Source organism: Urocitellus parryii, chromosome 15, assembly GCF_045843805.1.
Source record: "Urocitellus parryii isolate mUroPar1 chromosome 15, mUroPar1.hap1, whole genome shotgun sequence".
Classification (NCBI taxonomy): Eukaryota; Metazoa; Chordata; class Mammalia; order Rodentia; family Sciuridae; genus Urocitellus; species Urocitellus parryii.
In genome coordinates, this window is record NC_135545.1 from 4,745,877 (window position 1) to 4,817,965 (window position 72,089).

At 39.9% G+C, this 72,089-nt stretch overlaps 3 protein-coding genes and 1 pseudogene across 3 annotated transcripts; 1 reads left to right on the forward strand and 3 right to left on the reverse strand.

Moving 5' to 3' along the window:
* Positions 1–7,058: 7,058 nt before the first annotated feature.
* LOC113178090 (vomeronasal type-1 receptor 4-like) lies at positions 7,059–7,997 on the reverse strand. Its single transcript, XM_026382552.2, has one exon. It carries the CDS (start codon positions 7,995–7,997, stop codon positions 7,059–7,061), a length of 939 nt encoding a protein of 312 aa, XP_026238337.2.
* A 19,698-nt stretch (positions 7,998–27,695) lies between these two features.
* Positions 27,696–28,640, reverse strand: LOC113178091 (vomeronasal type-1 receptor 4-like). The gene has a single exon (XM_026382553.2). The coding sequence runs from the start codon at positions 28,638–28,640 to the stop codon at positions 27,696–27,698; it is 945 nt and encodes a 314-aa protein (XP_026238338.2).
* Positions 28,641–38,595: 9,955 nt separating this feature from the next.
* Positions 38,596–39,534, reverse strand: LOC144250484 (vomeronasal type-1 receptor 4-like). The gene has a single exon (XM_077793318.1). It carries the CDS (start codon positions 39,532–39,534, stop codon positions 38,596–38,598), a length of 939 nt encoding a protein of 312 aa, XP_077649444.1.
* Positions 39,535–47,338: 7,804 nt separating this feature from the next.
* On the forward strand, positions 47,339–48,023 carry LOC144250398 (ADP-ribosylation factor-like protein 5A; annotated as a pseudogene).
* Positions 48,024–72,089: the final 24,066 nt, after the last annotated feature.

Below are 72,089 nucleotides of genomic sequence, written 5' to 3' on the forward strand. Positions count from 1 at the left end.
ATAAACTGGTAGGAATTTGCTGTGGTCCCATTTCAGGCATTAAGTCAATCATGATGTTTGGTTGTACAAGCATTGCCTGGGTGGATGGAGCTGGTAAAGATGGTGCCTTGCCATGGCTGGGAGCAATGATGTCATGTCCTGTGACCTCTCTTTCATTTCCCCTATTTTTTTGGCCCAGGGAAGGGCCGACCGGAAGTTTTTTCACTCCCTATTAGGCGAAAGTGAAGGCCAAGATGGAGATGGTCTGACACCATATTGATGGTCGCCACATTGATCCATCTCCTCTCCTGTCACGTGGCCTCTTGCCCTATGATGGCGCTGACGCAGATTGGGAAGAACCCTGGCCTTCTGGCACCGAGACTCGCAGTCTCATGCAAAATGACCATTTCTCCCACAATTAAAACACTGCCCTTGGGATTGGCCTACCTGCTGCTGCAGTTGAAATGCCTGCTTTAAAGTGGCTGCAAGGGTAAAGCCTTGTAATTGAGTTGGGCCAATATCCAAGCACAGGCAAATTATTGACACGTGTCAAATAGACTAATACAGACAGAAACCGAACTGAAGGCCACACAGAAGAGTTTGAAAAACACTTGTGGTCACATAGGACCTTTTTTTAAAAAAAATATATACTTCCTCTGTTCCTCTTTCTCACATCTTGATCTGAACACTCTTCTATGCAGCTCTAGATGTCTAGGGCTTCCTAGGTGACCCGAGGACAGGGAGAAAGAAGTAACAGAGACAAAAATTTCTCTCACAGGAAAAATGTTTGCAGTAGAGGTCAGATCTCTCTTTTTGCAGGTGGTCACAAGAAAGTTCCTCCTGGATCTGCCTCGTCATGATGTCTCTGTTTGCCATCCATACCTACAACCTTGCTTTCTCCTCCTTGTTCTTCTGAGTTCCAGTGCACTGTGTTTACCATATCCACTTGTATGAAGTGGATTTCGACTTTACCAAGATTGGTGTTGAGTTTGCTTTTCTGCAAAGAAATTTCCCGTTCTTTGTTTCCTGGGTGGAGTTCACTGCTGCCTATGCCTCGCTCTGCCCTTTCATGGAGTTTTGGAAGGGCTCACCCTTCCTTGTAAAAATGGATGACTTTCCCACTTGATGTGGTGTGTCCCACAAGGATTTTAATTAGAAGCTTGGTTTCTGGTGTGGCAATATTAAGAGGTGGTGGGACTTGTATGAGATGACCCCGGTACAGGTTGACAAGTCACTGGGTCTTTGTCCATTGAAATAATAAAGGTATTTCTCATGAGACTCTCACTAGTTCTCATGAAGCAGTTTATATAAAAGAGAGGCTGGCCGCAGTCTGCTCTCTAGTTTTCAAACTCTCCATGTGATCTCTCACACACATATTCCTCTCATGATGCCCACCACCTCCTTATGATACACCATGGGGCCACACAGGAACTGAGCCAATGTGGGTGGATATGAAACTGTGAACTATGATCTCTTTCTGTAAAAAGAGAACCCAATGACTTGGGTTTTGATGTAGAAGAGGACAATAGGCTAATAAAGTGGTCTTTCTGCTATATCCATGTGAGATGCATAGACTCTTCCCTCTGGATCAGGAGATCTCAGTTGCACACACCATTCTTGATTCTAATTTCAGCTTCCTTAGATCATCTCTGCCTTACTATTATCTGCATTCTTATTATGTATTTTGAATAATGAAGCTTTGGGGCATCAATATCACCTACCTGTTATTCTGACATCCACATGGACACACCACACCTGGGACTTTCACCTGTCCAACAAGCACAATCTGGAAATGAGACAGTAAGACATGCCAGGATATAATATTGGGAAAATGGTCATTAGAGTGGGACAAGTTTAGCATTGTATCACAGGAGGATATTTTGTTTTTAATTTTTTTCATTTATATATGGAAATCTGTGGATGGAACCACCATTGGACCCAGCTATTCCCCTTCTCGGACTATTCCCCATAGACCTAAAAATATCATACTATAGGGATACAGCTACATCAATGTCATAAAACAGCACAATTTACAATAGCTAGACTGTGGAACCAACCTAGATGCTCGTCAATAGATGAATGGATAAAAAAATGTGGCATTTGTATAAAATGGAATATTACTCAGCACTAAAAAATAACAAAATCATAGCATTTGCAGGGAAATATATGGCACTAGAGAAGATTATGCTAGCCAATCCCTAAAAAACAAATGCCAAATGTCTTCTTTGATATAAGGAGGGCAACTCAAAATAGAGCAGGGAGGAATAGCATGAGAAGAAGATCACCATTAAGCAGGGACAAGAGGTGGGAGGGAATGGGAGAGAGAAGGGAAATTGCATGGAAGATGGAAGGAGACCCTCATTGTTAGGATGTGAGGGGAAGGGGAAAAAAACAAAAAGAGATAAATGAATTACAGTAGATGGGGTAGAGAGAGAAGATGGGAGGGGAGGGGGTAGGAGGGGGATAGGAAGGGGATAGGAAAGGCAGCAAAATACAACAGACACTAGTATGGCAGTATGTATAAACGAGGCTGTATAACCAATGTGATCCTGCAATCTGTACACATGGTAAAAATAAGAATTCATACCCCACATAAATCAAGTGTATGAAATATGATATGTAAGATCATTGTAATGTTTTGAGCAACCAATAAAAAAAAACTTGTTTGGCACACACTAGGCCTTATGCTCAATCTCCAGTAAAGCACAAAGAAAGAAAGAAAGAAAAAAGCAAAAATCAAACTGACATTAAGGATTCTGTGCACCAGAATGAGTTCAAACAGCCCTACTCACCTCCACTATTCCCAGGCCAATCCCACATACAACCAGCTACAATAACCATGTTCTCCCTGGAAAGCTATATGAAATGAGCAATTATGTAGTTGAGAGTTGTGCAAAACCCTACAATCAACACACTTCTGATAAGCTTCCAGAGGTTGGCATTCCAGAGCCTGGAGAAAAAGAAATCTAGATAAAGCACAGAAAGGTCTGATAGTCCAAAAACAAAACACAGAAATTAACAGAGTCTTCCCCAACCACACATAGGATTATACAAGCTGAAAATGAGATTTAAAAGGCTTGTTGCAGAGCTCATGAAGCTCAACTTGGTTCTGAAGCATAGCCAGCACCATGCTCCACCCTCCACACAGCAGGGATTCCCAGGACCTTCCAGACACTTTATTTTCTTAAACAAAGAAGAAGTCAAAGATGTCTGCAAACACGTTAGAAGAAGTTAACAGCAGGGTGTTAATATTTTCAGGAAACAGGCTGAAAATTTCCCCACTTGGATGGGGCTGCTACAAGCGCTACTGCACCAGAGACTGTACTAGGTAACAAAAAATACCTAACACCGTAGCATGGTAGACAATGTGTGCCTGCACATATCACTGGACCAAATGGTTGTAATGCTGAAATAACCACAGGGCCACATGTGGAGGGTGCCCTTTACAGCTGGCCATGAAGATGGAGTCCCAGCGTTCAGGAAGAGGAAAGAAGCAGGAATGAAGGTGTCCATGTGTCCTTCAAGGAGTATGCAAGGCACACAAACTGCAAAAGGAGGTACTTTTTAAATTCTGGATGGTCACTTGACTGAACACAAAGGATTGAACCACACAGTGCAGAGGAAGAGTTATCCAGAAGATTGCAAAAAGCCTTGGCTGTGCCAACAAGCACATCTCCTTTCTGACAGATGGTAGAGGCCAGTGCTGCAGGGAAGCAGATGTGGGTGCAGCTGTGTGGGGGAGACCAGTGATGGGAGTTAATATAAGAGGACCCTTCCACAGACTCTTGTCATCTGCAGCACACTCTACCTGCCTCCTTGACACAGAGGAGGGTTCTAGGATGACCTAACTGCACCTCACACTTGTACCCTTGGGTCTAATTTTATTCTAGGGGTTAACTAGCTCACTTATACATATGTATGTATGCCATGTATGTATGATGTATGTATGTACAAGCTCAAGTTAATCTTCATGGACATATAAGCAAAGCAAATCTTCAGTTCTACTAAAATAAACTTTTTCAAAGTTGCTTGATATGTAGAAATTTTTTTAAGAACAGAGTTCTAATCCTTATGGAGGGCTAAGTGTGGTATATAGAGAGAAGAATTGCTAAAATACATATAAAATGTTTTCTTTATCAGGTTATTTAAGAAAATGGAAAGCTACTTTTGAGAGTTATGTAGAAGCCTATTGATTTTAATCTTGGAATGGCTTCAGAGATGTTCCTAATAATAATTAATTGCCTACATTTGATTTCGAGTTAGAAAGTTTATAACAACCATAATTCACATTTGTCTCCCTGGGGAGAGAATACCGGTGTATTTGTTTCATCTCAGAAAGAGTTAAAAACTTGGAAGAAATCTCTCTTGATCAATGAGCATGTGTTACTTCCGGAGAAATGTACTGATTATGTGGTGCCCACAGCCAACACTGACCTCCTCAATGAAAATTGTGCACTGAGGAAGCAGTCTCATTAGAAATGTAGTTCTTGATGTTTAACAAAGAAGACTTTATCCTGCTGCCTAAAACCAGCATAGTTTCTAACTATGGTGTGGCACAGTGTAGAAATATGCCAATTGCTATTTACTATTTTGAAAACTCTATATAAAATTAGTTCATTACACCAAGAAGAGTCCTCATCTGTAATATCTTCCTCTCAATTGAATGTGAGAAATGTAAATTTCATAGCAGCATTCTTTATCCAGGTTTAATTCTAATAAGATTTTAACTTAGGCCTGGGTTTGGGCCCAGAGGTATAGTGTTTGCCTAGCATGTATGAGGCACTGGGTTCAATCCTCAGCACCACCCAAAAATAGAGGTGAAGACATTGTGTCCACATGAAGCTAAAAAAAACATATTTTAAAAAGAGACTTTAGGTTGTTTTCACGTCCAAACTAATAAAAGCATTTTCTTCTTCAAAAATATGAAAATAAAACTAGGAGCACCTAAAGGGTTGAAATTCTTAGAAATATTTGGTAAACTCTGGTATTGTATGCTAAAGGCAAGTAGATGTGAACCTATGATCAGAAAAATGTGTGTGATTTATTGATACATATACATAAATATGTGTTCACATACATACATGTTGTGAAGAAACACATGAAAGAACCATGAAAACATGTTGAACCATGAAAACATGCTGCACATTCCACATGCCAGTTCTGATCATGATGCTCCAAACTGAAAGACACTACTATATTTTATTGATCAGTTTCTGCTGCATAACCAAAGGCCTACACAGATACTTTATTAAAAAAAGAAATTTATTGAACTACAGTTCTGGACATTCAGGAGCATGGTGCCAGCATCTGTTCATCTCTGGTGAGGACCTCACAGCAGCTGGAATCACAAAGGGGTAGAATGTGCAGAAGAGACCACAGGGCAGGAAGGGGAGCAGGAGACACTGGGGACACCAGCACTCCTTGTAGGACAACCAATGATCTCAACTTTTCAGGGGGAAGACAGCAAAATTATCACTGGGGGATCTTCTGCCCAGAGGAATCCAAGCCACCCTAAATAGCCACCCTGAATCTTAATAACTCAAATAATAACACATAAACACTCAGAAAAATTATTTACAAAATCAAAGCCCCTGATAGATCAAGCCCACGTGGTTCTTGAACTTGACAAAGAAAAAATGGCTTCAGTGGTTTATTTAAGGGGGTACCTTCAAAGGCAGGGGTAAGGTTTCAAGGGCTGACTCTTCTTTTCTGATGTCTTCAGTAAGCAGGTTGAATGACTTTGGCAGGTCACACCCATCTCAGGTGCTGTGGGGGATCTTAACGAGAGCTTGAGGGGGAAGTTCACCTGCATCAGGCAGTCTATCCCTGTGAGGGGTACTCCAAGGAGTTACCAGTGCCTGACTTATCCCCTCAGGAGGCTGCAATGAGCAACATAGTCCACACACAGCTCATGATGGCTCGTGACAAGAAACAATATAATTCATCATTAATCTTTTCCAAGGTGACCTTCCAATGACCAAACACCTTGTGCTGCATCCACTTCTCAAAGTTTGCACCACCCAACACATCACACTGGGGCAAAACTTCTAACTCATGGAACTTGGAGGTGGAAGCATAATTCACATCCAAACCAGAGAACAGGTGCTAGAATTGTTTGAAACACATTCAGTGAGATTCTATCATCAACAACATGGGAAATACAAATTTCAAGCATATGGAATTTTCAAAGTCCAATATAAAACAGGTGATGTTGAATGATTTCATTTATTTAAAGTGCAAAAAAGGGGAAAGTGAACTATGCTGTTATACTGCTCACTCTTGTGGACACTTAGAGAAAAGAAGACTTATGCAGACTAGAATATTGTTTTACCATGCAGCAGCTTCTTGCACCGGTGTGTTCAGTCCAGGAAAAGTCATTAGAAATGCATGTCAACACTTCCATACAAGTATCTCAAAGATACATATTGATAATTCAATAATCAGTTATAAAATAAAATTTATTACTACATAGTGTTGTGAATCATCAAGATAGACAGTAAATAAAGATTAAATCTAAATAGCTTGTGAAAAAAGACATATTGCATTATGAAAATATCAGTCCAGAAACCAACAAATTAGATATACACTAATAAAAAGAGCATCAGTAGACTTTATTTCCCATCATTTCCAACATTACATGAAACATGTCTCATTTCATTGCAAAAGAAAAACGTTTGAGAGTGTTCACTTTGATATTTCCTTCAAAAGACTTAGCTGAGACAAAAACCAAAAGAGTAGACAAAGAAAAACTGCATTGCATGATAGCAGGAAAATAATGAAAGCAGATTTTATGCTGAAAAATTTGCTCTTACTGTAACTGGTATATTTAATGTGAAATTTGTATTTTATATCTAATTTTTCAGAAATATTGCTTAATGGTGAAGAAGCCAAATATTAGTGATATGCATGTTCACATACTCAGTTACACATACACACACACTTGCTCACACTATAGTAAAGAATATGTGTGTGTGTGTGTGTGTTGATTCTCTTTCTCATGAGATGTGACTGTATCACTCTTCTTTCAATTTGGGGGTGACAATGGAGAAACCTGTACGAATTGTACAAATGCCTACAATTTACATATTCCTCCTGACATCAAGGTTTTTCCTATTCCTTATCCAATAGATATTGTGGCTGGATGCACTAGAGTCTCTTCTTATGAGCAGAAAGGGGCAGAGAGCTGGGAAACACACAGCAACCATTGCACCAACCTTTACCAGGAGCCAGTGGGGATTATAAATAACAGTAACACAAATCTGAAAGAGGCAGGAAAGTGTGTAAAAAAATACAAAGGTGCTCACCAGTAGGAGGATGGTTTTAGTGGCTCTGGATTCAGGGGAGGACCTGAGGGAGCTGCATTTATGAACATGCTGCATTCTCTGCTGGTGCATGTGCAGGATGAGCACCATGAAGCTGCTGGCCCAGAGCATGAGCCCCACACACAGGAAATCTGGAACTGTTACCAATGTTGCATACAGAGATTGTAAGATTATCTCAGAATCAACAGAAAAACAGTATCCAAGATCTCTCAGGTTTGTGGAATTATTGTTGCTATTTTTTCCAGTCATAGATAAGATAATAATAATATTTATAAGCAAGTACAGAATCCAGCTCAGATATATGGAGAAGCCAATGTACTTAGGAGCTTTCACTTTAAACTCTGAACAGCTGGAATTCTCAGGACTAATTTTGATAGCCTGGAAGACACTCAGGAGGGAGGTGCTGCCAATAGACACACCCCTGCCCACCCTGTGAAGATAGAAAAGCAGCTTGCATCCAAAATCACTGAGGAAATCTTTCACTCCAAAAGCTGCCACTGTCTGGGGAACTCCTCTACACAGGAGAGCTAACAAGTTGGCCACAATCAAGTGCTGAAGAATCAAGTCTGTGTGTCTTACCCTGTATCCAGTGAAGTAAAGGACCAGGTAATGGAGGAGAAGAGAGGAATTACCCAGAGCTCCAACCGCAGTCTGTGACAAGAAAATAATTCCTAAAGCCACATCACTGGCTGCCATCCTGCCAGTTTCTTGCTACCCCATCCAGAGGGTCCTGCAGAAGAACAGGCCAGGGCTACACATTTCAACCAAAATCCAGTATTGCCCACACTTCAGAGTTAACACTGTGAAAACTTACCTAAGATTTTATTTTCACTAGCAGGTTTTAATGAGGTTCGTATGACTACTCAAGGCAGGAAGTGTGTATAAATCCCTGTTGTGAAGCCAGCACATGGTGATTCATCTTCATGACATGAGGCAGGTGTTGAGATGAGTTTCCTGATGACCAGGAGAACTTGTGCACAGAGATGTTAAGTCTCTGTCCAGAATCTCACTCTGATCATGTGTACAGAGGGGTCTTGAACCTGGCTGACTGTTTACAGAGAGCACAGCAAGAACCATCAAGCTTCCCTAAAGGTCGTGAGCAGGTTCTACTATCAATCCAGCTCATATTTTCTTACATTTTATTCCTATTGTCTTCAAAACTAGTGGCATTCTTAAACTATTCATTGTAAAATGTTCCCATTTACTCTGAAATATTAATTATATGTGCAAGATCACTTATGAAGGAACATTTAGATATTGGCTTTAATGATAGCAGATGCACTGAGGGAACCACAGCCCTGCAGGCACCTGTGCCATGGTTAGTCCCATGCAGGGAGGCAGGACTGACTCCACATCAGGACAGCTACCCCATGGCTCATATGGTTGATTGGTAGGAACACAAGCTCAAGGGCCCTATCTCAGGAATTTTGCCACATTCCCAGGTGAAGTTCTAAGTCTTGGGATACCAAGAAATAACACATGATTAAAGAGTATAGTGCAGAAACAAAATATTCACTTTTCCAGAAGATACAGAATTCAGTTAATTAATACATAAGAAAAAATATTTCAAATAAAAATATTAGTGAAAGATATTACAAGAGGAGCCCTCCATGAAAATTGGTATGTGTGAGTATTTAAAACTTGAAGGGTAACTGATGTGATTACAGCAATTTGTATACGGGGTAAAAGCGGGAGTTCATAATCCACTTGAATCAAACCATGTAATATGATGTATTAAGAACTATGTAATGTTATGAACGACCAATAAAAAAAATAAAAAAAAATAAAACTTGAAATACTGGAATTTCAGTATTCATTGGAATGCATACATTTAACAAAATTTTTAGGTAGAAATATTTAGGTTCACATGTTACTGAACAGATGGTGAAGAGCTTTCCTATGTCCCCTGCATTCATACCCTGCTCCACTATCACATTTCTAAGCCACATGGTGCATTCACTACAATCAGATTATCTGACATGCTAAAAGTACAAAGCTCTTACAGGTGGTGATAGAATTCTGTAATAACCTTGTCCACTATTTTTATACATGTTCCTTTTCACAATATAGAGAAATGGCCTCACTATCCTTGAATTCTTAGGCTTTCAGGATTGGTACATTTGCTCTCTCTGTTGACTGCACCATGCTGAGAGTCAGAGAAAATGTTCTGCCCAAGCAGTCACCATCAGCTCTCTCTCTGCACAGGCCTAAGAAGATTCCTGTCAGCTCCTCCTACTCCACACACAGGCAGGGAGATATTATGAGTCTGGACCTAGAAATCGTGAAGATTTAGTGTAGACTTCCTGTAAGGGAAACTGAGAAGTTGGGTGACTTTAAAACAACCTCATTGTGCACCTTGAAAATCACATTTAATTTTCCTTTGCAATAAACTACAGCAATAACTGTCAGTAAGAATCATACTTAGTTAAATTAGGATCCATGGTGGTTTGGCATTTAGGCTAGGACTCATTTATCTTTGTTACCTAGAGCCATTCTTCATCAACCATTTTAATACTTGTGTGGCTGTGGCTTCTGCAGGGCTCAATTGAGTGTGATTGGCTGTGATCACTTACCCAGACTCTTGATGGGTCTCTTCTCACAGATGCTGCTCTCAGAGTCACCCTGAGACACTCTCCAGGCTCTTCCTCTCTGCCAGGCTGGTGACCTCAGTGCAGAGGCCTCTCTGACCAACATGTGTGCAGCAGGGAGGCGGCCAGCTCCTGAGATATGGGTCTGTGGCTCTGTGACCTCACCTCCCAGGGGACCTGCAATTACCCCTGTGCCAGCAGCAACAATGGCTGTGCAGGCTGGGGGAGCTGAGGACACTGCTGGAAACTTTCTCCCCAGGTGTCACTTATGAAACACAATTTTAAACTTTCTTCATAACATGTCTCAGAGGATATTCTAGTGTTTGGAGAGACTCTTGCTTATTCATGATCCTGGGAGACCAACAAGGTGTCACTTGGAGGGGTTGGGAAGTGCTGAAGTCTGTCATATGAAGGACTGGCAGTGAGCTTTGCATGTCTTATATTATTTCTTCCTTCCCTGGTAAGATTTCTACCCAAAGCTAGTTGCTTCCTGTTCTTCATTTCAATGAACAGCATCAGATTAAAGGTATGAGCAGAGAAATGGAAAGAAGGAAAACACATAGGAAGATATTAACACAGGTACAAGGAAAAGAGATAATGGATGCTAGTATCACCTTGGAAGTCACCAAATTCATCTCACAAATATGAGTGAATTCATTGGACTTTTTTACATAATATAATGTTAATTTATATCATAACTTGTGAATAAACATGCCCTGCCAATATTGACCTTCACTACTGACAGTGGGGACTCATTTACATAATATAACGTTAATTTATATCATAACTTGTGAATAAACATGCCCTGCCAATATTGACCTCCACTACTGACAGTGGGGAGCAATATTCATCAAACAAATAGAATATAATAAAAGTCCCCTTCAACAATGACATCAAGATTTTCTGACTTGTCTGAGCCAACATTTGTGTAAATATCAAATATAATATTTACATTATTAATTAATTTAGTAATATTGATTTCTAATTAATTATAAACTACGTATATTAGTCTTAATATTTACTAATATTAATTCAGTAGCCCAAGGGATGACCACATCACAGTAGCTCTTTCAATTATTGTAATCCCTCCAACCCTGAAAGGATAATACTTAAACTTAGATACCTTAACAAATTCTGTGAGATTGATGAAAATTCTGTGAGACTGACCATCCAGGTGAAAACCTGTGGCATGAGCACACGTGGGTTTTGTGCAGTAACACTAAGTGGGAGTGAGACTGAAGTGGTTAAAAAAATAAGGTCATGAGGAAAGGGTGGACTGGGAAACAAGATGGTAGAGCTCCTGCTCTGGTTCCATGATTTAGGAGGAGAGGGAAGATAAGAGAGTCCTCATTTAATGCTGATCCTCTAGGGGAAAATACTCTATTTGTGTCCTATGAAAACACCTGGAATCAGGGAGCCTTTGCAGGAAACCATAAAAGTGGTAACTGTCCCATACAGATGAGAATTACAGACATTCTAGGGGAAGAAATATTGCAAAAAGAAAGAATCTGGGTTTCTTCCTTGAAAAGCTGAGCTAAGGGTTTTGGGGCCCTTCAGGGCTAGAACAGCAGGGAGAAGTGTGGCTCAGGCTCAGCCAAGACTTTAAGAATAATGGGGGAACTTAAGGCCCAGCTGTCTAAGGGATGGGGCTTTTCCAATGTTTTTCCCTTCCTGGTAGCTGGTCCCACTCTCCTGGATCTCCTCTACATCATGCAACATGACAAGCCTGGCCCCTGCAGCATGTCATCACCCATAGGCTCTTTCTCTTAGGCCATCAGGACCATAGTCTACATACCAGGATGCATGTGGCCATGTAGTTCTCACAGTAGGGCCAGTTCATCTGGCCAGTCTCTAGTTTGGCCAGACCCTGGGACCAGCATGTTCCTGGATATTTTTAGCCCATTGACAATAGAGGACAGAATGACACACTTCACCAAGGGCTGATTGATCCAAATCCTAGCATGCAGCCCAGAGGTCCAAATCATCCTGCCCCGCAGGTCACTGTGGCTGGTTTCAGGGATTCCACCCACTCCAGGATCTCCAAGTGTTCTACTCTCTCCTGCAGGTTTGAAAGTTGGAGTTGACCCTATGGATTACACAGATATGCTGGATATCTCACTTCTGTTCTGCTAGCTGCTGTTTATGATCAGCTGATTCTTCTAGAACTCTGCCATTTATGTGAACTGCTACTATACCAAAGACCCAAGTGCTTCCTGCAGTTGTGGTTAAGTAGCTCATCTTTGGATGTCTTCAGGTGGCAATGGCCCCTTCAAAACTCCATGAAAAATAATGGATAAGATCTTCATGCATGTCACTGTGTGGAGCATTCCTCTATTGAGAATGACTAAAGAGTTGGCTGTTGAGAGCCACAGCTGAAGGGGCCCCAGCAAACTTACAGCTGCCAGCAAACTTCCAGCTGCCGGCTGATGATTGGCTCACAGCGGCCCCAGCAACATCTAGCTGATTTGGCTCCTCAGCGGTGATGCTCATTGGAGATGGCATTTGGTGGGCCACACGGGGAACGACTGAGGGTAAGTGATAAGGTAAACTGCTCGCCCCTGAGGGCAGGGCAAGAGGATGGGTAGCCATTTTAAGATTCCTCTTTTGTTTTAAGTTGCCTGTCCCTGGAGATGTGTAAGGTGGAAGAAAAACCACTCACATCTGAGGAACAGATAGGGAGAAAGGACAGATGGACATTTCAGGAGGCTATTATAATGATTTTGTGTTGTTCCAATTTTGTTTCACTCTGTTGAGGTTTTGTTAGGCGTTATCTTGTTGGGTTGTATTATAGTAGAAATATGGGATCAGAAATTAGTAGAAAACAAACTGAAAGAGTGTTAAGTAAATTGTTAGAGGAAGGAGGCATCTCAGTAAAATCAAGAACAGTCAGGGCATACATTGATACAATACAAAAATGTAGCCCATGGCTTTTTAAGGAAGAGTTGTTAAATATATCACAATGGAACCATCATGGTGAAGATTTAAAAAGAGTAGAAAAGAAAAGCCCAGGGACTCTGCCAGTTGGCACATTGCCATTGTGGACATTGATATCTTGTTTGCTTAGTCCAAAGCCTTCAGCTCAGACAAAGGTAGAGGAAGGAGAAGACATACTGATTCAAGTAAAAGAGAAGGTCTCTCAAGTTAGTCAGAAAGAGGAAAAGATTCAAGTAAAAGAGAAGGTCTTTTGAGCTAGTCAGACAGAGGAAGGAAGTTTAGAGCAGAAAAAGCCATCAGGAAAAAAGTTACAAAAGGAGACTGCTACTAACAACTTTCTATCACCAGAGGACGTAAATGTCCAACTAACAAGGCCACCTCCATATGCTGGGAGGCCCCCAACCCCCCACAGTTCATAGTTGGGATCCTGAGACAGGATCTCAAGTATTAACATGCCCTGTATTTGAGGTAGGAAGGAAGCGAATTCACCATGCTTTAAATTTCAAAATAGTGAAGCAGCTAAAAGAGGCTGTAACAACCTATGGTCCTCAAGCACCCTTCACTGTAAGCTTGGTCGAATCCATTAACAACTTGATCATGACGCCAGCAGATTGGGCTAATATGTGTAAAGCTGTGCTATATCGAGGTCAGTACCTGTTATGGAAGGTTGCCAATGAGGAATTTTGAAAGGAGACAGCTAGGTGAAATGCAGCAGCTGGTTATCCTCAGAGAAATCTAGATATGTTGTTAGGAAAGGGACCTTATGAGGATCAGTAGCAACAAATTGCATATGATCCTGGCGTATACCCACAAATTGCTGTAGAGGCGGTTAGGGCATAAAAGACTTTACAAGGACATGGAGGTTTACAAGGTCAATTATCTACAGTAATACAAGGAGCTAATGAATCTTACGCTGAATTTGTAGATAGGCTTATTCAAACAGCTACCAGAGTTTTTAGGAATACAGAACAAGCAATGCCATTAATAAAATAACTGGCTTATGACCAAGCGAATCATTGGTGCAGAGATAACATTAGGCCATGGAAACATGAAGATTTAAACACATATATTAAATTATGTAGAGACATTAATGAACAAGAGCAAGTCGTGGCAGCTGCAGTAAAACAGGCTTTAGATGCCAGGCCAAGAACATGCTACAATTGTGAACGAACAGGACATTTTAAAAAGAATTGCCCCATAGGAGGAGGGTTTAACAAAACTAGGTATCAAAGGAGTAGAATACTGGGTATTTGCCCACAATGCCGTAGAGGGAGACATTGGGCTAATGAATGCCATTTTCAAACCACTATAGAGGGTACTCCATTATCAAAAAATGAACAAGGACCAGGTGTTTATCCACGATATCATGGAGAAAGGCATTGGGCTCCATTGCCAAAAAATGGACAGGGGGGCCCAATGCTCCGGGGCCCAAAACCACAAATATATGGAGCACTGGAGGAACCCAGCAACCCCATCAGGGTAGTGCCCAGGACACATTGTCCATCAGATCCCTCATCAGACAAACCAGAGGAAGCACAGGGTTGGACATCTGCGCCTCCGCCAGATCAGTACTAATTTCAGAGATGGGAGTTCGAATCATTCCCACAGGGGTAAAAGGACCTCTTCCCAAAGGAACAGTCGGCTTATTATTGGGACGCAGCTTTTCTACTCTAAAAGGACTTATGTTAAGTCCTGGGGTAATTGATCCTGATTATGAAGGTGAAATAAAAATTATAGCCAGTTCTCCAAAGGGTATATCAGTAATGTCACCAGGAGATAGAATAGCAAAGTTACTAATAATACCCAGTCTACATGATAAATTTTCCAGTCGTGCTGTAGAAACAGGGTCCAAGGATTAGGCTCCACAGGTGTAGATTGGGCTATGCTTTCATTAAATTTAGATTCTCTCCCCATGCTAAAACTAAATATTCAAGGACATGAATTTAATGGGCTACTGGATACAGGTGCAGAACTTAGCATCATCTCTCATCAAGAATGGCCAAACATTGGCCATTACAACAAGCCACTCAAACATTTTGAGGCCTAGGAGTGGTGACTAATCCCCATAGAAGTGCAATGGTATTACATTGGAAGGATCCTGAAGGATGTGAGGGAACTATACAGCCATATGTATTGGATCATCTTCCTGTAAATTTATGGGGACGAGATGTCCTAGATTAATTAGGTTTGACATTAACAAATAACATCAATCAAAATGCACCCACTATTATGACTAGACAAGGTTTTAGGAAAGGAAAAAGATTAGAAAAACAAGAACAAGGTATAGCAGCACCAATACAAATAGATCAAGGAACAGACAGACATGGGTTGGATTTTCAAAAAGGGCCACTGAGACAATAAAAATTACTTAGAAATCAGAAAGACCAGTATGGGTTCCTCAGTGGCCCCTGACTAAAGAAAAGATACAAGTAGCCCATGATCTGGTCAAACAACAATTAGCGGAAGGACATATAAAACCTTCTGTATCTCCCCATAATACTCCCATTTTTGTCATCAAAAAGAAATCTGGTAAATGGAGATTATTGCAAGATTTAAGAGCCATTAATAATGAGATGGTTATTATGGGACCTGCTCAATCTGGGATTCCTCAATTGTCTGCTTTGCCAAAAACTTGGTATGTTTTAGTTATAGATATTAAAGATTGTTGTTTTTTTTTTTATTCCAATTCATCCTGTGGATAGTCCACGTTTTGCATTTACTATCCCTGCACTGAATCATGAAGGTCCTGATCAGAGATATGAATGGAAAGTACTCCCTCAGGGGATGGCTAACAGTCCAACTATGTGTCAAATTTATGTTAACAAAGTAATCCAGCCACTTAGAAATCAAAATCCTGAACTACAATTATTTCACTATATGGATGATGTATTATTAGCACACAAAGATAAAAACACATTGCTAGAATGATATGCCACACTTACAAACTTATTGAAAAATTATAATCTAGAGATAGCAATAGATAAAGTACAATTAAATTTTCCAATTAATTATTTAGGAGTTCTATTATCCTCAACCATGATCCGTCCACCAAAAATTCAAATATGAGTAGATCAACTCAAATCACTTAACGACTTTCAAAAGTTATTAGGAGACATAAATTGGATAAGGCCTTATCTAGGTATACCAACAGGAGAGTTGGGACCTTTATTTGCTATCCTAAAAGGTCCATCAGATCCAAATTCACACCGAATGTTAACGCCTGAAGCAAGAAAGGCATTAAAAATCATTGAAACATATATGGAAAATATGCATTTGGATAGAATTGATATAAGTTTGCCTTTATTATTTATTGTACTGCCAACAAAAAATATTCCTTCAGGAGTATTTTGGCAAGAAGGCCCATTATTATGGATACATTTATCTTATTCTCCTAACACTGTTCTTACTAGGTATCCTGAGGCTGTAGGACCATTAATATTCAAAGGAATAAAAGCAGCAAAGGGAGTGTTTGCAATTTCTCCCAATAAAATTATTACTCCATATACTATGAACCAAATTGATGAGTTAGCTAATGAGTTAAATACTTGGGCAATAATCATGTGCAAATCTAATGTTTCATTTGATAACCACTTACCATCTAATCCTTTATTGTCTTTTTGGTCATCGCATCCTGAATTTTTTTCCAAAAATGACAAGAAAAACACCTATCATAAATCCTCCAAATATATTCACTGATGAGTCAAATAATGGTACAGCAGCAATAGTTACACCTGATCCAACTTTTACATTTTTAGTACCCAAACAATCAGGTCAAAAGGTAGAGCTTAATGCAGTATTACAAGCTTTTGTGATGTTTAAAGATTTTGTATTTAATTTATTTTCCGATAGTCAGTATATAGTTAATGCTATAGTATCCCTTGAAGATGCTGGTAGGATTTCCCCTTCCTCTACTGTTTTCTCTTTGCTTTCCACTATACAAAGTCTAATCTGGGACAGAAAAGATCCATTCTTTATAGGACATATCAGGGCACACACAGGATTGCCTGCAGCCCTTAGTTCGGGCAATGATTTAGCAGATAAAACGACCCATGACATACATATTTTCTCTACACTAGAAGAAGCTACAAATTTTCATAAAAAGTTCTGTGTCAATGTTCATACTTTACAAAAGCATTTTAAAATAACTAAGGAACAAGCTAGACAAATAATAAAACAATGTCAAAATTGTGTGACCTTTTTACCACAAGTTAATCTTGGAGTCAATCCTAGAGTATTGATACCTAACCATATTTGGCAGATGGACGTCACACACTTGCCAGAATTTGGAAAATTAAAATATTTGCATGTTACAGTTGATACTTCTTCTGGATTTTTGATGGGCTCCCTTCATGCTGGAGAAAAATCTAAAGAGGTTATAGCTCATTTCTTACAAAATTTTGCCACTGTGGGTGTTCCAAAACAGTTAAAAACAGATAATGCCCCTGGTTATACTTCTACCTCTTTTAAACAATTTTGCTCAACATTTGGCATTACTCATATAACAGAAATCCCATACAATCCACAGGGACAAGGCATAGTTGAAAGAGCTCATCAAACTATTAAAATGTACTTATTAAAGCAAAAAGAAGGAATTGGGAAGGGGTATATATTCCCCAAAGATAAACTTAAAATAACCCTTTTTACTCTAAACTTTTTAAATTTGGATTCATGAGGGCTTAGTGCTGCAGAAAGGCATATGTGTCCAAAAAATGTACATAAGCCCAAGGTACTTTGGAAGGATATTCTAACAGGACAATGGAAAGGTCCTGACCCAGTAATTGTCTGGAGTCAGGGGTCTGTTTGTGTGTTTCCATAGGGAGAACAGCAGCCGATTTGGATTCCAGAGAGATTAACTAAGGTCCTGACCCAGTGATTTTCTGGAGTCGGGGGTCTGTTTATGTGTTTCCACAGGGAGAACAGCAGCCGATTTGGATTCCAGAAAGATTAACTAAAGTGATTTCTACAGACCAAAAAGAAGATGATTTGGCTCAAATCCATAACAACTGATATCCAAAACTCCAGTTTGGCTATCCTTACATCTGGCTGAACCAGGATGCTTTTTTCAATATCTATTTTATTATTGCCCTTTGCCATATCATGAAGTTCTATTTTGTTTTTTGAGGTCATACAGACCTAGGTTAATGTTTTACTGATCAGTTCTATTTTTTTGACTATAGTGTTTTTAAACATTGCAATGGAGATTTCACCTTTAAAAAGTTATAAGGCCTTTACTATTATGTTATGTGTTGTATGTATTATGTGTGCAAACTTGTGTTTTGTGTTATATGTTTGAATGTACTTATGTCCATATAACATATATGATGAGAGCTCATGAAAAAATGGATCCAAATTTTTTTTCACATGATTTAATTGGTTTAATTTAAATTGGGTAAATAGCTGTTGAGGATTGTTTTAATATATGAACAAAAAAGGAGTTTAACAGATCTGTTTGTTTACTTTCACCTTTCCTTTTCATTATATTTAATAATTCTCTTCAAGATAATGTAAATTGTTAAGAAAATTGTTTTCTTTTAGTGCCTTCTGGAATGTTACATAATTTTTTCTTTAGCCATTATTGCCAGAATTCCTATCTTCATCCCAGTGCTGGTGAAGACAAAGATAAAACCAGTCTACAGCTTCTGGAATAGCCGTCACTGAACTGCTTGCAGAATTTGCCTGGACTGTGTATCACTTGTATGCATTGTGAACTCACTTGTATGCATTGTGAACTATCTGTTGGTGTAGCGACTTGTGGTAGTGTTGGGGTATTTTTACAGATGATGTCATCGGTGGTACAATTTTTCCAAAAGGAGCCGTCAATTGGCTTGGTGTATCTTCCTCCCTTCTGCTTATCATGATTGTTCAGCTAAAATTTGGGGGCCAACAGAGGTGAGGCATAGAACCTCACCCCCCCTCTGGTACAAAGACCTCTCCACAGGTGTGGCTGTATACTGGACCGGTAGTCAGTGACGGGTAAGATCCAATTGCAATGGTACCAACCTAAGACAGGAGGCTGACGCCTTGAGGTCAGCTCATCCGATAACGGGTAAGGACCATATGTAGTATTGGACAACCTAAGGCAGGCACAGTCCCTAAGCCACATGCTTGTTGTTTAAACAGAGAGGGGGAGATGTTGAGAGCCACAGCCTAAGGGGCCCCAGCAAACTTCCAGCTGCCGGCTGATGATTGGCTCACAGCGGCCCGAGCAACATCTAGCTGATTTGGCTCCTCTGCGGTGATGCTCATTGGAGATGCTCATTGAGCTGTTTCCCCGCCCTTTCAGACTGCCAGCTGATGATTGGCTCACAATGGCCCCAGCAACATCTAGCTGATTGGCTCCTCTGCAGTGATGCTCATTGGGCCGTTTCCCTGCCCTTTCAGACCACGGAGCTGCTCATTGGGAGACTTTTTTGGCTCCATCCATGCGACCCAGCCAATCGGCCTCAAGAGCAGGAGGATTGTGGGAGGTGGAGGCTGGTGGTTGTGAGAGAGGCTTGTGGGAAGTTGGTGGTGGCAATTGGGCTCTGAGGGGTTTTCCTGAGGAGCTGTTTTGTTTGGCCTGTATGTGGTTCTAAAAATAAAGTTTGTTTCTTTTGACAAGTGGCTCCTGAATTGTGCCCAGCCAGACTGCGGCAGTTGGCTACCATAAATTGCCCAAGAATCAAATCTGTGGACCTCAATGTGCTCTTACTGCAGAAAAGCACTAAATGAAAATAAAGTACAGGGAAATTTCTCAGAAATGTATAAGATACTTGGGAATCAATGTAAAGAAAAAGGTGAAAGGTCTATACAATGAAAACTACAGAACCCTAAAGAGAGAAATCAAAGAAGACCTTAGAACATGAAAAGATCTACCTTGCTCTTGGATAAGCAGAATTAATATTTTCAAATGACCATACTACCAAAAGCACTGTACAGATTTAATGCAATTCCAACCAAAATCCCAATGACATTTCTCATATAAATAGAAAAAGCAGTCATGAAATTCATCTGGAAAATTAAGAGACCCAGAATAGGTAAAGCTATCCTTAGCACGAAGAGTGAAGCAGACCTTAAACTATATTACAGAGTAATAGTACAAAAAAAGCATGGTATTGGCACCAAACAAGCTGGTAGACCAATGGTACAAAATAGAGGACACAGAGATTAACCCACAAAATTACAATTATCTTATGTTAGACAAAGGTGCCAAGAACATGCACTGGAGAAAGATAGCCTCTTCAACAAATGGCACTGGGAAAACTGGAAATCCATATGCAACAGAATGAAATTAAACCCTTATCTCATGCACAAAACTTAACTCAAAATGGATCAAGCACCTAGGAACTAAACCAGAGACTCTGTATCTAATAGAAGATAAAGTAGGCCCTCATCTTCATCATGTGGAATTAGGCCCCAACTTCCTTAATAAGACTTCTATAGTGTAAGAATTAAAACCAAGAATCAATAAATGGGATAGAATCAAACTAAAAAGTTTCTTCTCAGCAAAAGAAACAATCTATAAAGTGAACAGAGAGCCTACATCCTGGGAGCAAATCTTTACCCACTAATCTCTAGGGTATACAAAGAACTCAAAAAGCTAAGCACAGAAGAACCAAATAACCCAATCAACAAATGGGCCAAGGACCTGAACATACACTTCTCAGAAGAAGATATACAATCAGTCAACAAATATATGAAAAAATGCTCATCATCTCTAGCAATAAGAGAAATGCAAATCAAAACTACTTTAAGATATCATCTCACTTCAGTCAGAATGGCAGCTATGATGAAGACAAACAACAATAAGTGTTGGCAGGATGTGGAGAAAAAGGAACACTTGTACATTGCTGGTGGGACTGCAAATTGGTGCAGCCAATATGGAAAGCAGTATGGAGACTCCTTGGAAATCTGGGAATGGAACCACCATTTTACCCAGCTATTCCTCTCCTTTGACTATCCCCAAAGGACTTAAAAACAACATACTACAGGAACACAGCCACATCAATATTTATAGCAGCAAAATTCACAATATCTAAACTGTGGAACCAACCTAGATGCCCTTCAGTGGATGAATGGAAAAAATGTGAGATATATATATATATATATATATATATATATATATATATATACACACACACACACACACACACACACACACACACACATACACACACAATGGCAAATTGTGGCATTTGCAGGTAAATGAAATTCAGTTGGAGAAGATAATTCTAAGTGAAGTTAGCCAAACACACACAAAAAATGCTGAATGTTTTATCTCATATAAGATGCTGACTCATAGTGTGGTAGGGAAGGAGAGCATGGGACGATTAAATGAATTCTAGATAAGGAAGAGGTATGGGAGGGAAAGGCAGGGGGCAGGGGATTAGCAAGGATGGTGTAATGTGATGGACATCATTATACAAAGTACATGTATAAAGACTTGAATTGGGTGTCAACACACTTTATATACAAACATAGATATAAAAACCCATGTTATATATGTGTATTAAGAATTGTAATGCAAAAAAGAAAATGTACACTTATAAAGGCATGAATTGTCATGAACATACTTTACATACAGAGATATGAAAAATTGTGCTCTATATGTGTAATAAGAATTGTAATGCATTCCACTGCTGTTGTTTATTTTTAAAAATAAAATCAATAAAAGATTAAAAAACAATGAATCTACTGAAAATGAAATTAGGAAAGTGAATCCATTCACAATAACACAAAAATCATAATACCTAGGGATAAACCTAACCAAATATGTGTAAGACCTCTAAAATTAAAATAAGAAACAATGAAGAAAAATAATTGAAGTAGAATATAGAAGATGGAAAGACCACCCATGTTTTGGATAGGAATAGAACTGAACATAAAATCAAAACTACTTTAAAAACATAATGTATACCCACCAAAATATCAACAACAATCTTCACACAATGACATAGAGACATAAAACAGTTCTCAAAAGAAATTAGATAGGAATCAACATACAGGAAATGATAAATGACCACAAAGACACAATGCCAAAAGAGACACTGCAAGACACATCATAATCTACACTGAAAATTAATTCACAAATACACAATATTAAAATCTGCAAGAAAAACACATCAGGTCACATTTAGTGGCAAATCAATAAGATTCATCTTTGACTTCTCAACTCAGACACCAGTATCAAGGAAAGACTAGAATGACATATTCTAAGCTCAAAAAAAGAATAATTTCCAGCAAAATTGCTATATCCAAAAAAATTTTGTTTCAAAATTAGTGGAGCAATTAAAACTTTTCATGATGCAGATATACTAAAATAAGTCATGACCACAAAGCAAGAACTATGAAGAATATTCAAAGATATGATGCATACGGAGAAATCCTAGAACAAACAAAAAAGGTCCCAAGTGGATGAGGCCCACTATAAGAGTAAACAACTAAATGAAAATCAAAACCAAATAAAATATGGAAAATAAACAAAAATGTCAGGAATGTGCAAACTTATATTCACACTAACTCTGCAAATAAATGGCCTCTACTCCCCAATTAAAAGACATAGATTAGCAGAATAAATCAAAATACAAAATCCAACTGGATGCTGTTTGCAAGAGACTGATCACAGAGGCAAAGATGCCCACAGGCTGAAGTGTGTCAAAGGACATTTACATATCACACAAATGGAATCTGAAAACAATCAGGAGGAGCTAGCTATTCTCACATGTAAACAAAGAAGATTTCAAGCAAAACTTAACCACAGAAGGACAGTACATTCTGGTAAAGGGAACAATTCAACCAGAAGAAATAATTATACTAAATATACATACCCCAAATGTCAGGACACGTTAAAAGAAATAATTCTTGACATTAAATCCCAGATATACTGCAATAAAATAATACCTAGTGATGTTAACACATTTGTATCACCAATAGATAGGTCATTCAAAGATAAAATCAACAAAGATATTACCAATGTAAATAATACTTTAAACCCAATTGACCTAATAGACATTTAGAATACACCTCACCATGTCACCTCTTCCTCTCACAATATTCTTTCCCTAATATCATCCAGCATCTTGTGACATAACCCAGGAGACTCACAAGAACTGAGACGATGTTGGTGCCATACTCATGATCTTCCAAAACCATGAGACAAACTCTTCTCTCTTCAGGGAACTGAGCTTCTGAGGATTTGTCATGTTGTCTCCTATCCCTGTGTGAGATTCAGAGACTCTTTCCTCTGGAAGATTCCCAGTTCCTCATCCGGCCTTCAGGATCTCCTGACTTCAGTCTCCTGGGGTCATCTCTCCACCTGGGATGGGCTACATTCTTCTGTATCTTTGAAACCTACAGCTTCATGGCACAGGAACCCAAACACCTTCTCTCCTTGTGACTTGTACTTGGACACACAGCACCCAGGAGGGTTCACAGGTCCACAAGCACATCCTGGGGATAAGGCAGGGAACTCTCCAAAGAGTGGCCTGTTTGTTGTAGTGGAACAAGTCTACAGTGCCCTAACATGGGCTCATGGGCAAGTTTCACTTAAATACATGTGTAACCCAGAATGAGGGCAACCAGCATTCATGGTGAAGGCTGACTGACCCTGTTCCGATAAGAGTCATTTACTTTGGATGGTTTCATATCTCCTCTAGACGTCTCTTGATGTAGCTTGAGGATCTGGACACTTTGGGGCACATCTTTTTTCATGGATCTTCAAACTTCTTAATATTCTTTGGTTTCAGTCTTGTTTCTCTCTCCAGTAACCAAACCTGGATTCTGTTCCAAAATTTGACACAACCCCTGTCACTGAAGGCTCTCAATTAGCCTAAACATCCAGGAGAGAACAGAATGCAGCAAAAACAGCACATGCCCTCACCCTTGAGACATGAGCACACACAGGAAAGTCAATCAATGTGGAACAATGTCAAGACCCATTTCTTCACTGTGTTCATGCTGGAACCTGTTTCCATGAGCGAATAGTTTAGTAAAACAGTGATTCAACAAATGCAGTCATTAGGAACAAGTTTATTTTATTTGCTCCAAGAAACATTTAGTAAAGACTGATGTGATTAGGCGTTCAGACAAGGAAGATAATTACCTGTAATCTCAGCTACTCAGGAGTCTGGGGCAGGAGGATTGCAAGTTTGAAGCCATCCAGAGCAACTTAAAGAGACCATGCTGCAAACACAGTGTTTTATAAAAAAGACTGGGATGTAACTAAATATGGTAGAAAACTTGCTTCACATGCAGAATGCCTTATGCTCAACCTCCAGCACAGCAAAAACAAACAAATAAATAAATAAGAAAGCCAACACCAAAGTGAATTACAGGATTCTGTTCACAAGGATGAGGTCAACCCACCCTACTCACCTGCACCATTTGCAGGCTAATTCCACAAGCAACCAGCTGAACTATCCTTGCCTCTCCCTAAAAAGCTGTATGAAATGAGCAATTAAGTATTTGACAATTTTGCATATATATACAATCAACACACTTCTGTGAAGCTTTGGGAGGGTTGTATTCCAGAACCTGGATAGAGAGGAATCCAGTTAAGAAAGGTCTCATAGTTAAAAAAAAAAAAAAACAGCAATTAGCACGCTGCTCCACCCTCCACACAGCAGGGATTCCCAATGCCTTCCAGACATTTTATTTTCTAAACCAAAGAAGAAGTTAAGACGTTTGCAGACACATTAGTACAGGTTGCCAGCAGGATGTTAATATTTTCAGGAAGCAGGCTGAAAAATTCCCATTAGGATGAGGCTCTTACAATCACTACACCATGTGAAAGTGGGGTAGGTAACCAATAATATATGATCCACTGACCTGGTAGATCATGTGTGCCTGCACATATCACTGGACCAAAATGTTGCAAAGCTAAAAGAACCACAGGGCCACACGTGGAGCGTTCTTTTTACAGCTGTGCATGAAGATGGAGTCCCAGCATTCAGGAAGTGGAGAGAAACTGAAATGAAGGTGTACATGTGCCCTTCAAGGAGTATGAGATGCAAACAAGCTGCAGAAGGAGGTATTTTTTGAATTCTGGATGGTCATTTGACTGAACACAAACGACTGAACACCTGTGCAGAGGAGGAGTTATCCAGAGAATTGCAAAAAGCACTGAATGTGCCAACAAGCACATCTCATTTCTGAGAGATGGTAGAGGCCATTGCTGCAGGGAAGCAGATGTGAATGCAGCTGTGTTGGGGAGACCAGATGGGATGTTAACATATGAGGATGGGATGTTAACATATGAGGACGCTTCCACAGACTCGTGGCTTCTGCAGCACACTCTACCTGCATCCTCAACAGAGAGGAGGGTTCTAGGAAGACGTAACTGCACCTCGCACTTTTTCCCTTGGGTCTAGTTTTATTCTAGGTGTAACTAGCTCACCTACACATATGTATGTATCCTTTGTATGTATGTACATGCTCAAATTAATCTTCATGGGTATATAAGCAAAGCAAAAATTCAGTTCTGTGAAAACAAAACTTCTTCAAAAATGCTTGATGTGTATAATTTCTTTGAGAACTGAGTTTTAAACCTTATTGAGGATAAGTGTAGCATACAGAGAAGAATTGATAAAGTACATGCCAAATATTTTATTTATCAGGTTGTATTTAAAAATGGAAGGCTACTTTGGAGAGTTATGAAGAAGTCTATTGTTTTTCAAGCCAAAATGACTTTAGAGATGTTTCTAATAATAATTTATTGCCTAGATTTAATTGTGAGTTAGAAGGTTTACCACAGCTGCATTTAACATTTGCCTCCCTGGGGAGAGAAGACCAGTGTATTTCTTTTTGGAAAGTGTGAAGAATTTGGAACCAAACTCAGTTGATCCATGAGTATCTGATACTTCAGGAGAAATGTACTAATTATGTGGCACCCACAACCAACACTGGCCACATCAATAAAAATGGTGTGCTGAGGTAGCAGTCTCTTTAGAGATGTAGTTCTTGATGTTTAACAAATCAGACCTTATCCTGCTGCTTCTGATCAGCAGAGATTCTAACTATGTCGTAGCACAGTCTAAGAACATATGCCAATTTCTATTTACTATTTTTAAAGTTCCATAGAAATTAGTCCATTAAAAAAAGAAGAATACTCATATGTAAAATATTTCTCTCAATTAAATGTGAGAAATGTAAATTTTATAAGAGCATTATTTATTCAGGTTTATTTCTAAAAAGATTTTGTTTTTTTTCATATTCAGATTAATAAGATCATTTTCTTATTCAAAAATATAAAAATAAATATAGGCACACCTAATGGGTTGAAATTCATAGAAATATTTGGTGAACTCTGGTAATACATGCTAAAGACAAGTACATGTAATTCTATGATCAGACAAATGTGTGTCATTTCTAGATACTTATACATAAATATATGTTCATGAATATACATGTGTGTGAAGAAACACATGAAAGTATCATGAAAACATGTCACACGTCCCACATGTCAATGCTGATCATGATGCTCCAATGTGTTGTACTGATCAGTTTCTGCTGCCTATCCAAATGCCTACACAAACACCTTATAAAGAAAGGAAATTTATTGAACTATATTTCTGGAGATTCAGGAGCATGGTGCCAGCATCTGCTCAGTCCTGGTGAGGGCCTCACAGCAGATGGAATCACAAAGGTAGAATCACGTACAGAAGAGATCACAGAGCAGAACAGGGAGCAAGAGACAGTGGAGACAGCTGCATTGTTCTCATGGGAACTAATATAATCCATCATTAATCCCCTCCTAGTAACCCCCACATGACCAACCACCTTGTATTGCACCCACTTCTCAAAGGTTTCACCACCCAGCATATAACACTGGGGCAAAAATTCGAACACATGGAACTAGGATTGGAAACATAAATCACATCCACAAGGGAGAAATGCTAGAATTGTTTGAAATCCTTTATTTTGATTCTATCATCAACAACACAGGAAAATACAGATTTGAAGTATATGGCATTTTTGAAGTCAAATATGAAACACATGATGTTGAATGATTTCATTTTTGTTAAGTGGAAATCATTGAAACTGATCTCTCCAGTTAAAAGTCACATACTGGTCACTCTTGGGAACACATACAGGAAAGAGGAGTCATACAGACTATGGCTTTCTTTACCATGTAGCAGCAGCTTGCACAGGTGCATTCAGTTTGTGAGATTTTATTAGAAATGCATGCCAACCCATACATATAAACGTTCCAAAGGTACATAAAACTAATTCAATAATAAGTAGTGAAACAAAATTTATTAGTACCCAATGTTTTAAATGACCAAGGCGAACAGTAAATGGTCGAACAGTAAATAAAGTGTAAATTATAATTATCTTATGACAAAAAATATTGCATTGTGATAATGACAGCACAGAAATCAAAAAATTCAATAAGTTGTTTAATAAAGAGAACATCAGTAGACTTCTGCTTCCTATCATGTCCAAGATTACATGAAACATATGTCTCATTTCATTGCAAAAGACAAATATTTGATACTGTTCACTGATATTTCCTTCAAAAAACACAGCTGAGACATAAACATAATATGTAGATAAATAAAACAGGAATGTCACTGGTTTTCTCAATTTTATAAACCAGGATAGCAAGAAAACAAAGAAAGCAGATTTATGCTAAAGAATTTTGCTCTTGTTGCAACTGGTATATGGAGTCTGAAATTTCTATTGGTAACATCTACTTTCCCCAAAATATTGTTGGATGTATAAAAAAGCCAAATCTAAGTGTTATACATGTGCATATACTCAGGTACACATATGCACACACTATAATAAAAAAGAACATGTGTCTTGATTGTCATTCTTTGAGATATGACTGTGTCACTATTATTGTCACTATTGGGGAGTACAAATGAAGAAACGTGTAAGAATTGTGCAAAGCCTACAATTTACACATTCCCCTGACATCATGGGTTTTCCTATTCCTTATCCAAGGGAGACCAAGCCTGGATGCACTGGAGTTCCTGCTCATGAGCAGAAAGGGGCTGAGAGTTGGGAAACTCCCAGCAACTATTACACCCATCTTTACCAGCAGCCAGTGGGGATTATAAATAAAAATTACACAAACCTGAAAGATGCAGGAAAGTGTGTAAAAAGATGCAAAAGTGCTCACCAGGAGGAGGATGGTTTTGGTGGCTCTGGACTCAGGGGAAGAGCTGGGGGAGCTGGTCTTGTGAACATGCTGCATTCTCTGCTTGTGCCTGTGCAGAATGAGCACCATGGAGCTACTGGCCCAGAGCATGAGCCCCACACACAGTACATCAGGGAATGTTACCAATGCTGCATACAGTGATTGTAAGGTTTTGCTAGGATGAACACCAGAACAGTATTCAAAATCTTTCATGCTTGTGATATTATTGTTGCTCCTTTTTCCAGTCATTTGTGAAAAAGTCATAGTACTTACAAGCAGGTACAAAATCCAGCTCAAGAATATGGAGAAACCAATGTATTTGGGAGCTTTCACTTTAAGCTCTGAACAGCTGGAATTCTCAGGACTAATCTTCATGGCCTGGAAGACACTCAGGAGGCAAGTGCTGCCAATGGACACACCCCTGCCCACCCTGTGAAGATAGAAAAGCAGCTGGCATCCAAAATCACTGAGGAAATCTTTCACTCCAAAAGCTGCCACTGTCTGGGGAATTCCTCTTGACAGAAGAGCTAACAAGTTGGCCACAATCAAGTGCTGAAGAATCAAGTCTGTGTGTCTTATCCTGTACCCAGTGAAGTGAAGGACCAGGTAATGGAGGAGAAGAGAAAAATTGCCCAGAGCTCCAACCACAGTCTGGGACAAGAAGATGATTCCTAGAGCCACATCACTGGTTGCCATCCTCCCAGTTCCCTGCTGTCCCAGCCAGAGGGTCCTGGAGAGAAACAGGAGGCCTGGGCTGCACGTGTCCTTCAACCGAGATCCAATATTGCCTTCACTCCAGAGTTAACACTGTGAAAACTTACCTAAGGTTTTATTTTCACTAGCAGGTTTTAATGACTTTCATGACTAGTTCAGGCAGGAAGTGTATAAATCCCTATTGTGAAGGCAGCACATGGTGATTCTTGAATCTTTATGACACAACAAAGGGGCTGAGATGACCAGGAGAACTTATGCACACACATGCTAAGTCTCTGTCCAGATTCATACTCTGATCAAGTGCACAGAGGGGTCTTGAACCTGGCTGACTGTTTACAAAGAGCATAGCATGAACCATCAAGCTTCGGTAATGGTAATGAGAAGGTTCTTCTATCAATCCAGCTCACATTTACTTCCTATTGTCTTCAAACTAGTGCTATTTTTCAACTTTTAATTGTAAAATGTTTTCATTTTTTGTAAATATTTATTCTATGTACAAGGTCAATTATGAAGGAACATTTAGATATTTAAATACCTGCAGGTGCACTGAGGGATCTCTAGCCCTTCAGGCACCACCTGTCCCATGGTCATCGACCTGCAGTGAGGCAGGACTGGCTGCACATCAGGACAGCTGCCCCATGACTCATGTAGTTGTATGTTAGGAACACAGCTCAGTGGCCCCTGTCATAGAAATTTTGCCTCAATCCCAGGCCATGTCTTAACTCTTGGAATACCAAGAAGTAACACGTGATTAAAGAGTATGTGTAGAAACAAAATATTCACTTTTTCAGAAGATACAAACATGAGCTAAGTAATACCTAAGAAAAAACATTTCAAAGAAGTAAGATTAGTGAATGATGTTACAATGGAAGCCATCTATGAAAACTGGTATTTGTGGCCATTTAAAAGTCAAATACTAGAATTTCTGCATTCATATAAATGCATATATTTAACTTAATTTATTAGGTAGAAAAATTTAGGTTCACATTTTACTGAACAGATGGTGAAGAGCTTTCCTGCACATTCATACCCTGCTCCACAATCAGATTCCTATGCCACATGGTGCATCCACTATTTGACAGGCTAAAAATATACAGCTCTTACAGGTAATACTAGTAATCTGTAATAATCTTGTCCACTATTTCCATACATGTTCCTTTCCATAATATAGAGAAATGGCCTCACTATCCTTGAATTCTTAGGCTTTCAGGATTGCTACAATTACTGTCCACCTTGACTGCACCATGCTGAGAGTCAGAGACAATGTTCTACCTGAGCAGTCACCATCAGCTCTCTCTCTGCACAGAACTAAGAAGATTCCTATCAGCTCCTCCTACTCCACACACAGGCAGAGAGATACTATGAGTTTGGACCTAGAAATCATGAAGATTTAGTGTAGACTTCCTGTGAGGGAAACTGAAGAGCTGGGTGACTTTAAAACAACCTCCTTTTATACATTGAAAATCACAGTTAATTTTTATTTGCACTAAACCACAGCAATCCCTGTCGGTAAGAATCACATATAGGTAAATTAGGATTACTGATGGTTTGGCATTTAGGCTAGGACACATTTATCTTTGCTACCTAGAGCCATTCTTCACCAACTGTTATAATACTTGTGTGGCTCTGGCTTCTGGAGGGCTCAACTTAGCATCCCTTTTTGCCTGTGATCACTTACCCAGACTCTTGATGGGTCTCTTCTCACAGATGCTGCTCTCACACTCACCCTGAGTCACTCTCCAGGCTCTTCCTCTCTGCCAGGACGGTGACCTCAGTGCAGAGGCCTCTCTGACCAACATGTGTGCTGCAGGAAGGTGGAAAGCTCCTGAGATATGGGTCTGTGGCTCTGTGACCTCACCCCCCCTGGGTCCTTCAATTACCCCTGTGCCAGCAGCAGCAATGGCTGTGCAGGCTGGGGGAGCTGAGGACACTGCTGGAAACTTTCTCCCCAGGTGACACTTATGAAACACAATTTTAAACTTTCCTCATAACATGTCTTCAGAGGATATTCTAGTGTTTGGAGAGACTCTTACTTATCCATGACCCTGGGAGACCAACAGGGTGTCACTTGGAGGGTTTGGGAAGTACTGAGGTCTGTCATATGAAGGGCTGGCAGTGAGCTTTGCATGTCTCATAGTATTCCTTCCTTCCCTGGGAAGATTTCTGCCCCAAATCTAGTTGCTTCCTGTTCTTCATTTCAATGAACAGCACCAGATTGAAGGTATGAGCAGAGAAATGGAAAGAAAGAAAACACATAGAAAGGATACTAACACAAGTATAAGAAAAAGAGAGAATTTGATGCTATTATCACCTTGGAAGCCACCAGATTTATCTGCAAAATTATGTGAAAATTCAATGGACTCATTTACATATTGAATGTTAATTCATATCATTATTTTGTGAATAAATACGCCCTGCCATTATTGACCTCCACTACTGACAGGAGGGAGAAACAGAGCAATATCCCTCAAACAAACAGAATGTAATAAAATTCTCCTTCAACAATGACATCAGCAGAATTAGTTTGCCTTTTCTGAGCCAAGATTTCTGTAAATACCAGATATTCCAGGGCTGCTAACATTAATTCAGTAGCCCCACGAGGTGACCATAGCACAGGAGCCCTTTCAGTTACTGTACTCCCTCCAGCCCTGCAAGGACAATGTATACACTGAGGCACCTTAAGTAATGCTGTGAGATTTACCATCCAGGTGAAAACCTGTGGTGTGAACATAGATGGGTTTGGGGCAGTAACACTAAATGGGAGTGAGACTGAAGTAGTTAAAAGAGTAAGGACATGAGGAAAGGGTGTACAGGGAAAGTGGTAGAGCTCCTGTGATATGGAGGAGAGAGAGTGCAAAAGAGAGGAGGTAGATGCAGAAAAGGCAAAACTCATTTCCTCTCCAGAAAAAGCTCATGGACATGCCTAGGTGTGGGCACACCTGGGGTGAGGAGCCAAGGGACACAAGACATAGGGTTAACCAGGAAAGAGAGACATGGGGTGCAAGGTCACACAGGAATGAATATGCTTCTGGAAATGGGGACAGAACACAAAATAATGTTGCAGGTTGCTGGATGCAAAGCCTCTGAGGTGTTCATAGCTCCACATGGTGGGAAGTTGTGAACACGGATGGGGGAACAGGGACTGCATTAATTAGTTGTCCAAAACAGGCCCAGAGTGTGACAAAAAAGTGAGTCTATGCAGAGAGAATAGTCCTTGGAGGAGATAAATTAGACAGAGAACAACGAAGGAGCAGGGAAGGGGGTGGGGAAAGAGCTAAGGGGGCCATGAGGCTAAAAGTGGAAGGACACACAAATGTAAAAGTGTTCACTTCTAGATTTCAGGACTAATGTGAGTCCCCACAACCATGTCGTGTTACTGAGTGACAGAAAAGACACCCATGAAACAGGGAAAGTGTCTTGATTGAGGACCAGGCACACATGGAAGAAATAATATGAAGAGCTGTGCCCCAGGAGGAAGGTGGAGGATGATGGCCCTGGCTGCAGTCACTTTGGAGCCTGAATTGGGTTTTGAGAAGGCTGAGAGTTGACCTTGGACATTTGTGTGGGGCCCAGGGGCCCTGGGGACTAACTGAGGAAATGGAGTTGAGGGTGGATACAAGAGAAGACAGAGCTCTGATGGTGAGTCTTGTTGGGTTAATGGAAGGCAGAAGGGCTGTCCTGAGGCCACTAGGAGAGACATCACTGAGGAACGAACATTAAATATGTCACAACACAGCTCTGTGGGGGTTGGGAGAGGAATGGATTCCTGGCTCTGAGGGATTGGGGAGCTTCAGTGTGTGGCTACATCTCAGAGTGAGGAGCCAAGCCTTCCAGAACAGTACGGAAACGTGTTCAGACTCAGCCCTGCTTATGGAGGTGGGACTGACAACTGAATTTATGTACATTTGTGGTGTACAACATGAAGAGCTCACATGGATAGATACTGTGGAGTGATTACCAAAGCCAATTAATTTACCTACCTATCATGCAATATATTCAACTTGAGTGGGACATTGAAGATCTCTCAGCAAACTTCAAGAACACAACCTTGTCTTGCTAACGGCAGTTTCTATGTTGCACAACAGATCCCAGAGTTCATTTATGTGGTTATGGAACTCTGTGCACTTACCAAAAGCTCCCAATGTCTCTCAATACCCACCTCTTTACAATACTCATTCCACTCTGTTTCTGTGAAGTTTACTCTTTTAGAAGTCACATGGAAGAGATCAAAGAGTATTCTTATTTTGTTGTGTGTTTTTTATTTTGACAATGCTGGGGATTAAACCCAGGGCCTTGTGCATCTGAGACAGGCACTCTACCAACTGCACTATACCTCAGCCCCTCCAACAGTATTCTTATTTGTCACTTCCATGCTGCCTTCCAGGATCATTGGTCAGCACAGTGGCAGGATTTCCTGGGTAGAAGGCTCAGTACCTTTCCCCTGAGTGTTTATGGACACACCACCTCACCTACACACCTTCACACCCTGGTGGACACCACATCTCTCTTTGCTGCTGTCTTGCCTGTCATGAACAGTGCTGCAGTGAACCTGGAGGTGCAGATGTCTTGTTGACTATGTATACTTGCCTTTAGATGCACAGCAGGGAGTGGGATTGCTGCCCCACAAGTGAGTATTACCGTCCATTTTCAGAGGCATTCTCCTGCACTTTTCCATGGCGGGGTGCAGGTTACCTGATCTCCCACATAATCTGCCCAAGGTTGACTTGCCCCGTATTCCTGCCAACACTTGTTTTCTCTGGTCATTTTTGTAATACCCATCCCAACACTTGTGAGGTAATATCTCTTTGTATTTTGTGTATTTCACTTATTAGTCACTACAAGCATAATTGAAATATATCCTGGCCATTCCTTCTCTTTGAAAACCACATGTACTCTATACTTGGCCCAATTTTTGAAAATTATAACTTTTACTGTGCATATGAATGTAGATAACATCACCCCATAACATATAGAAAAATGTGACTAAAACAGAACAAACTCACTTACCCATTATCACTCTTAAATACCATGCATTCCCACACGTGAAGAACACTAATAATGTAATTATGTGGCAAAACTCCTATACAGAATACAGAACCTCTCACATGAGGTTCTGAGATTTCTTTAACTGCTCACCCTATTTACTATCTGGTAGGTTTTCACCCACAGCCATGGGTACATGAATTTTTATAGGAATCCCATGTTCTGTGGAGTCACTTTCTTCCTTTAAGAGATTCCCAGCCCTGGCAGAGCTAGTCTTCCCAAGGTTAGGGGCCACCTTGACTATCCCCAAACTGCAAATAACAAGAACATCTAATAAATATAATGAGTCCAGTGATTAACAGGTGTCAAATAGACTAATACAGACAAAAACTGAACTCAAGGCCACACAGAAGAGTTTGAAAAACACTTGTGGTCACATAGGACCTTTTTTTATTTCAAATAGAATTCATCTGTTCCTTTTTCCCACATCTTGGTATGAATATTCTTCAATGCAGCTCTAGATGCCTAGGGCTTCCTAGGTGACCCGAGGACAGGGAGAAAGAAGCAACATGGACAAAAGTCTCTCTCACAGGAACCATGTTTGCAGTAGAGCTCAGATCTCTCTTTTTGCAGGTGGTCACAAGAAAGTTCCTCCTCGATCTGCCTCTTCATGATGTCTGTCTTTGCCATCCATACCTACCACCTTGTTTTTTCCCCCTGGATTATTCCAGGAACTGCCTTGTTCTTCTGAGTTCCAGTGTGCTGTGTTTACCAAATCCACTTGTAAGAAGTAGATTTAGTCTTTGCCAAGATTGGTGTTGAGATTGCTTTTCTGCAAAGGAATTTCCCATTTTTTTTCCTGGGTGGAGTTCACTGCTGCCCATGCCTCACTCTGCTCTTTCATGGATTTTTGGAAGGTCTTACCCTTCCTTGTAAAACTGCATGACTTTCCCACTTTATGTGCTGTGTCTCACAAGGATTTTAATTAGAAGCTTGGTGTCTGATATGGCAGTGTTAAGAGGTGGTGGGACTTTTATTCCTAGGTAGTTTAATTTTGGTGTTATTGTGTTAATTTTGGTGTTATTGTGTCTGCAGACACATTAGGAAAGATTACCAGAAGGATATTAATATTTTCAGGAGACAGACTGAAAATTTTCCCACTTAGATGGGGCTGCTACAATCTCTACAGCACCAGAGACTGGGGTAGGTAATGAAAAATATAATCCAGTGGCCTGGTACATAATGTGTGCCTGCACATATCACTAGACCCAAAGGTTGTAATGCTAAAAGAACCACAGGAACACATGTGGAGGGTGCCCTTTATGGCTGGCCATGAAGATGAAGTCCCAGTAGTCAAGAAGTGGAGGGAAGTTGGAATGAATGTGTGCATGTGTTCTTGAAGGAGTATGCAAGGCACACAAGCTGCAAAAGGAGGTACTTTTGAATTCTAGATGGTCACATGATTGAACAAATGAATTGAACAACCATGTGCAGAGGAGGAGTTATCCAGAAGATTGCAAAAAGCCTTGGCTGTGCCAACAAGCACATCTCATTTCTGACAGATGGTAGAGGCCAGTGCTGCAGGGGAAGCAGATGTGGTTGCAGCTGTGTTGGGGAGACCAGTGATGGGAGTTAATATAAGAGGACCCTTCCACAGACTCTTGTCATCTGCAGCACACTCTACCTGCCTCCTCGACACAGAGGAGGGTTCTAGGATGACCTAACTGCACCTCACACTTGTCCCCTCAGGTCTAGTCTTATTCTAGGGGCAACTAGCTCACTTATACATATGTATGTATGCCATGTATGTATGTACATGCTCAAATTAATCTTCATGGATGCATAAGCAAAGAAAATCTTCAGTTCTACTAAAATAAACTTCTTCAAAGTTGCTTGACATGTAGAATTTTTTTCAGAACAGAACTCTAATCCTATGGAGGGCTAAGTGTGGTATAGAGGGAGAAGAATTTCTAAAATACATATTAAATGTTTTATTTGTCAGGTTGTATAAGAAAATGGAAAGCTACTTTGGAGAGTTATGTAGAAGCTTATTGATTTTAATCTTGGAGTGGCTTCAAAGATGTTCCAAATAATAATTCAATGCCTACATTTAATTGTGAGTTTAAAAGTTTATAACAACCGTAATTCACATTTGTCTCCCTGGGAAGAGAAGACCAGTGTATTTGTTTCTTCTCAGAAAGAGTTAAGATCTTGGAAGAAAACTCACTTGATCAATTAGCATGTGTTAATTCAGGAGAAATGTACTGATTATGTGGTGACCACAGCCTACACTGGCCTCCTCACTGAAAATTGTGCACTGAGGAAGCAGTCTCATTAGAAATGTAGTTCTTGATGTTTAACAAAGAAGACTTTGTCCTGTTGCCTAAAACCAGCATAGTTTCTAACTATGGTGTGGCATAGTTTAAGAAATATGATAATTGCTATTTACTATTTTTAAAGTTCTATAGAAATTAGTTTATTACACCAAGAAGGGTCCTCACATGTAACATTTTCCTCTCAATTGAATGTGAGAAATGTAAATTTCATAATAGCATTCTTAATCCAGATTTTATTCTAATAAGATTTTGGTTGGGTCAGGGATTGTGGCTCAGTGGTATATAGTGTTTGCCTAGCATGCAAGACGCACTGGGTTCAATCCTCAGTACCACACAGAAATAGAGGTGAAGACATTGCGTCCACATGAAGCTAAAAAATACATATTTAAAAAAAAAGACTCTGGGTTCTCTTCATGTTCAGACTACTAAAAGCATTTTCTTCTTCAAAAATATGAAAATAAAACTAGGAGCTTGTAAAGGGTTGAAATTCTTATAAATATTTGCTAAACTCTGGTAATATATGCTAAAGGCAAGTAGATGTGAACCTAGATTAGAATAATGTGTGTGATTTATTGATACTTATATATAAACATGTGTTCACATTCATACATGTTGTGAAGAAACACATGAAAGTACCATATAAACATGTTGCACATTCTTCATTTCAGTTCTGATCATGATGTTCCAAACTGAAAGACACTGCTATATTTTATTGATCAGTTTCTGCTGCATATCCAAATTCCTACCCAGATACTTTATAAAGAAAAGAAATTTATTGAACTACAGTTCTGGACATTCAGGAGCATGGTGCCAGCATCTGTTCAGCTCTAGTGAGGACCCCACAGCAGTTAAAATCACAAAGGTGGAAGCATGTGCAGAAGAGACCCCTGGGCAGAACAGGGAGCAGGAGACACTGGGGACACTGGCACTTGTTGTTGAACAACCAATGTTCTCAACTTCTCAGGGGAAAGACAGCAAAATTCTCCCTGGGGTGTTGTCTGCTCAAAGGAATCCAAGCCACCCTAAATAGCCATCATGAATCTTTATATCTCAATAAAATTTAAATTTATAAGCAAATAATAACACATAAACACTCAGAGAATTTGTTTTCAAAAGCAAAGCCCCTGATAGATGAAGTCCACGTGGGTTCTTGAACTGGACAAGGGGAAAATGGCTCTGGTGGTTTATTTAAGAGGGGACCATCAAAGGCAGGGTAAGGTTTCAAGGGCAGACTCTTACTTTCTGATGTCTTGATGTCAGCAGGTTGATTGACATTGGCAGGTCACACCCATCTCAGGTGCTGTGAGGGATCTTATTCAGAGCTTGAGGTGGAAGTTCACCTGCATCAGGCAGTCTATCCCTGTGAGGGGTGCTCCAGGTAGTTCCCAGTGCCTGACTTATCCCCTCAGGAGGCTTCAGTGAGCAAGATAGACCACACACAGTCCACAGATGGCTTGTGACAGGAAATAATATATTCCATCATTAACCTTTTTCAAGGTGACCTCCACATGACCAAGCACCTTGTACTGCATCTACTTCTCAAGGGATGCACCACCCAACACATCACACTGGGGCAAAACTTCTAACTCATGGAACTTGGAGGTGGAAGCATAATTCACATCCAAACCAGAGCACAGGTGCATCAAGTAAAAAATGCTAGAATTGTTTGAAATACCTTCAGTGAGATTCTGTCATCATCAACATGGGAAATACAAATTTGAAGCATATGGAATTTTCAAAGTCCAATATAAAACAGATGATGCTGAATGATTTCATTTATTTAAATTGCAAAAAAAATGGAAAAGTGATCTCTGCTGTTAGAAGTCACATACTGCTCACTCTTGTGGACACTTAGAGAAAAGAAGAGTTATTGTTTTACCATGCAGCAGCTTCTTGCACAGGTGTGTTCAGTTCAGGAAAAGTCATTAGAAATGCATGTCAACACATCCATACAAATATCTCAAAGATACATATTGATAATTCAATAATCAGTTATAAAATAAAATTTATTACTACATAGTGTTGTGAATCATCAAGATAGACAGTAAATAAAGATTAAATTCTAATTAGCTTATAAAAAGACATATTGCATTATGAAAATATCAGTTCAGAAACCAACAAATTGGATATACACTGCTTAATAAAAAGAGCATCAGTAGACTTTGTTTCCCATAATTTCCAAGATTACATGGAACATGTCTCATTTCATTGCAAAAGAAAAACGTTTGAGAGAGTTCACTTTGATATTTCTTTCAAAAGACACAACTGGGACAAAACCATAGGAGTAGACAAAGAAAAACTACAATCCATGATAGCAGGAAAATAATGAAAGCAGACTTTATGCTGAAAAATTAACTCTTGTTGTAATTGGTATATTAAATGTTAAATTTACATGTTACATCTAATTTTTCAGAAATATTGTTGGATGGAGAATAAGATTAATCTTAGTGATCTCCATGTGCACATAAGGTACATACACACACACACATGCTCACACTATAATAATGAATATATGTGTGTGTTGATTCTCATTCTCCTGAGATGTGACTGTATTACTCTTCTTACAATTTTGGGGTGACAATAAAGAAACATGTAAGAATTGTGCAAATGCCTACAATTTACACATTCCTCCTGACATCAAGGGTTTTCCTATTCCTTTTCCAATAGAGATAGTGGCTGCATGCAGTGGAGTCTCTGCTCATGAGCAGAAAGGGGCAGAGAGCTGGGAAACATCCAGCAACCATTGCACCAACCTTTACCAAGAGCCAGTGGGGATTATAAATAACAGTCACACAAACCTGAAAGAGGCAGGAAAGTGTATAAAAAAATACAAAGGTGCTCACCAGTAGGAGGATGGTTTTGGTGGCTCTGGACTCAGGGGAGGACGTGAGGGAGCTGGACTTATGAACATGCTGCATTCTCTGCTTGTGCCTGTGCAGGATGAGCACCATGGAGCTGCTGGCCCAAAGCATGAGCCCCACACACAGGAAATCTGGAAATGTTACCAATGTTGCATGCAGAGATCGTAAGATTATATTAGAATCAACAGAAAAACAGTATCCAAGATCTCTCAGGCTAGTGGCATTATTGTTGCTCTTTTTTCCAGTCATAGATGAAATAACAATAATATTTATAAACAAGTACAGAATCCAGCTCAAATATATGGCAAAGCCAATGTACTTAGGAGCTTTCACTTTAAACTCTGAACAGCTGGAATTCTCAGGACTAATTTTGATGGCCTGGAAGACACTCAGGTGGCAGGTGCTGCCAAAGGACATCCCCCTGCCAACCCTGTGAAGATAGAAAAACAGCTTGCATTCAAAATCATTGAGGAAATCTTTCATTCCAAAAGCTTCCAGTGTCTGGGGAACTCCTCTACACAGGAGAGTTAACAAGTTGGCCACAATCAAGTGCTGAAGAATCAAGTCTGTGTGTCTTACCCTTCCCCCAGTGAAGTAAAGGACCAGGGAATGGAGGAGAAGAGAGGAATTACCCAGAGCTCCAACCACAGTCTGTGACAAAAAGATAAATCCTAAAGCCACATCACTGGCTACCATACTGCCATTCTCTGCTGTCCCAGCCAGAGGGTCCTGCAGGGAAACAGGAGACCTGGGCTGCACATGTCATGTCAACCAAAATCCAGTATTGCCCACACTGCAGAGTTCCCACTGGGGAAACTTACCTAAGATTTTATTTTCACTAGCAGGTTTTAATGGGGTTCATATGGATAGTCAAGTCATGAAGTGTGGGTAAAACCTGTTGTGAAGGAAGCACATGGTGATTCATCTTTATGACATGAGGCAGGTGCTGAGATGAGTTTCCTGTTGACCAGGAGAACTTGTGCACAGAGATGTTAAGTCTCTGTCCAGATTCACACTCTGATCAGGTGTAGAGAGGGGTCTTGAACCTGGCTGAGGGTTTACAGAGAGCCCAGCAAGAACCATCAAGCGTTCCTAAAGGTCGTGAGCAGGTTGTTCTATCAATCCAGCTCATATTTTCTTCCATTTGTCTATATTCCTATTGTCTTCAAAACTAGTGGCATTCTTAAACTATTCATTGTAAAATGTTCCCATTTACTCTGAAATATTAATTCCACGTGCAAGCTCACTTATGAAGGAACATGTAGATATTGACTTTAGTGACAGCAGACGCACTGAGGGAACCTCAGCACTGCAGGCACCTGTGCCATGGTTAGTCCCATGCAGGGAGGCAGGACTGACTCCACATCAGGACAGCTCCCCATGACTCATATGGTTGGTTGTTAGGAACACAAGCTCTAGGGCCCTATCTCAGGAATTTTGCCACATTCCCAGGTGAAGTTCTAAGTCTTGGGATACCAGGAATAAGACATGATTAAAGAGTATAGTGTGGAAACAAAATATTCACTTTTTCAGAAGATACAGAATTGAGTTAATTAATACCTATGAAAAAAAATTTCAATAAAGAAAATTAGTGAATGATATTACAATAGGAACCATCCATGAAAATTGGTATGTGTGAGTATTTAAAACTTGAAATACTAGAATTTCTGCATTCATTTGAATGCAAATATTTAACAAAATTTTTAGGTAGAAAAATTTAGGTTCACATTTTACTGAACACACAGTGAAGAGCTTTTATATGTCTTCTGCACATTCATACCCTGCAACACTATCAGATTCCTATGCCAGATGGTGAATTCACTACAATCAGAAGATATCCCACATGCTAAAATTATAAAGCTCTTACAGGTGGTAATAGAATTTTGTAATATTCTTGTCCATGTTTTCATACATGTTTCTTTCTACAGTACAGAAAAATGGACTCACTATCCTTAAATTATGATGATTTCAGGATTGGTACAATTACTGTCCTCATTGGCAGCACCATGCTGAGAGTCAGAGAAAATGTTCTGCCCAAACAGTCACCATCAGCTCTCTCTCTGCACAGGACTAAGAAGAGACCCTCCTACTCCACACACAGGCAGGGAGATACTATGAGTTTGGACCTAGAAATCATGAAGATTTAGTGTAGACTTCCTGTAAGGGAAACAGAGCAGCTAGGTGACTTTTAAAAAACCTCCTTGTCCACCTTGAAAATCATCTTGATAATTTTCTTTTGGACTAAACCACAGCAACCCCTGTCAGTAAGAATCACACTTAGTTAAATTAGGATCCACGGAGGCTTGGCATTTAGGCTAGGACCCGTTTATCTCTGCTACCTAGAGCCATTCTTCATCAACCATTTTAATACTTGTGTGGCTCTGGCTTATGGAGGGTTCAACCAAGTGACCCCTTTTTGGCTGTGATCACTTACCTAGACTCTTGAAGGGTCTCTTCTCACAGATTCTGCTCTCAGAGTCACCCTGAGTCACTCATCAGGCTCTTCCTCTCTGCCAGGCTGGTGACCTCAGTGCAGAGGCCTCTCTGACCAACATGTGTGCTGCAGGGAGGTGGACAGCTCCTGAGATATGGGTCTGTGGCTCTGTGACCTCACCTCCCCTGGGACCTGCAATTACCCCTGTGCCAGCGGCAGCAATGGCTGTGCAGGCTGGGAGAGCTGAGGACACTGCTGGAAACTTTCTCCCAGGTGTCACTTATGAAAAACAATATTAAACTTTCTTCATAACATGTCTTCAGAGGATATTCTAGTGTTTGGAGAGACTCTTACTTATCCATGATCCTAGGAGACCAGCAGGGTGTCACTTGGAGGGGATGGGAAGTGCTGAGGTCTGTCATATGAAGTGTGGCAGTGAGCTTTGCATGTTTCATATTATTTTTTCCTTCCCTGGGAAGAATTTTACCCCAAATTTAGTTGTGACTTGTTCTTCATTTAAATTAATAACATGAGATTGAAGGTATGAGCAAAGAAATTGAAAATAGAGAAAACACATAGGAAGGATATTAACCCAGGTAGAAGGAAAGGAATAGATGCTAATAGTTCACCTTGGAAGTGACCAGATTCATCTGCCCAATATGAGTAAATTCACTGGATACACTTATGTAATTGAATGTTAATTTATATTCTACTTTGTGAAGAAATACACCCTGCCATTATTGACCTCCGCTACTGACAGGGGGGAGAAACAGAACAATATCCCTCAAATAGAATGAAAAAAAGTCTTCTTCAACAATGACATCAGCAGGGTCTGTTTTACTAGTCTGAGCCAAGATTTATATAATATCAAATCAAATATCAACATTACTAATTAATATTAGTAATATTAATCTAATTAATTATAAATTATTTATATTGGTATTAATAATTACTAATATTAATTCAGTAGCCCCACAGGGTGACCACAGCACAGGAGCCCTTTCATTACTGTATTCCCTCCAGCCCTGCAAGGACAACGTATACACTGAGGCACCTTAACTAATGCTGTGAGATTTACCATCCAGGTGAAAACCTGTGGTATGAAACAGGTGGGTCTTGGGCAGTGACACTCAATGGGGATTAGACTGAAGTGGTTAAAAGAATAAAGACATGAGAAAAGGGTGGACAGGGAAACAAGATGGTAGAGCTCCTGTGATATGGAGGAGAGAGAGTGCAAAAGAGATAAGGTAGATGCAGAAAAGGCAAAACCTCATTACCTATCCAGAAAAAGCTTATGGGCATGCCTAGGTGTAGGCACACCTGGGGTGAGGAGCCAAGGGACACAAGGACATAGGGTTAACCAGGTTAGAGAGACATGGGGTGCAAGGTCACACAGGAATTAAGATGCTTCTGGGGATGGGGACAGAATGCAAAATAAAGTTGAAGGTTGCTGGATGCAAAGCCTCTGAGGTGTTCATATCTACACCTGATTTGGAAGTTGTGAACATAGCTTGGGGACAGAGACTGTATTAATTAGTTGTCCAAAACAGGCCCAGAGTGTGACAAAAAAGTGAGTCTATGCAGAGAGAATGGACCTTGGAGGAGACAAATTAGACAGAGAACAATGAAGAAGCAGGGGAAGGTGGTGGGGAAAGAGCTAAGGGGGCCATGAGGCTAAAAGTGGGAGGAAACACAAATGTAAAAATGTACGCTTCTAGATTTCAGGACTAATATGACTCCCCACAACCATGTTGTGTAACTGAGTGACAGAAAGACACCTGTGAAACTGTGAAAGTGTCTTGATTGAGGACCAGGCACTTTGTCCACAGCAAGTGCATATGGTTAATTGGCCATGCAGGGAAATTCCCAGGGAGATACAAAATAAAAAACCAACACACAATTTTACCTTTAAACCAAGTTCTTGGATGGCTCCTTGTGCTTTCTGCATCAAGCTCCCTGGGGGTGGGGGGGACATAAGGTTCTACTGGAGAGGCCAGAAAGAGAGAGGGCGCACGCTTGGAAGTTCGTTTTATTGGGAACTCTAAATGCTGGGGAAAATCCCATCCAATGAAGGTCAAGGGGGGGGCAGTGTTGCAAGGTCAGGTGATGTGATTGTGTCCCTGGAGTAGTGGAGAGACATGCTTCCACGTGGACACCATTCTGGAACCCAAGAAGTGTGAGGAAGTCCTGCCACATTTCTGCTACTTGGACACCTCAAATACTCAGCTGGGGAGTAACTCAGTCTGTGCCAGGTTGATTTCCCACATATTCCCCCTTCTTTCTTTGAAAAGCAGGTGATGATTTACTCTTGGGTCCCTGAATTCTTGCTTTGAAGGTTCACCATTCTATAATTACAACACAAAAGAGAATTAACAGCAAAGAGAACAATGCAAAAATATACCAGGCAGAGTGTTTAAAATGTTTCTGGGGTTAAAGCCATTTAATTTTTTTAATACTTGATTAGCTAAAGAAGAAGGATCTGAAAAATCAGCTTTATTATTCTGTATATCCTGAATATGATGATGGAGCTCCAAAAGATCCAAGCTGTTATTATTATTTTGCCAAATACCCAATAAATGGTTTTTAACCTTCTCTCAATCCCACAGGAAGGTATTGTACTTGGCAGCTGTAACACACACATATTTATAACTTGTGTGACATTTAAGTGTTTCTTTAAACTTTAGAGCCAAAAGCTCATTACTTATAGTTATGACAGTTGCCTCTAAGGCATTTAACTTAGTCTCAATTCTTTCATAAATATTTATTTGATTGTGAAGAGCCTTGGAAGTATTCTGAGCCAAATTATTAAGAAAATTGGCATGTTGAATATTTTGAGACACAGCCACTAAAGCTGTGATTGTTGAGGCAATAAAGGAAACCAAGGCAACAACTCCCACTATTATAAGTCCAATGGCATGTTTAGGTCTCACTAGCTGGGCATGTATTTGTCGTAAAACTTCAAAACCAGCATCAGTGTACCATGGCTCTGAAATATTATCTGGCAATAAGACAAATGAATGCTGATTGAGTATCAGCACTCCTTTTTCTCTATTATATCTGGTAATACAATTAGTTAGATTACATTTGTCACATGTTACAATATATCTATCATCTACCCATTTCACTTTTACATTTCCAATAATTAAAACATAAGGAGATTAAACACAGGCTCATAAGCCATATCAAGAACCTTCTTTATAGTTATTTTCAACAAATTCCGGTAAAGGCTTGTCTGTAAAATGTAAAAATTCCGAGGCAGCAATTAATCGCCAAACATCCTTTTGAACACCACCTTCACTGTGGGTCAAAATATTGCTAAGAAATCTTGCAGGGGTCACTCTGGGCCATCTTTTTCTTCTTTCAAAATCTCTTCCTTTTGAGGGAAGTCTTCTCTGTGTCAATCTTCAGTCATTTGAATTTTGGTTCTATTTCCTCCATGTCTGATTGCACGTTCAGGCACCCAAATAGGATGAAAAGCACCTTTTGGAAAAATACAAGAATAACCTCTTCCCCACATAGTCACTGGATCTGGTCTTTTCCATTGATCAGTCTGTAAGTCTTTCCACCAAACTCGGCCTAAAGGACCTGTTGCTGTGAAAGACATAGGTCGCTCAGCTGCAGTGTGACCTTCTAAGTCACAATTTAAAAAATTTAAAAGAAACACAGCATGATTGAGGTTATTTGGGGAGTCATAATCCTGTACCTACCTTTTAATTTCTGTAATTGCAGCTTAATTTTTAAATGAGCTCATTCTACAATGGCTTGACCTTGAGGATTTTAAGGAATACCTGTTTATGGTCAATCCAAAATTCTTCAAAATTGTTGAAAAGAATAGTTTACATAAGCTGGAACATTATACCTTTTAATCTGTTAAGGACATCCTAATACTGCAAAAGTAGCTAGGAAATGGGAAATATCATGCTGAGCATTTTTTTTGTATGAGCTATAGCAAAAATAAATCTAGAATAAGTATCTACAATTACATGGACATAACACTGTTTACCAAGTTGAGGAACGTGAGTTACATCCATTTGCCATAATTGATTTGGTTTCAATCCATGGAGATTTACCCCTTATGGCAGATATGGAGTGTGTATAACACACTTGGGGCAATGATTACAATTTGCCAAGCTTGATCTCTGGTAATATTAATTTTTTTTTACATAAAATAGAAGCATTTTGATGTTGTAAAGAATTAGAGACTTGTGCACAATCATAGGAAGACATTTGCTGACAAACAGCTACTAGTTTATCAATGTTGTCATTACCTGAAGTCAGAGGTCCTGGAAGATTAGTATGAGCCCATATGTGGCCTATAAAACATGGCTGCTTCCGCATTTACACTGCCCTTTGTGGATTACAAAATAAGATAAATAAATTGTGTGATGATATATACCCAACAAATCAAGTTTCAATATTTTTGGTAACTCTGACTGCATATAAACTGTCAGAATAAATGTCAATAGGCTCATTTGCAGAATAACCTAAGTCACAAATGAGAGCTTGTAGCTCTGTTCTTTGGGGCAGAAGCATATGAGGTTTGTAATACCTCTGTATGAACTCAACTATGAAAACTTGCTTTACCTGAATTTGAGCCATCAGTGAACACTGTTAGGCATTATCTATTGGTTGGGCACGTAAAGTCTATGGAAAAATAAATGGCATTATTAATGCAAATTAAATAATTTTATCATGAGGATAATGACTTTCTACCTGACCAGGAAAATCAGCAGAAGCTACCTGCCATAAAATAGAAGCTTGAAAAAACCAATTATTCTGTTGAACAGAAAACGGAATGATTATAATATCAGGGTCTGATCTGACTAGTTGTAAAACTCTTGTTCTGCCTTTTATTACTAATTGAACAATAGAGTCATGAAAAAGAATTAATATCTTTGGGGGAGAGTGAGCCAAATTAATCCACTCAACAACTCCTGATCTTTGCCATATAGCTCCTGTGGGAGCATGAACAATTGGAAATATTAATAAATGCACCAGCTCTTGAGAATTGATTCAGGTAAGCTGTGCTTTTTAAATTGCAATTTCAACCTTTTTCAAGGCTGCTCTACCCTCTATTGTTACCTAAAGAGGAGAAGTTGGAGAAGGATCTCCTTGCATTATCTAGAATAAAGGATTTAAATCAGAAGTAGTTAGCTTTAAGAATGGCCTTAGCCAATTATTATCTCCTAATAATTTTTTAAAAATCATTAAAGGTATGTAACTCCTTAACTCTTATCTGTAAGTTTTGAGGATGGATTGTACATCCTTCAATTACATGGCCCAAATATTGAAAAGGAGGCACCATTGGCACTTTTTGAGGGGCAACGCACAAACCCATTGCTGTAAGTGAAGTCTCTTATTGGGTAAAAATTTTTGAAAGTACTTCTGGATGAGCATGAGCTAATAATACATCATCCATGAAATGAATAATATATGCATCAGGAAAATTATGTCTTAGAGGCATTATTGCCTGAGCTACAAAATTTTGACATAAAGTTGAATTATTAGGCATTCCCTGAGGCAATGCCTTCCAGCAATATCTTTTAACTGGCTTTTTAAATTTTATTGCTGGGACACTGAAAGCAAATTTTTCACAATCCTCAGGATGTAATTTTAGAGAAAAGAAACAATCTTTCAGGTCTATTACCGTTGAGCTATAATCCAAAGGAATAGCTCTGGGGGAAGGATGTCAGGCTGCAATGGTCCCATAGGCTGAATTGCATAATATATTGCCCTTAGATCCTGTAATAACCTCCAACTACCTGAATTTTTCTTAATAACAAAAATGGGGGTTGCCTCTACCACAGCCTTCCAAGAGGAGCTGGGGGAGGACGGTGGCCCACGAGGCTCATCGCGGCAGTGCCGTGGTGACAGCTGTGGGGCCTCACGCATGGCAGGGTGGCCTGGGTTTTGGCCTCCCCCAGGTTCCCAGGAAGCAGGCCGGAGTCCAGTTTGGGAATGGCAGCAGCAGCAGAGGTGGAGGCTTCATTGTGTCTCTCTACCCTTTAGCCTGAGCCAAAGGAGGCCAGGCAGCCCGGGTGACTGGAGGGGGTCCTCTGCCCGAGAATGGAAATTCACTTCACCAGGATATGGAGACTGTTCAATCACCAGGGCAACCGACTCGTGTTACAAGAAGATGAGATTCTTCTGGTATGAGTCTCCTCTGCCATCTGCATTATCTCAGTATCTCTTGAGTTTTTGCAGAGTGGTTTTGTTCTGAGCAGTTTTACCTTGCTTATCACATTCAGCATGGGGCCAGAGCAAAAGTTATCATTGTTGGATTGGATAATGCAGGAAAAACTACTATCCTTTACCAATTTTCTATGAATGAAGTTGTACATACATCCCCTACAATAGAAAGTAATGTAGAAGAGATAGTGATTAATAATACACGTTTCCTAATATGGGATATTGGTGGCCAATAATCTCTTCGTTCTTCCTGGAATATTTATTATACTAACACGGAGTTTGTAATAGTAGTTGTGGACAGTAAAGACAGAGAGAGGATTTCGGAAACTAGAGAAGAACTCTACAAAATGTTAGCACCTGAGGACCTAAGAAAAGCTGGATTACTGATTTTTGCTAATAAACAAGACGTTAAAGAATGCATGAGTGTAGCAGAAATCTCCCAGTTTTTGAAGCTAATTCTATTAAAGATCATCAGTGGCATATCCAGGCATGCTGTGCTCTTACTGGCGAGGGATTATGCCAAGGACTTGAATGGATGATGTCACAACTTAAGATTAGATGATCTCTACTGACCTCTTCTCATAGACTTTATATGAACAAAGTGCTGAAGCTTTACCTGAAAGCTGCAAAAATTAATGGTTTAGATATATTTATAATAAATTGATTTCAATTTTTTTTATATAAGAAGAAAAAATAAGACCACTTAATTTGAAAACAAGATGAAGTCTCTACTTCCAGTTTGCTTTCTCATTAGTTCCTTACAAAGTACTTTATTAAAGCTGTGATTGACATTTTTCTTAATGAATCCTCTCAGGACAATGTATAGCCTGTGGTAAGTACAAAGGGAGAGGAAGATGTTTTGAACTTTAAGAGATTTATTATCAGTATACCCCTCCCCAACTGAAGGTTGTTCTCTTTTTGTTCCATTAAGTCAAAATACAAATCAGCACAGATACTGTTTCCAATATTTTAAATGTCATGTTAGTTATGAAAAAAAGTATTTTACTTATGGTTGTGTATGTATTATGTACATACCTCAAGTTCAAGATAATGGCTTTGATTTGTGTTCTAACAAGCAAATAATGCAAAAATTAGTAATATCCTTAGTTATTGCCCTAATGAGATAAGTACTGGCACTGGTATTAAGTGCCATTTTATACTTTTCCTGTATGTTTTCTGTATTGTACTAATCAAACGTTCCCTCTCCCCCAATCATTGAGCTGCTCTTACGAAAAAAAAAAAAGATACAGAAAAAAGATTGACATTGTATACCCATTTTTCTTGATCAGTAACACACATAGAAATGTGTAATCCAACTAAGTAAAATATCTGTCAAATTTTTGGCTTACCCAATTGACAGAATTGCACAGTGGAGCATTTATCAGATTAATCCTTGTATTGGTCTAAATTATTGTATAGATTATTATTCCACTTATAAATCAATCATAAATTGCAATTAAAACTATCAAGTGATTTCTTCTTAATTAATATCTATTGTGTAAAACATGTCTACCCAAAGAGGTAACATTCTATAAATATTATTAAACAATTAGCTACAAGTCTTTTTAAGTATAAAATTATATATGTCAAGCTTTAAAATTAGAGTACAAGTAATACATAAAAAATTTCTGAGCAACATTTAAATTTTTTTAATTTGCAGATTTCTTATTTTAGGATTTGGAATCCTTTTGAGGGTTTGTTGTTGTTGTTGTTCTTAAGCTTTCTTTCACCATGTAAATGCTTTGTTTAACAATTAATAGTGGTAAAATTTTTAATGCTGTTGGCTGGAAAACTGATTGGTGTATGATATATTATTTGTACTAAGAAATAACTTGACCCAAATACCTTTTGTTTGCTTAGCTATTGTATTCTTAGTAGAAAGCTGGATGGCATAGTCTGATTTTACAGTAACTGTTATGTCACCTCTACAATAAGAATCAATGACTCCTAGTAATACCTGGATTGCCTGGTTTAAGTTGCTATGACCCAAAATTAATCCTAAACTCCCTGCAGGCAGCAGCCCACAAACTGGTAGGAATTTTCTGTAGTCCCATTTCAGGTGTTAAGTCAATCACGATGGATGGTCATAGAAGGTTTGTCTGCGTGGATCATGCTGTGCCATGGCTGGCAGCGATGATGTCAGGCCCTGTGACCTCTCTTCCATTTCCCCTATTTTTTCAGACGGGAGAGGGGCCAACCAGAAGTTTTTTCACTCCCTATTAGGCGGAAGTGGAGGTCAAGATAGAGGGGGACTGACACCATATTGATCTATCTCCTCTCCTGTCACGTGGCCTCTTGCCCTATGATGGTGCTGACACAGAACAGGAAGAATCCTGGCCCTGTAGCACTAAGACTGGCAGTCTCATGCAAAACGACCATTTCTCCCCAATTAAAACACCACCCGTGGGATTGACGTACCTGCTGCTGCAGTTGAAATGCCTGCTTTAAAGCGGCTGCAAGGGTAAAGCCTTGTAATTGAGTTGGGCCAATATCCAAGCACAGGAGAACGAATTCTGAAACTTCCCCTTTCTTCCTATGGAGTCTGACAATGTCCTGACAAAGTTTATTTGCATTTTCAAATGTTGACTGCTTAGCCACAAATTCACAAGCGCCTGGAGCCCCAATAGACCTATTGACTATCTGATACAGATGGTCCAAAAAATCCGAGTAAAGTTCCTCTGCACCTTGTTTTATCTTAGTTAAAACTAAACCAGACTGGTCCTGGGAATCAATTTGTCACTATGTGAATTTGGTGCATGCGATAATCTGGTCATAAACTGCTATTTGCTGGAGTTTGTGACCCACAAACATCACCAGAGACCAAGATCCATGTAAGCAGCAAAGAGACGTTGAGCTCTCCTGAACCCACGTTATAAAGGTGTAAGGAAAGTCATTGTGAGCTCAGACTACCTGTTAAAATTTGTTCTCCCAACAGGAAGCAGCCGAATCTGAATAGCTGGAGCAGGTCCTGCTAGTAATCTATTAAAATCTCCTGGTAATTCATGGATTTCATCATCTGACCCATCTATCTTGATTTGAGACTCATTTGTGCCTTAATCTTCATCGCCATCTTGGTTTCATTTCCCAAAGCTCTGGGAGGAGGACTCTCTATCTCTCTAGAAATTTCCTCTAGGTGGTTCTCTTCCCTCCAAGGAGGATTATCTATCCCCCCTAGAGGCTTCCTCTCAATGGTTTTCCTCTGGCATTCTCAGGAAGGATGTTTTTCTAGTTGACTAATCTGGTATGGTTCAGTGGAAGCCAACCTCTCAGTCTTGGGTCTAGCTCCAAGTTTACGCACCTGATGGGTAATTTGAATGGAATTTGATTCTGCTATCAACCTTCCTAAAGGAAGAGAGATTCTTTTTGAAGAATTAGCCTCAGGCAGTTTTTCTTTTTTTTAATATTTTTTTTATTTTTTAGTTGTAGTTGGACAAAATACCTTTATTTTATTTATTTATTTTTATGTGGTGCTGAGGATCAAATCCAGGATCTTGCATGTGCTAGACAAGTGCTCTACCACTGAGCCACAACCCCAGCCCTCAGGCAGTTTTTCAAACTCTATAGATTTGACCACTCTTTGAATCCCTTACAATAGATCCTCCGGGGGCCATGAACTTTGGTCTAAATCATTAAAGAGGCACATTTCTAATGCAGTCCAAACCCTCTGAATACTGTCTATAGTACATTTAGGTAATTCAGCAGAGAGACAAGTTTTATGTAATTTTCTTCCTAATCTCTCCCAAGTACATGAATCTAGTAAATCTTGTTCACAAAACCATGGACAAAACTCACTAACCACCTTTAAAAATTGTGCTAGCTGGCTCCTTTTGACCTGTTTTCCTTTTCTATTAATTACTGTCTCCAATATAGTTGAATACATGTCCTTATCTATTGAAACTGAATTTCGCTTAATTAATCTTTAATGTCCTTAGCTCTAAACTGTCTGCTACTTCCATGACCCTATAAAAATTCTCACGATACAATAATTTTTTTTTACAGCTTGCTTCTCTACTCAAACTAGAATTTAACCTGTGTGGCCTCATGCTTAGGGCACCATTCTTTGTCCATGGCCAGTGCAGACGGTTAATTGTTTGGTCACCTAGGGAAATTCTCAGGGAGATACAAAATGAAACACAGACACACAATTTTACCTTTAAACAAATCTCTGGGATGGATCCTCATGATCTGTTCATCAAGCTCCCCAGGGGGGAAGCAAGGTTCTACTGGAGAGGCTAGCAAGAGAGAGCAAGCACGATTGGGAGTGGGCTTTTATTGGGGAACTCTAAATGCTGGGGAAAATCCATCCATTGAAGTTTGGGGGGGGGCATTTTTGCAAGGTCAGGTGAGGTGATTGGGTCCCTGGGGTAGTGGAGAGACACACCTCTCCATGGACACCATTCTCAAACCCAAGGAGGGTGGGGAAGTCCTGCCGCATTTCTGCTACTTGGACACCTCAAAACACCTAGCCGGGGAGTAACTCAGTCACATGCAAGGTTGTCCTCCTTCACAGGCACACATGGAAGAAATAATATGAAGAGATGTGCCCCAGGAGGAAGGTGGAGGATGATGGCCTTGGCTGCAGTCACTTTGGAGACTGAATTGGATGTTGAGAAGGCTGAGAGTTGACCTTGAACATTTGGTTGTGTGGGGCCCAGGGTCCTGGGGACTAACTGAGGAAATGGAGTTGAGGGTGGATACAAGAGAATACAGAACTCTGATGATGAGTCTTATTGGGTTAATGGAAGGCAGAAGGGCTGTCCTGAGGCCACTAGGAGAGACATCACTGAGAAATGGACATTAAATATGTCAGAACACAGCTGTGTGGGGGACAGGCATGGAATGAATTCCTGGCTCTGAGGGATGGGGGAGATTCAGTATATGGATACAGTTCAGAGTGAGGAGCCAAGCCTCCCCTAACAGTAGGGGAACATGCGTTCAGACTCAGCCCTGCTTATGGAGTGAGACTGACAACTGAATTTTTGTACATTTGTGGTGTACATGAGGAATTCACGTGGGTAGATACTATGGAATGATTATTGAAAACCAGTTAATTTACCTACCTATCATGCAATATATCTAACTTGTGTGGGGAACATTGAATATCTCTCAGCAAATTTCAAGAACACAACCTTGTCTTGCTAACTGCAGTTTCTATGTTGTACAGCAGATCCCAGAGTTCATTCATGTGGCAATAGACCTCTGTGCACTTCCAACCATCTCCCCATGTCTCTCACTAACCACCTCTTTACAATACTCATTCCACTCTGTTTCTGTGAAGTTTACTCTTTTAGAAGGCACATGGGTGAGATCAAACAGTATTCTTTTTTGTTTGTTTGTTTGTTTTGGCAGTGCTGGGGATTCTGCATTTGAGACAAGCACTCTACAAACTGATCTATACCCAGCCCCTGCAACAGCATTCTTATTTGTCACTTCCATGCTGCCCTCCAGGATGATTCGTCAGCACAGTGGCAGGATTTCCCTGGTAGAAGGCTCAGTACAACTCCCCTGAGTGTTGATGGACACACCACCTCACCTACACACCTGCACACTCTGGTGGACACCACATCTCTCCTTGCTGCTGTCTTGCCTGTCATGAACAGAGCTGCAGTGAACCTGGAGGTGCAGGTGTCTTGTTGACTATGAATACTTGCCTTTAGATGCACAGCAGGGAGTCGGATAGCTGCCCCACAGGTGAGTATTACCGTCCATTTTCAGAGGCATCCTCCTGCACTTTTCCATGGTGGGGTGCAGGTTTCCTGATCTCCCACATAATCTGCCCAAGGTTGACTTGCCCCATATTCCTGCCAACACTTGTTTTCTCTGGTCATTTTTGTAATACCCGTCCCAACACTTGTGAGGTAATATCTCTTTGTATTTTGTGTATTTCACTTATTAGTCACTACAAGCATAATTGAAATATATCCTGGCCACTCCTTCTCTTTGAAAACCACATGTACCCTATACTTGGCCCAATTTTTGAAAATTATAACTTTTACTGTACATATTAATGTAGATAACATCACTCCATAACATATAGAAAAATGTGACTAAAACAGAACAAACTCACTTACCCATTATCTCTCTTAAATACCATGCATTCCCACATGTCAAGAACACTAATCCTGTAATTATGTGGCAAAACTCCTATATAGAATACAGAACCTCTAACATGTCAGTATATTATACCTGAGATTTCCTTAACTGCTCACCCTAGTTACTATCTGGTAGGTTTTCACCCACAGCCATGGGTACATGAATTTTTATATGAATCCCATGTTCTGTGGAGTCACTTTCTTCCTTTAAGAGATTCCCAGCTCTGGCAGAGCTAGTCTTCACAAGGTTAGGGGCCACCTTGACTATCCCCAAACTTCCCATAACAGGCACATCTAACAGATATAATGAGTCCAGTGATTAACAGGTGTCAAATAGACTAATACAGACAAAAACTGAACTCAAGGCCACACAGAAGAGTTTGAAAAACACTGTGGTCACAAAGGAACTTTTTTATGTAGAATTCATCTGTTCTTCTTTCCCACATCTTGGTATGAACACTCTTCTGTGCAGCTCTAGACGACTAGGGCTTCCTTGGTGACCTGAGGACAGGGAGAAGAAGCAATAGGGACAAAAGTCTCTCTCACAGGAACCATGTTTGCAGTAGAGGTCAGCTCTCTCTTTTTACAGGTGGTCACAAGAAAGTTCCTCCTGGATCTGCCTCGTCATGATGACTGTGTTTGCCATCTATACCTACCACCTTGTTTTTTCCTCCTGGATTATTCCAGGAACTGCCTTGTTCTTCTGAGTTCCAGTGTGCTGTGTTTACCAAATCCACTTGTATGAAGTGAACTTAGTCTTTACCAAGATTGGCGTTGAGTTTGCTTTTCTGCAACGGAATTTCCTGTTCTTTATTTCCTGGGTGGAGTTCGCTGCTGCTAATGCCTCACTCTGCCGTTTCATGGATTTTTGGAAGTTCTTACCCTTCCTTGTAAAACTCATGACTTTCCCATTTGATGTATGGTGTCTCACAATGATTTTAATTAGAAGCTTGGTGTCCGCTGTGGCAATGTTAAGTGGTGGTAGAACTTTTATTCCTAGGTAGTTTAATTTTGTTGTTATTCTGTTAATTTTGATTTTATTGTGTCTGCAGACACATTAGGAGAGGTTAACAGCAGGATATTAATATTTTCAGGAGACAGACTGAAAATTTTCCAACTTGGATGGAGCTGCTACAATCTCAACAGCACCAGTGACTGCGGTAAGTAATGAAAAATACATAATCCAGTGGCCTGGTAGATCATGTGTGTCTGCACATATCACTGGAGCAAATGGTTGTAATGCTGAAATAACCACAGGGCCACATGTGGAGGGTGCCCTTTACAGCTGGCCATGAAGATGGAGTCCCAGCATCAGGAAGTGGAGAGAAGTTGGAATGAATGTGTGCATGTGTCTGTCCTTCAAGGAGCATGCAAGGCACACAAGCTGCAAAAGGAGGTACTTTTGAATTCTAGATGGCCACATGATTGAACAAATGAATTGAACACCAGTGCAGAGGAGGAGTTATCCAGAAGATTGCAAAAAGCCTTGGCTGTGCCAACAAGCACATCTCATTTCTGACAGATGGTAGAGGCCAGTGCTGCAGGGGAAGCAGATGGGGGTGCAGCTGTGTTGGGGAGACCAGTGATGGGAGTTAATATAAGAGGACCCTTCCACAGCCTCGTGGCTTTTGCAGCACACTCTACCTTCCTCCTTGACACAGAGGAGGGTTCTAGGAAGACCAAACTACACCTCATACTTGTACCCTTGGGTCTACTTTTATTCTAGGGGCAACTAGATCACTTATGCATATGTATGTATGCCATGTATGCATGCACATGCTCAAATTAATCTTCATGGAAACATAAGCAAAAGAAGCCTTCAGTTCTACTAAAATAAACTTTTTCAAAGTTGCTTGATATGTAGAAATTTTTCAGAATAGAGCTCTAATTCTTACGAAGGGCTAAGTGTGGTATATAGGTAGAAGAATTGCTAAAATACATATCAACTGTTTTATTTGTCAGGTTGCATAAGAAAATTGAAAACTACTTTTGAGAGTTATGTAGAAGCCTATTGATTTTTATCTTGTAGTGACTTCAGAGATGTTCCTAATAATAATTCAGTGCCTACATTTAATTGTGAGTTAAAAAGTTTATAACAACCATAATCCATATTTGTCTCCCTGGGGAAAGAAGACCAGTTTATTTGTTTAAGAGTTAAGAACTTGGAAGAAAACTAACTTGATCAAGGAGAATGTGTTAATTCAGGAGAAATGTACTGATTATGTGGTGCCCACAGCCAACACTGGCCTCCTCAATGAAAATGGTGCACTGAGGAAGTAGTCTCATTAGAAATGTAGTTCTTGATGTTTAACAACAAAGAGTTTATCCTGCTGCCTAAAACCAGCATAGTTTCTAACTATGTTGTGGCACAGTTTAAGAAATATGCCAATTGCTACTTACAATTTTTAAGTTCTGAAGAAATTAGTTCATTACACCAAGAAGAGTCCTCACATGTAACATTTTCCTCTCAATTAAATATGAGAAATGTAAATTTCATAGCAGCATTATTTATCCAGGTTTAATTTTAATAATATTTTGGGTTGGGGATGGGGTTGTAGCTCAGAGGTATAGTGTTTACCTAGCTTGCATGAGGCACTGGGTTCAATCCTCAGCACCACACAGAAATAAAGGTGAAGATATTGTGTCCACCTGAAGCTAAAAAATACATATTTAAAAAAAAGACTTTGGGTTTTTTCATATTGAGACTAATAAAAGCATTTTCTTCTTCAAAAATATGAAAATAAAACTAGGAGCACCTAAAGGGTTGAAATTCTTAGAAATATTTGGTAAACTCTGGTATTGTATGCTAAAGGCAAGTAGATGTGAACCTATGATCAGAAAAATGTGTGTGATTTATTGATACTTATATATAAATATGTGTTCACATACATACATGTTGTGAAGAAACACATGAAAGAACCATGAAAACATGTTGCACATTCCACATGCCAGTTCTGATCATGAAGCTCCAAACTGAAAGACACTACTATATTTTATTGATCAGTTTCTGCTGCACATCCAAAGGCCTACACAGATACTTTATTAAAAAAAGAAATTTATTGAACTACAGTTCTGGACATTCAGGAGCATGGTGCCAGTATCTGATCAGCTCTGGTGAGGACCTCACAGCAGCTGGAATCACAAAGGGGTAGAATGTGCAGAAGAGACCACAGGGCAGGAAGGGGAGCAGGAGACACTGGGGACACCAGCACTCCTTGTAGGACAACCAATGATCTCAACTTTTCAGGGGGAAGACAGCAAAATTCTCACTGGGGGATCTTCTGCCCAGAGGAATCCAAGCCACCCTAAATAGCCACCCTGAATCTTTATATCTCAAATAATTAGCAAATAATAAAACAGAAACACTCAGATAATTTATTTACAAAAGCAAAGCCCCTGATAGATCAAGTCCATGTGGGTTCTTAAACTGAACAAAGAGAAAATGGCCCTGATGGTTTATTCAAGGGGGTACCATCAAAGGCAGGGGTAAGGTTTCAAGGGCAGACTCTTGCTTTCTGATGTCTTGCACTCAGCAGGTTGATTGACATTGGTAGTTCACATGCATCTCAGGTGCTGTGGGGAACTTAGGGACAGCTTGAGGGGGAATTTCACCTGCATCAGGCAGTCTATCCCTGTGAGGGGTAGTCCAAGGAGTTACCAGTGCCTGACTTATACCCTCAGGAGGCTTCAATGAGCAACGTAGTCCACACACATCCCACAGATGGCTCGTGACAAGAAATAATATAATCCATCATTAACTTTTTTCAAGGTGACCTCCCCATGTCCAACAACCTTGTGCTGCATCCACTTCTCAAAGGTTGCACCACTCAACACATCACACTGGGGCAAAACTTCTAACTCATAGAACTTGAAGGTGGAAGCATAATTCACATCCAAACCAGAGCACAGGTGCATCAAGAGAGAAATGCTAGAATTGTTTGAAATACCTTCAGTGAGATTCTGTCATCAACAACATGGGAAATACAAATTTAAAGCATATAGAATTTTCAAAATCCAATATAAAACAGGTGATGTTGAATGATTTCATTTGTTTAAATTTTCTAATAGGGGAAAGTAATCTCTGCTGTTAGAAATCACATACTGCTCACTCTTGTGGAAACTTAGAGAAAAAAAGAGTTATTGTTTTACTATGCAGCAGCTTCTTGCACAGGTGTGTTCAGTTCAGGAAAAGTCATTAGAAATTCATGTCAACACATCCATAAAAATATATCAAAGATACATATTGAAAATTCAATAATCAGTTATAAAATAAATTTATTAGTACCCAGTGTTGTAAATCACCAAGATAGATGGTAAATAAAGATTAAGTTCTAATTAGCTTATGAAAAAAGACATATTGCATTATGAAACTAACAATGCAGAAACCAATAAATAGGATATACGCTGTTTAATAAAAAGAACATCAGTAGACTTTGTTTCCCTTCATTTCCAAGACTACATGAAACATGTCTCATTTCATTGCAAAAGAAAAACGTTTGAGAGTGTTCACTTTGATAATTCCTTCAAAAGACACAGCTGTGACAAAACTGTAAGAGTAGACAAAGAAAAACTACATTCCATGATAGCAGAAAAATAATGAAAGCAGACTTTATGTTGAAAAATTTGCTCTTGCTGAATTATATTAAATGTGAAATTTGTATGTTACATCTAATATTTCAGAAATATTGTCGTATGGAGAATAAGCCAAATCTTAGTGATATGCATGTGCACATACTCAGATACACACACACACACACACACACACACACACACACACGCACTCACATTGTAGTAAAGAATATATATGTGTGTTCATTCTCATTCTCCTGAGATGTGACTGTATCACTCTTCTTTCAATTTGTGGGTTACAATAAAGAAACATGTAAGAATTGTGCAAATGCCTACAAATTACATGTTCCTCCTGATGTCAGGGGTTTTTCTATTCCTTACCCAATACAGATAGTGGCTGGATGCACTGAAGTCTCTGCTCATGAGCAGAAAGGGGCAGAGAGCTGGGAAACAGCCAGCGACTATTGCACCAACCTTTACCAGGAGCCAGTGGGGATTATAAATAACAGTCACACAAATCTGAAAGATGCAGGAAAGTGTGTAAAAAAATACAAAGGTGCTCACAGGAGGAGGATGGTTTTGGTGGCTCTGGACTCCGGGGAAGACCTGGGGGAGCTGGTCTTATGAACGTGCTGCATTCTCTGCTTGTGCAGTTGCAGGATGAGCACCATGGAGCTGCTGGCCCAGAGCATGAGCCCCACACACACAACATCAGAGAATGTCACCAATGTTACATACAGAGATCGTAACATTATTTCAGAATCAACAGAAAAACAGTATCCAAGATGTCTCAGGCTTGTGGCATTATTGTTGCTCCTTTTTCCAGTCATAGATGAAATAATAATAATATTTATAAACAAGTACAGAATCCAGCTCAGGTATATGGAGAAACCAATGTACTTAGGAGCTTTCACTTTAAGCTCTGAACAGCTGGAATTCTCAGGACTAATCTTCATGGCCTGGAAGACACTCAGGAGGCAGGTGCTGCCAATGGACATACTTCTGCCCACCCTGTGAAGATAGAAAAGCAGCTTGCATCCAACATCACTGAGGAAATCTTTCACTCCAAAAGCTGCCACTGTCTGGGGAACTCCTCTACACAGGAGAGCTAACAGGTTAGCCACAACCAAGTGCTGAATTATGAAGTCTGGGTGTTTTACCTTGAACCCCATGAGGTAATGGACCAGGTAATGGAGGAGAACACAAGAATTACCCAGCGCTCCAACTACAGTCTGTGACAAGAAGATTATTTCAACAGCCATATCACTGGCTGCCATCCTGCGAGTTCCCTGGTATCCAAGCCAGAGGGTTCTGCAGGGAAACAGGAGGCCTGGGCTGTACATGTCCTGTCATCCAAAATCCAATATTGCCCACACTCCATAGTTACCACTCTGAAACCTTACAAAAGGTCTCATTTCACTATCAGGTCTTAATGAGGTTCCTATGACTAATCAAGGCAGGAAGTATGTATAAATCCCTGTTGTGCAGCCAGCACATGGTGATTCATCTTCATGATGTGAACCAGGTGCTGAGATGACTTTGCTGTGGCCAGGAGAACTTGTGCACAGATGTTAAGTCTCTGTCCAGAAACACACTCTGATCAGGTGTACAGAGGGGTCTTGAACCTGGCTGAGTGTTTACAGAGAGCACAGCAAGAACCATCAAGCTTCCCTAAAGGTCATGAGCAGGTTCTACTATCAATCCACCTCATACTTTCTTACATTTTATTCCTATTGTCTTCAAAACTAGTGGCATTCTTAAACTATTCATTGTAAAATGTTCCCATTTACTCTGAAATATTAATTATATGTGCAAGATCACTTATGAAGGAACATTTAGATATTTACTTTAATGACAGCAGATGCATTGAGGGAACCTCAGCCCTGCAGGCACCTGTGCCATGGTTAGTCCCATGGAGGGAGGCAGGACTGACTCCACATCAGGACAGCTACCCCATGGCTCATATGGTTGATTGGTAGGAACACAAGCTCAAGGGCCCTATCTCAGGAATTTTGCCACAATCCCAGGTCTTCTCCTAAGTCTTGGGATAGCAAGAAATAACAAGTGATTAAAGAGTATAGTGCAGAAACAAAGTATTCACTTTTTCAGAAGGTACAGAATTGAGTTAATACCTAAGAAAAAAATATTTCAAATAAAGAAAATTAAAATTACTGAATGATATTACAACAGGAGCTATCTATGAAACTTGGTGTGAGTATTTAACCCTTGAAATACTAGAATTTCTGCATTGGTTTGAATGAATATATGTAACAAAATTTTTAGGTAGAAAAATTTAGGTTCACATGTTACTGAACAGATAGTGAAGAGCTTTCCTATGTCCCCTGCACACTCATACCCTGCTCCACAATCAGATTCCTATGCCACATGGTGCATTCACTACAATCAGAAGATATCCCATATAAAAGAAACATAAAGCTCTCACAGATGGTAACAAAATTCTGTAATAACCTTGTCCACTATTTTTATACATGTTCCTTCTCACAATATAGACAAATGGCCTCATTATCTTTGAATTCTTAGGCTTTCAGGATTGGTACATTTGCTCTCTGTGTTGTCTGCACCATGCTGAGAGTCAGAGAAAATGTTCTGCCCAAGCAGTCACCATCAGCTCTCTCTCTGCACAGGACTAAGAAGATTCCTATCAGCTCCTCCTACTCCACACACAGGCAGGGAGATACTATGAGTCTGGATCTAGAAATCATGAAGATTTAGTGTAGACTTCCTGTAAGGGAAACTGAGCAGTTGGGTGACTTTAAAACAACCTCCTTGTACACCTTGAAAATCACATTTAATTTTTATTTGCACTAAACCACAGCAATTCCTGTTGGTAAGAATCACATATAGTTAAACTAGGATCCATGGTGGTTTGGCATTTAGGCTAAGACCCATTTATCTTTGCTATCTGGACCAACCATTATAATACTTGTGTGACTCTGGCTTCTGGAGGGCTCAATCAAGTGTCCGCTTTTCAGCTGTGATCACTTACCCAGACTCTTGATGGGTCTCTTCTCATCTCATAGATGCTGCTCTCACACTCACCCTGAGTCACTCTCCAGGCTCTTCCTCTCTGCCAGGACGGTGACTGTTAAGGTCTGTAGACAAATCAAAATAACACCTGGTATTTTGCCAGAGAAATGTTAGAGTTCGTAAACAAGTCTGGATGGTGCCTGGCAAAATGTCAGAGGGAGTGGTTTAAGAAGTAACAAAAGTGAGCCATTAAGTGTGGAGATTCCTTATTGGTTGACTGATGTATCTAGTTTATGCTAATTAAGATAAGCTGTGCAAAATGTATAAATAGCTCTGTTGCCCTACAATAAACGGCTCCTATTCCTGCTGTATCAACCTACACAAGTTATTTGTCACCCCCCGGCTATTTTGCTGCAGCCGGACTGCGGCAGGTGACCTCAGTGCAGAGGCCTCTCTGACCAAGATGTGTGCTGCAGGAAGGAGGCCAGCTCATGAGATATGGGTCTGTGGCTCTGTGACCTCACCTCCCCTGGGACCTGCAATTATCACTGTGCCTGGAGCAGCAATGGCTGTGCAGGCTGGGGGAGCTGAGGGCACTGCTGGAAACTTCCTCCCCAGGTGTCACTTATGAAACACAATTTTAAACTTTCTTCATAACATGTCTTCAGAGGATATTCTAGTGTTTGGAGAGACTCTTACTTATCCATGATCCTGGGAGACCCAACAGGGTGTCACTTGGAGGGGTTGGGAAGTGCTGAAGTCTGTCATATGAAGGACTGGCAGTGAGCTTTGCATGTCTCATAGTATTTCTTCCTTCCCTGGGTAGTTTTCTACCCCAAATCTAGTTGCTTCTTGTTCTTCATTTCAATGAAGGGCACCAGATTGAAGGTATGAGCAGAGAAATGAAAAGAGGAAAACCACATAGGAAGGATATTAACACAGGTAGAAGGAAAAGAAAGAATGGATGTTAGTATCACATTGGAAGTCACTGAATTCACCTGCAAGAAGATGGGTGAATTCATTGGATACATTTATGTATCGAATGTTAATTTATATTCTGCTTTGTGAATCAACATGCCCTGCCAATATTGACCTCCACTACTGAAAGTGGGGAGGAACAGAGCAATATACATCAAACAGAATGAAATAAAACTCTCCTTCAACAATGACATCAGTCTGAGTCAATATTTCTGTAAATATCAAATCTAATATTGATATTACTAATTAATATTAGTAATATTAATTGCTAAATAATTATTAATTACTTATATTGGTATAGTTACTAATATTAATTCAGTAGCCCCAAGGGATGACCACAGCACAGGAGTTCTTTCAATTATTATAATCCCTCCAAACCTGTAAGGACAATACTTATACTTAGATACCTTAACAAATCCTGTGAGATTGACCATCCAGGTGAAAACCTGTGGCATGAGCACAGGTGGGTTTTGGGCAGTGACACTAAGTGGGAGTGAGACTGAAGTGGTTAAAAGAATAAGGACATGAGGAAAGGGTGGACTGGGAAACAAGATGGTAGAGCTCCCGTTCTGGTTCCATGATTTAGGAGGAGAGGAAAGATAAGAGAGTCCTCATTTAATGTTCTCATTTAATCCTCTAGGGGAAAATACTCTATTTGTGTCCTATGAAAACACCTGGAATCAGGGACCCTTTGCAGGAAACCATAAAAGTGGTAACTGTCCCACACAGATGAGAATTACAGACATTCTAGGGGAAGAAATACTGCAAAAAGCAAGAATCTGGGTTTCTTCCTTGAAAAGCTGAGTGAAGGGTTTCAGGGCCCTTCAGGGCTAGAACAGCAGGGAGAAGTGTGGCCCAGGCTCAGCCAAAACTTTAAGAATAATGGGGGAACTTAAGGCCCAGCTGTCTGAGGGATGAGGCTTTTCCAATGTTCCTCCCTTCCTGGTAGCTGGTCCCACTCTTCTGTATCTCCTCTACATCATGCAAAATGTCATCACAAGCCCTGGCTCCTGGAAAATGTCATCACCCACAGGCTCATTCTCTCAGGCCATCAGGACCACAGCCTGCTTACCAGGGATACATGTGGCCATATAGTCCTCACAGTTAGGCCAGTTAATATGGCTCATCCCTAGTTTCGCCAGACCCTGGGACCAGCATGTTCCTGGATATTTTTAGCCCATTGACAATGGAGGCCAGACAGACACACTCCACCAAGGGCTGATTGATCCAAATCCTGGCATGCAGCCCAGAGGTCCAGATCATCCTGCCCAGCAGGTCTCTGTGGCTGGCTGCAGGGATTCCACCAACTCCAGGAACTCCAAGTGTTCTATTCTCTTCTGTAGGATTGAAAGTTAGGAGTTGACCTCATGGATTACACACGTTTGCTGGATATCTTGCTTCTCTTTGCTCGCTGCTGTTTATGATCAGCAGATGTCTTCTAGAGCTCTACCATTTATGTCAACTGCTGCTATACCACAGAGCCAAGTGCTTCCTGCAGTTGTGATTAAGCAGCTCATTTTTGGATGTCTCCAGGAGGCACTGGCCCATTCAAGACTTCATGAAAAATAATGGATAAGATCTTCATGCATGTCACTGTGAGGGGAATTTCTCTAGCAACAATGACCAAAGAGATGGCTACCATAAGTTGCCCAAGAATCAAATCTGTGGACCTTAATATACACCCACTGCAGGAAAGCACTTAATGATAATAAAGTACAGAGAAATTTCCCAGAAATGTATAAGATACTTGGGAATCAAGGTAAAGAAAAAGGTGAAAATCCACACAATGAAAACTACAGAATAATAAAGAGAAAAATCAAAGAAGACCATAGAAGACGAAAAGATCCACTTTGCTTTTGGATAGGCAGAATTAATATTATCAAAATGACCATACTACCAAAAGCACTGTACAGATTTAATGCATTTCTGACCAAAATCCCAATGGAATTCCTCATACAAATAGAAAAAACAATTATGAAATTCATCTGGAAAAATAAGAGACCCAGACAAAGGTGCAAGAACATGCACTGGAGGAAAGATAGCATCTTCAACAAATGGTTCTGGGAAAACTGGAAATCCATATGCAACAAAATGAAATTAAACCCCTATCTCATGCACAAAACTTAATGCAAAATGGATCAAGAACCTAGGAATTAAACCAGAGACTCTCTGTTTAATAGAAGGTAAAGTAGGCCTTAATCTTCATCATGTGGAATTACACCCCAACTTCCTTAATAAGACTTCTATAGCACAAGAATTAAATCCAAAAAACAATAAATGGGATGGGAAAAATATAAAAGTTTCTTCTCAACAAAAGAAACAATCTGTGTAGTGAACAGAGAGCCCAAATCCTGTGAGCAAATCTTTACCCCTTACACATCAAATAGAGCACTAATTTGTAAGGTATACAAATAACTCAAAAAGCTAAGCACCAAAAAACCAAATAACCCAATCAACAAGTGGGCCAAGGACGTGAACAGAACAGACCTCATCTCAGAAGAGGATATACAATCAATCAAGAAATATATGAAAAAATTCTCATCATCTCTAGCAATCTGAAAAATGCAAATCAAAACTACTCTAAGACTACATCTCACTCTAGGTAGCTATTATGAATACAAACAACAATAAGTGTTGGTGAGGATGTGGCAAAAAAGTACACATACATTGCTGATAGTACAAAAAATTGGTGCAGCCAATATGGAAAGCAATGTGAGATTCCTTGGAAACCTAGGAATGAAACCAGGATTCTACCTGGCTATTCCTCTCTTCGGACTATCCCTACAGCACCTAAAAACAGCACACTACAAGGACACAGCCACATCAATGTGTATAGCAGCACAATTCACAATAGCTAAACTGTGGAGCCAACCTAAATGTTCTCATTGGATGAATGAATAAAAAAATGGAATTTTACTCAGCATTAAAAGGAATCAAATCATGGCATTTGCAGGTAAATGGATTCAATTGGAGAAGATATTTCTAAGTGAAGTTAGCCAATCAAAAAAAATGCTGAAGATTTTCTCTGATATAAAGAGACTGACTCATAGTGGGGTAGAGATGGAGAGCATGGGAGGATTAGATGATTTCTAGATAAGGAAGAGGGGTGGAAGGGGAAGGCAGGGGCAGGGGAATAGCAAGGATGGTGGAATGTGATGGACATCATTATACAAAGTACATGTATGAAGACTTGAATTAGGTGTCAACATACTTTATATACAAACAGAGGTAAAAGAAAACGTGGAATATATCTGTATTAAAAATTGTAATGCAAAAAAAAGAAAAACAAAGTACATGTATAAAAGTATGAATTGGCGTGAACATACTTTATATACAGAAATATGAAAAATTCTGCTCTTTATGTGTAATAAGACTTGTAATGCATTCCAATGCTGTCGTTTATTTAAAAAAATAAAATCAATAAAAGATTAAAAAAGTGAATCTACTGAAAATGAAATTAGGAAAGTGAATCCATTCACAATAACACAAAAATTAGAATACCTAGGGATAAATCTAACCAAGGATGTGTAAGAACTCTAAAATTGAAACTAGAAACAAAGCAGAAAAAACTTGAAGTAGGATGTAGAAGACCGAAAGACCACCCATGTTTTGGATAGGAATAGAACTGAACATAAAGTAAAAACTATTTTGAAAACTTAGTGTATACCCACCAAAATATCAACAACAATCTTCACACAATGACATAGAGACATAAAATAGTTCTCAAAAGAAATTGGATACGAATCAACATACAGGAAATGATAAATGACCACAAATATGCAATGCCAAAAGAGACACTGCAAGACACATCATAATCTACACTGAAAATTAAGACACAATATTAAAATCTGCAAGAAAAACCACATCAGGTCACATTAAGTGGTAAATCAATAAGACTCACCTTTGACTTCTCAACTCAGACACCAATATCAAGGAAAGACTAGAATGACATATTCCAAGCTCAAAAAACAATTTCCAGCTAAATTGCTATATCCAAAAAAATTGTGTTTCAAAATGAGTGGGGAAATTAAAACATTGCATGATGAAGATAAACTAAAAGAAGTCATGACCACAAAGCAAGAACTATGAAGAATATTCAGTGATATGCTGCACACAGAGAAATCCTAGAACAAACAAAAAAGGTCTCAAGTGGTGAGGCCCACTATAAGAGTAAACAACTAGGGGAGATCCACGCCAACTGATTCGAGCGGCCTGCCCTGTGGCTACAGAAGGCGTGGCGCCTCAGTGAAGCCATTAATTAGCAAGCAGGGAGGTTAGGGACTGCCATTAGGTGGAATCCCGCCAGCCAAGCCCACACGGACCCTTGGGCTGAGCACGGGATCTCAGAAGGGGAAGGAAGCGGTACAGTCCCATCCCCCACAGCGGACACTCCACCGAGGCAGTCAGCGGCCACCATCCGGGAAAGCTGAAGGATACACCGCCACTCTCCTTCAGAGTGCAACATCAAAACAGGTTGGTGTCATTCAGCTCACCCCCCAGACAGCGGGAATTCGCATAAAACCTCTCCTAGGCTTGCTGGGAGAGGGAGTATCAAGCTGAGCCTCCATAAAGACTAGGGGGAAACTAGAGACACCTGACCTCCAACCCCTCCTCCCAGTAGCAGCCGAAACAAAACCTGGCTAGCCAGCGCTGGGGGAGGGGCAAGCAGAAAAAATCAAAGTGATAGAGTGGCAGGGATCCCAACAGCCAGCAGCAGGACCCGGGAGATCCAGGCCAACTGATTCGAGCGGCCAGCCCCGTGGCTACAGAAGACGTGGCGCCTCTGAGAAGCCATTAATTAGCAAGCAGGGAGGTTAGGGACTGCCATTAGGTGGAATCCCGCCAGCCAAGCCCACACGGACCCTTGGGCCGAGTACGGGATTTCAGAAGGGGAAGGAAGCAGTACAGTCCCATCCCATCCCCCACAGCGGACACTCCATCCAGGCAGTCAGCGGCCACCATCCGGGAAAGCTGAAGGATACACCACCACTCTCCAACAGCTTGCAACATCAAAACAGCCAGCAGCAGGACCCCGGAGATCCAGGCCAACTGATTCGGGTGGCCTGCCCCGCAGCTACAGAAGGCGTGGCGCCTCAGAGAAGCCATTAATTAGCAAGCAGGGAGGTTAGGAACTGCCATAGGTGGAATCCCGCCAGCCAAGCCCACCACCCACGCCCGGAACAGGCCCAGCGACCTGCCAGCATGGTAGTCACGACACCCCAATTGGAAAAGGGACAGAGCAGAGCCGCCTTCCACTCCCGGAACAGGCCCAGAGAGCCGCCAGCGTGGTAGACACGTCACCCCAATTGGAGTAGGGGCACAGCCGCAGCCCGCACCTGCAAGGGTGACTTTTCAACTATACAAGAGCAACATAAATAAATAGGGGGTAAATTTCAAAAACACAACAGTTGCACCAAGCAGAAAGAAACGCGAGCAGTATGAAAAGACAAGGAAAGAAAGGACCACAAGCAATGCAGGTCAACTCAACTTTAGAAGAGGTAATAGCTGCAACAGATGGAATATCAGATAAAGAGTTCAGAATATATATGCTTCAGATGATCTGGAGTCTCAAGGAAGACATGAGACAGCAAAATCAGACAATGAAAGATCACATTGACAAACAAATCCAGGAAGTAAAAGATCAATTTCACAGGGAGATAGAGGTAATAAAAAACAAACAAATAGAAATTCTAGAAATGCAGGAAACAATAAACCAACTTAAAAACTCAATTGAGAATACTACCAGCAGAGTAGATCACTTAGAAGAGAGAACATCAGACAATGAAGACAAAGTATTTCAACTGGAAAAGAACATAGACAGCTCAGCAAGTCTGCTAAGAAACCATGAGCAGAACATCCAAGAATTATGGGACAATATCAAAAGACCAAATTTAAGAGTCATTGGGATACAGGAAGGCACAGAGCTCCATTCCAAAGGAATAAACAGTCTATTCAGTGAAATAATATGAGAAAACTTCCCAGAATTGAAGAATGAGACAGAATCCCAAATCCTAGAAGCCTACAGGACGCCGAATGTGCAAAATCATAAGAGATCCACACCTAGACACATTATAATGAAGATGTCCAACATACAGAACAAGGAGAGAATTTTAAAAGCTGCAAGAGAAAGAAAGCAGATTACATTTAGGGGTACACCAATTAGGATAACAGCTGATCTCTCAACACAGACTCTGAAAGCTAGAAGATCCTGGAATAACATATTTCAAACACTGAAAGACAATGGGCTCCAACCAAGAATCGTGTATCCGGCGAAATTAAGCTTCAGGTTAGAAGATGAAATTAAAACCTTCCACGATAAACAAAAGTTAAAAGAATTCGCAGCTAGAAAACCATCTCTTCAAAAAATCCTTGGCAAAACATTACAGGAAGAGGAAATGGAAAATAACATTGAAAACCAACAATGGGAGGTAGGACAGTAAAGGGGGGAAAGTAGTCAAAGAGGATAACAAATCAGGTTTAGTAACATCAATAAACAAATATGGATAGAAGAACAAACCATATCTCAATAATAACCCTAAATGTTAATGGCTTAAACTCACCAATTAAGAGACACAGGCTAGTAGAATGGATCACAAAAGAAGACCCAACAATATGCTGTCTACAGGAGACGCATTTGATAGGAAAAGATATACATAGACTGAAGGTGAAAGGTTGGGATAAATCATATCACTCATATGGACCGCAGAAACAAGCAGGAGTGTCCATACTCATATCTAATAAAATAGATTTCAAGCCAAAGCTAATCAAAAGGGATATAGAAGGACACTTTATACTGCTCAAGGGAACCATACACCAACAAGACATAACAATCATAAATATATATGCCCCAAATAATGGTGCAGCTGTGTTCATCAAGCAAACTCTTCTCAAGTTCAAGAGTCTAATAGACCACCATACAATAATCATGGGAGACTTCAACACACCTCTCTCACCACTGGACAGATCTTCCAAACAAAAGTTAAATAAGGAAACTATAGAACTCAATAACACAATTAACAACCTAGACTTAATTGACATATATAGACTATACCACCCAACATCAAGTAGCTACACTTTTTTCTCAGCAGCACATGGAACCTTCTCAAAAATAGACCATATACTATGTCACAGGGCAACTCTTAGACAATACAAAGGGGTAGAGATAATACCATGCATCTTATCTGAACATAATGGAATGAAACTGAAAATCAATGATAAAAGAAGAAATGAAAAATCAAGCATCACCTGGAGAATGAACAATAGGTTGCTGAGTGATCAATGGGTTTTAGAAGACATCAAGGAGGAAATTAAAAAATTCCTAGAGTTAAATGAAAACACAGACACAACATATCAGAATCTATGGGACACATTGAAAGCAGTTCTAAGAGGAAAATTCATGGCCTGGAGTTCATTCCTCAAATAAAGAAAAAAACAACAGATATATGATCTCATACTTCATCTCAAAATCCTAGAAAAAGAAGAGCAAAACAACAGCAAAAGAAGTAGAAGGCAAGAAATAATTAAAATCAGAGCTGAAATTAATGAAATTGAAACAAAAGAAACAATTGAAAAAATTGACAAAACTAAAAGTTGGTTCTTTGAAAAAATAAATAAAATTGACAGACCCTTAGCCATGCTAACGAAGAGAAGAAGAGAGAGAACCCAGATTACTAGCATACGGGATGAAAAAGGCAATATCACAACAGACACTTCAGAAATACAGAAGATAATCAGAAATTACTTTGAATCCTTATACTCCAATAAAATAGAAGATAGTGAAGGCATAGATAAATTCCTTGAGTCCTATGATCTGCCCAGATTGAGCCAGGAGGATATAGACAACCTAAACAGACCAATAACAATAGAGGAAATAGAAGAAACCATCAAAAGACTACCAACTAAGAAAAGCCCAGGACCGGATGGGTATACAGCAGAGTTTTACAAAACCTTTTAAAAGGAACTAACACCAATACTTTTCAAGCTATTTCAGGAAATAGAAAAAGAGGGAGAACTTCCAAATTCATTCTACGAGGCCAACATCACCCTGATTCCGAAACCAGACAAAGACACTTCAAAGAAGGAAAACTACAGACCAATATCTCTAATGAACCTTGATGCAAAAATCCTCAATAAAATTCTGGCGAATCGGATTCAAATACATATCAAAAAAATTATACATCATGATCAAGTAGGATTCATCCCTGGGATGCAAGGCTGGTTTAATATACGGAAATCAATAAATATTATTCACCACATCAATAGACTTAAAAATAAGAACCATATGATCATCTCAATAGATGCAGAAAAAGCATTCGACAAAGTACAGCATCCCTTTATGTTCAAAACGCTAGAAAAATTAGGGATAACAGGATCATACCTCAACATTGTAAAAGCAATCTATGATAAGCCACAGGCCAGCATCATTCTGAATGGAGAAAAATTGAAGGCATTCCCTCTAAGATCTGGTACAAGACAGGGATGCCCTCTCTCACCACTTCTGTTCAACATAGTCCTCGAAACACTGGCCAGAGCAATTAGACAGACAAAATAAATTAAAGGCATAAAAATAGGAAAAGAAGAACTTAAATTATCACTATTTGCAGATGATATGATTCTATACCTAGCAGACCCAAAAGGGTCTACAAAGAAGCTATTAGAACTAATAAATGAATTCAGCAAAGTGGCAGGATATAAGATCAACACGCATAAATCAAAGGCATTCCTGTATATCAGCGACAAATCCTCTGAAACAGAAATGAGGACAACTACTCCATTCACAATATCCCCCCAAAAAATAAAATACTTGGGAATCAACCTAACAAAAGAGGTGAAAGATTTATACAATGAAAATTACAGAACCCTAAAGAAAGATATAGAAAAAGACCTTGGAAGATGGAAAAATATACCCTGCTCATGGATAGGCAGAACCAACATCATCAAGATGGCGATATTACCAAAAGTTCTCTATAATTATAGTTTAATGCAATGCCAATCAAAATCCCAGCAGCATTTCTTGTAGAAATAGATAAAAGAATCATGAAATTCATATGGAATAATAAAAGACCCAGAATAGCAAAAACAATGCTAAGCAGGAAGTGTGAATCAGGCGGTATAGCGATGCCAGACTTCAAACTATACTACAGAGCAATAGTAACTAAAACAGCATGGTACTGGTACCAAAACAGGCGGGTGGACCAATGGTACAGAATAGAGGACACAGTAACCAACCCACAAAACTACAACTATCTTATATTTGATAAAGGGTCTAAAAGCATGCAATGGAGGAAGGATAGCGTCTTCAACAAATGGTGCTGGGAAAACTGGAAATCCATTTGCATCAAAATGAATCTGAATCCCTATCTCTCGCCATGCACAAAAGTTAACTCAAAATGGATCAAGGAGCTTGATATTAAATCAAAGACACGGCATCTGATAGAAGAAAAAGTAGGGTATGATCTACATACTGTGGGATCGGGCTCCAAATTCCTCAATAGGACACCCATAGCGCAAAAGTTAACAACTAGAATCAACAAATGGGACTTACTCAAACTAAAATTTTTTTCTCAGCAAAAGAAACAATAAGAGAGATAAACAGGGAGCCTACATCCTGGGAACAAATCTTTACTCCACACACTTCAGATAGAGCCCTAATAACCAGAATATACAAAGAACTCAAAAAATTAGACAATAAGATAACAAATAACCCAATCAATAAATGGGCCAAGGACCTGAACAGACACTTCTCAGAGGAGGACATACAATCAATCAACAAGTACATGAAAAAATGCTCACCATCGCTAGCAGTCAGAGAAATGCAAATCAAAACTACCCTAAGATACCATCTCACCCCAGTAAGATTGGCAGCCATTAGAAAGTCAAACAACAATAAGTGCTGGAGAGGATGCGGGGAAAAGGGCACTCTTGTTCATTGCTGGTGGGACTGCAAATTGGTGCAGCCAATTTGGAAAGCAGTATGGAGATTTCTTGGAAAGCTGGGAATG

What these genes read in the sequence shown, in the direction of transcription:
- LOC113178090 (XM_026382552.2), bottom strand. Translation starts at nt 7,997, where the DNA reads ATGGCAGCCAGTGATGTGGCTTTAGGAATTATTTTCTTGTCACAGACT.
- LOC113178091 (XM_026382553.2), bottom strand. Translation starts at nt 28,640, where the DNA reads ATGGCAACCAGTGATGTGGCTCTAGGAATCATCTTCTTGTCCCAGACT.
- LOC144250484 (XM_077793318.1), bottom strand. Translation starts at nt 39,534, where the DNA reads ATGGTAGCCAGTGATGTGGCTTTAGGATTTATCTTTTTGTCACAGACT.